This window comes from Mauremys mutica, chromosome 4 (assembly GCF_020497125.1).
Source record: "Mauremys mutica isolate MM-2020 ecotype Southern chromosome 4, ASM2049712v1, whole genome shotgun sequence".
NCBI lineage: Eukaryota > Metazoa > Chordata > Testudines > Geoemydidae > Mauremys > Mauremys mutica.
The window spans coordinates 160577865-160649953 of NC_059075.1; the positions used below are offsets into that span (position 1 = coordinate 160577865).

At 43.6% G+C, this 72089-nt stretch overlaps 5 protein-coding genes across 6 annotated transcripts in view; 1 reads left to right on the forward strand and 4 right to left on the reverse strand.

Annotated features, from left to right (window-relative positions):
• Positions 1–9426: 9426 nt before the first annotated feature.
• LOC123369560 (olfactory receptor 1044-like) lies at positions 9427–10365 on the forward strand. The gene has a single exon (XM_045015277.1). The coding sequence runs from the start codon at positions 9427–9429 to the stop codon at positions 10363–10365; it is 939 nt and encodes a 312-aa protein (XP_044871212.1).
• An 11868-nt stretch (positions 10366–22233) lies between these two features.
• Positions 22234–36939, reverse strand: LOC123369559 (olfactory receptor 1019-like). Of its 2 annotated transcripts, none has more exons than XM_045015275.1 (2): positions 36349–36939; positions 22234–23172 (listed from the first exon to the last, which is right to left on the reverse strand). In XM_045015275.1, the coding sequence occupies exons 1-2, from the start codon at positions 36937–36939 to the stop codon at positions 22234–22236; spliced, it is 1530 nt and encodes a 509-aa protein (XP_044871210.1). The 2 variants fall into 2 exon arrangements, with proteins under 2 accessions (XP_044871210.1, XP_044871211.1); XM_045015276.1 differs by lacking the exon at positions 22234–23172 and adding an exon at positions 35196–35224 and having other exon boundaries at positions 36024–36939.
• Positions 36940–49832: 12893 nt separating this feature from the next.
• Positions 49833–50783, reverse strand: LOC123369564 (olfactory receptor-like protein OLF1). Its single transcript, XM_045015284.1, has one exon. It carries the CDS (start codon positions 50778–50780, stop codon positions 49833–49835), a length of 948 nt encoding a protein of 315 aa, XP_044871219.1. The 5' UTR covers positions 50781–50783.
• Positions 50784–56496: 5713 nt separating this feature from the next.
• Positions 56497–57435, reverse strand: LOC123369536 (olfactory receptor 8U9-like). Its single transcript, XM_045015226.1, has one exon. It carries the CDS (start codon positions 57433–57435, stop codon positions 56497–56499), a length of 939 nt encoding a protein of 312 aa, XP_044871161.1.
• A 7366-nt stretch (positions 57436–64801) lies between these two features.
• The window catches only part of LOC123369513 (olfactory receptor 1044-like), a 13172-nt gene continuing 5884 nt past the window's right edge, over positions 64802–72089 (reverse strand). Inside the window, exon 2 of the mRNA XM_045015177.1 lies at positions 64802–65740. Coding sequence (XP_044871112.1) covers positions 64802–65740 — 939 coding nt within the window. The remainder of the gene's footprint in view (positions 65741–72089) is intronic.

Consider the following 72089-nt stretch of genomic DNA (forward strand, 5'->3'; position numbering starts at 1 on the left):
GTCAAACTTTCTACCCTCTTTGGGCAAAGGGAGCTCTGTGACTTGGCAGGTCGGGTTGGGGTAAAGTTGCTTACTGTGCTAATTAAGCTTTTGGGCCTTTACTTTAGCCTGTATGAAAACCCAGAGACATAGTGGAAAGCACTGGCTTCAGTGACTATGTAATTGCCTATATTTTCCAAGCAAGGAGGTTGCTCCTTTAGCTGAAGGGATAGGAGTTGGGGCTGAGGCTTTTAGTGCTGGAGGTCTTCAATTCAATACCTGCTGATCCCCATGGTGTCCACGTGTGTGTGTGACTGTAATTCAGGACAATCACACGTACCTGCTGAGAAGAGAGAGACAGATGTGTTGGTGTTTCCTCATCGATAGAAACTGCCAGTTTGGTGCATTCAGGAAGTTTTATACTAAGATGTGTGATCTGTGGGACATGAGTCTGGAAGCAACTGGGAATACCTGAGCTCAGAGAGCCATGAGACCTAATTAATGCATTCAGTGAACCAAAGCCACGCTCGGTGTAATTGGTGCCCTGGGGATTAATTAGTCCCACTCTTTCCTACTGTGTTATTAAATGATGCAATTTTTACCCTAGTCACAGCAATGGTTGGCAGGTTTGTAGAAATTTTGGTGGTGCCCAGAACCCGCCCCCCCAACTCCGCCCACCCCAAAGTCCACCCCCCACCTGCCTAAGGCTCTGGGAGGGGGGGTTGGGTAAGGGGAGGAGGTCTGGGGTGCAGGTTCTGGGCTCGGGATTAGAGTGGAGGAAGGGTGCATGGTGCAGGCTCTGGGATTTAGTTTGGGTGCTGGGTGCAGGCTCCGGGCTGGGGCAGGGGGTAGGTGTGCAGGAGGGGGTGAGGGGTGCAGGCTCTGGGATGGAGTTTAAGGGTGGGAGGTGGTGCAAAGGGAGAGAGTGCAGGCTTTGGGAGGGAGTTTGATGGCAGGAGGGGGGGTGTGGGAAGGGGGAGGGGTGCACAGTCTGGGAGGGAGTTTGGGGATAGGAGAGGGTGCAGGGGTGAGGGCTGTGGGGCTGAGGATGAGGGTTCATGATACAGGAGGGGGCTCAGGGCCAGGGCAGTGTATTAGGGTGCAGGGGGATGAGGGCTCTGGCTGGGGCTGAGGATTAGGGTGTGGGGGGATGAGGGCTCTGGCTGGGGATGAGGGGTTTGGGGCATTGAAGAGGCTCAGGGCTAGGGCTGAAGGGAAGGGTAAGGGCAGTCTGCCTTGCCAATACTGGTAGGGGGTCACTAGGACCCTGGGGCACCACAAAAGAATATAACCTGCCCCCTATGGTTACAGAGTATGAGGTTAGGAGTATATTTCATCCTGCTGTTTTAAATGCAACCCGTGTACTGTGTAGAGCTGATCCACAAAGGGGGGTTGTTTTTGGAGACCGAAAACTTTTTGCTAAAAACATAATATTTCAGTTCGGAAATACCACTGGGTTGCATCAGATATCATACACCACCAATCTCTTCCATAGGCCAGGCTCCCAGGCTGGACTACATCCCCCATGATGCATGATGGTCTCTCCTCTTGCTGAACTGCCCTGGAACATCACCAGAGTCCCAAAGCCATGGTTTAGGGAGGAGGGGAGTTTGGTATATTGATGGAAATCTTATAATTTCCAGGGAAACGATAATTTTAGTGAAAAAAATAGTTGAATTGAAAATCCAATTTCCCATCAAAAACACTTCTCAAGAAAAAATTTCAACCAGTCTTAACAACAACTCTGGAATCAAAGGAACAGAAAGTTAGATACAGGTGAAATGTACTAATTGTTTCAGAATCACCTCATTGTCCCAACCCCAATAGGTGAAACGTAAAACCTGTAAGACATGTAAGAGTACTTCAGATTATCTATCTATCTATCTATCTATCTATCTATCTATCTATCTATCTATTCATAGGATGCCAATCACCATGGTATTCTATGTCCTTCCTTTGCTAAGTTACTTTTCAAAGTTACTCCCATCAGTGTGCAGATTGAATGTTGTTATGTGCAGCACCGATATTGAGGTCATTTATTGTGCATACTAAACCTAGATATAATATATATCTTTAAAAGTTCATGGGTATGGAGGAAGAAGAAGAAAGAATATTAAAACAAGGGATAATTCACAAGCTTACAATGCTTATTTAATATGAAAACAAATAAAAAGAAAATTAACACTGCCCTTGGAGTACATGTATTTTAGCATCCTTTCTAACAACTCAAGCTAGTAAACACAACAAAATGTGCTGTACTGAAAACAGCTATATAAATAAATCAAAGTCATTATGTTCATTAAGTAAAACACCTAGCACCCCCACTAAACCTATGAGTCAATGGGAGTACTCTGAAAAGCCAAAACTATACCTGAGAATAAAGATCTGGCCTTAATGGTTTCCAATACCTCTCTCCAAACAAATACTAAAAATTAATAGAAATCACTTCTCAGGCTGAGGCTGGGAAGGAGGGACATCTGTCAGTGGCAGTCGCAGCCCTGGAGCTGGAATCATAGAATCATAGAATCTCAGGGTTGGAAGGGACCTCAGGAGATTATCTAGTCCAACCCCCTGCTCAAAGCAAGACCAACCCCAACTAAATCATCCCAGCCAGGGCTTTGTCAAGCCTGACCTTAAAGACATCTAAGGAAGGAGATTCCGCCACCTACCTAGGTAACCCATTCCAGTTCCTCACCACCCTATTAGTGAAAAAGTTTTTCCTAATGTCCAACCTAAACCTCCCCCTCTGCAACTTGAGACCATTACTCCTTGTTCTGTCATCTTCTACCACTGAGAACAGTCTAGATCCATCCTCCTTGGAACCCCCTTTCAGGTAGTTGAAAGCAGCTATCAAATCCCCCCTCACGTCTCTTTCCAGCCGGCACAGCCCTGCGTGTCCCAATTTCCCCTCACTCCATATCTTACCCCATCGCTCTCCCACCTACTCCTTATTCCTCTCAAGGCCACCACTTCAACTGACGCATGCATTCTCTCCACGGTCCAGGTGCATGGCGCTTTTCTCCCTCGTGCACGGCCATCCATATACTCCTTAGGGGGAACTATGGAAATTACCCTTCTGAATGGAATCAGTATTATAAAAATGGCATATTGGATGGTGGTAGTGCAGGTTTTGACAGATAAGATGAAGATGAAGATCTTGATTTTTATGGTTTCACACCCAAAGAGTAGACTTCACCTTTCTATGCAAATACCTTTTATTTCATGAGAAAAGAGCCATTCGAGAATGAAAAATAGTAAATTCCCCGTGAAAGAGGGGACAATTTATTTTTGGTGCCCTTCCCTGCTGGGATCTCTTCAGTGCATGGCCAGGGATTTCATCTTGTGAAATGACCCAGTTGGGACACTAACAGCTCCTGTGCATTGCAAATATCCATTCTCTTCCTACAGGTCTCAGGACTTGGTTGCTTTTGAAATACAGATGAGCCCTTCCTGCACAATCTCTTTCAATGAGATGTACCTAGTGGCAGCCTCTTGTCCTTTCCCAGCAACCTGGTGAAGCTAGGGAAGAGAGAATGTGCATACTCCCCTGCCTTCTAGTGACATCACACAGGTGGACGGGGCATCATTAGACCTACATTCCTCAACTTGTGCCCACTAAGGATTTTCAGGGCTTCTCTGCACTATGCCTAGTTCTGGTGGATATTGCTAGACTTGCCTAAAGAGGTAACCTTAACATGGACAATACCCATTAGACCACACCCCCTGCTGGTGTAAATGGATGCCTCTCCCTGGGAGTCATTGGGCCAGATTCACAGATGGTATAAAACGACTAGCTCCATTGAAGCCAAAGGGCCAGATCTTCAACTCATGTGAATCTGAGCACGTTTTGAAACATGAATGGGACCACGTACCAAAACACAATCACGTGACATCTTTAAATCAAAACTAGATCATTCTCTAAGAGAGATGTTCTAATTTTAATTTGTGGCCGAAGTTCTATGTCCTGTGTTAGCCAACAGTCAGACTAGAAATCATGAATCTATGGAAAATCTGTGTCACTTCAATGAAGTCAATGAGCCAATCCCCAGGTGGTGTAAATTGACAAAGCTTCATAGAAGTCAATGGCCCAGATCACTCATTGGTGTGAATCACTGTAGCTCCATTGAACTCCCGGCTGGCTAAAGCAAACTGCAGCACCATGGACAGCTCAGAACTGGCAAGGACTGCGGGAGTGAGACGGGGCTCCTGGCTGGCTGATAGGCCTGAACATACATTTGCCCTGAGGTAAAAGTGAAGCATGAGTCAGAGCTGGGGCTATATGGCAGTAGCCAAGGGAGCTGAAAGCAGTTTAGTTAAGGGGACACAGTGATGTGTGGCTGCTGTTTTTAGGGTCCCTGGGCTGGGACCTGGAGTAGTGGTTAGGCCACGAAGGAAGTGGCTTCAATTGGAAAACAGTAAAAGGGATCAAACAACTTAATGGCCCATCTGGAGTGCTAGGCCCAGAAGGACCCAGAAAAGATAAAACCGTTGCCTCCAGGGAGGAAACCCTGAGGGTATGGTCAAATACCAAGTCTGGGATTGTTTATACACTATGGACACATGCAACCAGAAGGGGTGCTTGTGAGAGGTGGGTGCCACACTGTTACAGACCCCTAAAGTCATCAAAGGGGTCCCTTAGAGATTGTCCTAACAGCAACCCCTTGTCCATACCCAGAAACCCAGTCAAGCTAGGGCAGAGAGAATGTGCATTATCCCCCTGCCCTCTAGTGATGTCAAACAGGAGGGTGGGGCTTCAATCAAACCTGCTTCATTCCTGAACAGAATGGGGAATTTTTCACTTCTTTAAACATCTCCCCAAAATGTAGGGCTGTGTTCATCCCTTAATGAATGAGAGCAGAGGGATTTATGTCAAATCTCGCAGGCGTTATTGATGGAGCAGCACTGGGTCTACTGAATTTGGCCCCTTTTCTAGGTCCCTTTGGAAGACCTTTTTCATGAACTGTCTGGGATGTGGAGGTAGATCCAGACTTCACAGAGATCAGACCAGAAGTTAACAAGATTCCAATCAATGTTAACCCTCCACAGCTGGGTCCCCAGGTTATGTACCAATTGGGAACAGGTTAAACACGCTATGAGCCATTGCTTATGTAACACCTGTATTGATGAAATGGAAAGTATTGTTAAAGGGTATTTTACCATCCTCTTTGCAACAAATAAAGAAAAGAGATATAGTAGGCAAGGTGCTTGGAGGAGTAGGAGCCGGATTTGGATTGATTAACACTATTGATCAGAACCTCCACGCTAAAAGAATAGGGGACCTAGGCTACGATGCATCAACATTATCGGAACCATTGTCATCAACATTGATGAGGTTCGGAACCACCAAATTTGATATTGTGGACATCCTTTCTTATTGGCTAAACATCCAAGAACAAGACGACCTACAAGTACTGGGGGGACTCGGCATTTTACAATCGAATCTGTCTGAGGCACTTACCTGCATAGAGGCTCAACAATGGTTATTGAATGTGGCAAAATCCATTATAAGAGAGAGTTTAAAAGGAAATATGCCCCTGGAATTAAACAGAATAATTTAAAGTAACTCTAATGATTTTGAGAAAAGTCATTCTGAATAGTGGAAACTTGTTAATTGTACCTACTGTTCCCATAATAAAACCATTACAGCCCTTGTGCTTACCTTAAAGTCCACTGTAGAGGAAAACATTAATCCTCTAATTCCTCAGGGAATTTTCGCCAATCGATTTGATACCCATGGAGGAAACTAAATGGGTGCACCTTAAGGACAAAAAGTATAAACCTATTCATCTACAAGCATGCATGGAACAAAAAGGATTGGTATATACTTGTACCCCGGGTATATGGGAGGAGGCTCATCTATGTTTAAATTCTTTATCGGGGACATGCAATTATAAATTACACAACCATTCACTGGACAACAAGTCGGCCATAGTACAGGTGGACAAACATTGTATTTGTATAAGAAGTTTATGTCCAATGTTTGTTGTAAACAAGTTTTATAATATAACCAATAATTTCATGGCAAATATGTGTTTATGTAAAGTATTCAGTTTAACAGGATGTGATATGAACCTACTACATTAGCAACCTGAGAACAGAAGGCTTAACAACTTTGTCTACAGTTCGTCATTCTGTAAATAAAATTAAAAGGATCCTTAAGAAGGTGAAAGATGAATCTACTCAGTTACATTTATGGGTAGGTATCTTCACCACTAATGCAGGTGAAGCTCATGCAGCCTGGATTACTATGTTTCATCCAATTATGGTACTCTTGATTACTCAGTTTCTTTCAATTATATATGTCGTTATATTAAATGACTTCTTATGTAAGCTCAGAAAAGTTAAAAGGAGATCTAGCCAGATTCCCTTTGACATCTCTGTTTTAAATACCCTGTAGATGCTTGCCTATTATGTTGCTTGTGAGTCTTACACATATATATGCATTGTTCTGTTGATACTTATTGTTATTATCATTCTACATTATATCAAGGTTGTTTGGAACCTTTTATCCTTGGTTAAGTAAAAAGGCCCCAAGAAGGGGATATGTTGGGTGTGTTTTGTTTTAGTGTTATAGTCTGTTAAAATATGTATATATTAAATCCAATATGTAGTTTGTAAATATATAGAAGCAATCCAAGATGGAGTTTGAACTGGTTTTTCCCGCCACTGGCAACTCCAAGGGCAATTTTACCTCAGACCGTTTCCCGCCTTTTCTGGGACTGTACCATATTTTCCCGCCACTAAAGGCATAAAGGGACTGAACTCGCCGACAAGTGGCGCAGTCCATCCCAGTGACTGCATGCGCGGTTCAGGCCTTCACAGCACCAGTACATCATTGAAGGGCACCACCGTTCCTGAGGCGAAGAGAAAGGGAAGACGACCTTCCATCGTACCTGCTCCTGTCCCTGGGTACAATATCACCAGGGGGTTTCGGTCGCTTCTTCCACCCTGAGACATCCATCGAGGGACTCTCCAGTGCTCCTCCTCTGTGGGTTCTAGTTACCCAATGAGTGAAGGTCCTGGACTTTGCCGTAGCCACAGACATGCTGACAACATAGGATGATAAATAGGGTTTTCTCAGTTGTGGGTTTATATGTGCTATCGCCAGGGTGATTTGTATTTTGGGCCTGAGCTTCATGCTCCTGTTTTAAAGCTGAGGTTTCACTAGGGGTTTTTCATATTGTTTATCTAGTTGCTGTTTATTCACAATTATCCCTTCCCTGATTTGTAAATTTATCCCCCAATACACTTATTTATTTGTTGTTTTTACCTTTACTTATTGTCAGTTTTTATTATTTGCACTTCACATAAGGAAGAGAGAGGGAGATCTGTGCACCAATCCAGAGGTGACAGACACGGCAGAGGGCGGGTCTGCTCTTCTGAGTAAAAGGGGATTGTTTTTTACATCTCGATATCTACACCACTATAGATCTAGAGTTACCTTGGCTCCCCTTTGAGGCAGCACAAGGATATCATGGTCATCACCTATCCCCAAGGAGATCCATGGTAGGCCTAGTGATGACTCTTGCCTTCTTTACTCTGGTAGCAGAAATTATCCCCCACGGGTGTGCAGGCTTGGCTGGTATTATCAGTGCTCCAGGGCATGTCGGTGCCCCCTTCTCCTAAGTGGTGCCAACCTGTGAGGTATTTCAGGGTTGATTGTATTAGGAGGAAAACACTGTGCCCCTACTTCCTCTAGGAATCATGCTCATAACAGTTCCTCCTGATTTCTATGCCTCCTGTGACCAGGAGGTTCCTGGGGCAGTCCTCACTGAAACCACCAAGGTTAGTGCAGGCTGCAAAAAGGAGGATATTCCCCAAACTGGTGCTTAATAGTGAAATTCTGCAGCATCTCTGTAAATGCTGAACAAAAAATCTCTGAGCATGCCAGCTCCTTCCCGATTATCCTTTTGTAAATGTTATTTATTTCCAATAACTTATAGACCATGGAATATGTTTTATGTTAGATATGCCATGTAACATATCTCTGCAAAGATCTACTAGATCTATTCATCCTATTTGCATGTATGTATCATTCTGTATTTGAAGTTATGACTATTGGCTATGTACTTGTTTGACTTTAAGTAGCCTCAATGAAGTAGTTGGTCAGCTTCTTGAGAAAAGACTATTCTCAGTAAGTGCCCAGTGAAGCAATATTTAAGCTAACAATGAAGTCTGAAAAACGCAGGTCCACATCTGAGCTTTCCTGGGAATGTGGCATCAGCTTGTAAAGAGCTGAGTCATGAATGGACATGTGACTTGCCCATGTGACTCCAAAACTCCATCTTGGAGCTGGATTCTGCAGAGGAGAGGGGAAGCAGTTTCACCCACAGGAGAGAGACTATACAAGCCCCTAGGGGAAGCCCTCCATTTTGCCTTCAACTGGCACAAAAGATAGCCTCTTCTAGATTTTGGGGTGGGCGGAGTTGGGGGGGGGTTCTGGGCACCCCCAAAATTTCTACAAACCTGCCACCCATTTCTGTGACTAGGGTAAAAATTGCATCATTTAATAACACAGTAGGAAAGAGTGGGACTAATTAATCCCCAGGGCACCAATTACACTGAGGGTGGCTTTGGTTAACGGAATGCATTAATTAGGTCTCATGGCTCTCTGAGCTCAGATATTCCCAGTTGCTTTGAGACTCATGTCCCACAGATCACACATCTCAGTATAAAACTTCCTGAATGCACCAAACTGGCAGTTTCTATTGATGGGGAAACACCAACACATCTGTCTCTCTCTTCTCAGCAGGTACGTGTGATTGTCCTGAATTACCGTCACACACACACATGAACACCATGGGGATCAGCGGGTATTGAATTGAAGACCTCCAGCACTAAAAGTCTCAGCCCCAACTCCTATCCCTTCAGCTAAAGGAGCAACCTCCTTGCTTAGAAAATATAGGCAATTACATAGTCACTGAAACCAGTGCTTTCCACTATGTCTCTGGGTTTTCATACAGGCTAAAGTAAAGCCCCAAAAGCTTAATTAGCAAAGTAAGCAACTTTACCCCAACCTGACCTGCCAAGTCACAGAGCTCCCTTTGCCCAAAGAGGTTAGAAAGATTGACACTCCTCTACTCTCACCCCTTTTTGAGTTAACAAATAATCTCTTCAGACTGAGACAATTTTCACCCTGATTCTCTTACAGCGGAGTCACAACTCACTGTTTGCTGCTCAGATTAGTGCATAGGAGTGTTTGTGTGGGGGACATGATTAACCTGTATGTCATTGGATTTACGCAGTGTGTATTTTATTGAACAACTGGAATGACCAGCTGTGAACATCTGGCTCTGTGGACTAAGCCCTTCTCTGATCAGATACTGATGTCCATTTAGAAACTGATCTCCATTTATCTTCACTAACTTCATTACAGAGAAGGGACAAGTTTTCCACACCATCCATCTGCCCAGATCTCTGTAGCTGCCTGATCTCTGTTCAGGAGAGATGGAAATGGGAAATCACTCAGAGGTGACTGAGTTCATTCTCTCAGGACTGACAGATCGTCCGGAGCTGCAGGTTCCCCTCTTTGGGGTGTTCCTAGTGATTTATGGAGTCACCCTGGTGGGGAATGGGGGGATGATCTTGTTAATCATGATTGATCCCCGACTGCACACCCCCATGTATTTTTTCCTCAGTAATTTGTCTTTCTGTGACCTCTGCTATTCCTCTATAATTTCTCCTAAGATGCTGCAAAATTTCTTAGCTGAGAGGAAAAGCATTTCTTACACTGCCTGTGCTGTGCAACTGTATCTCTCTATTGCTTTTGGAGATGTTGAGTGCCTCTTGCTGGCCCTGATGGCGTATGACCGTTATGTGGCCATCTGTAACCCACTGCTCTATACGGTCACCATGTCCAGGCAGCTTTGTAAACAGCTGGTGGTCGGGGTGTACGCTGTGGGGTTTGTGGATTCAATGATATACACGTGTTTTACATTTCGGCTGTCATTCTGCAGCTCCAACATCATCAATCATTTCTTCTGTGACATCCCCCCACTGCTGGCGCTCTCCTGTTCTGACACCCACATCAATGAGATTGTGATGTTTGTTTTTACGAGCTGCATTACAGTGAGCAGCCTTGTAACTGTCCTCCTCTCCTATCTCTATATCATCTCCACCATCCTGCAGATCCGCTCTGCCGAGGGCCGGCGCAAAACCTTCTCCACCTGCTCTTTCCACTTGACCGCTGTGGTTCTACTTTTTGGCGCCCTCCTCTTTATGTATTTACGTCCCAGCTCCAGCTATTCCATGGACACAGACAAAGTAGCCTCAGTGTTTTACATGCTGATGATCCCCATGATGAACCCTCTCATCTACAGCCTGAGGAACACGGAAGTGAAGGACGCCCTGAGGAGAGCAATGAATAAACTCCTAACCAATTCCTGAATCTGTTTAACTCTGTACTGGTTTAGTGATGTGGAGTGGGAAACTGGTGAATTCAATTCCCAGCCCATTGCAATGTAATTCTGCAGAGCTCGTGGGAGTGTTGTTCATGATTGTATTGTTCTTATTTTTAATTTGTTTGCATTCCAACAAGGTCTGCAGGCCCCAACTGAGATCAGTGGACATAATATGGGAAGAATCACAGGTCCAGAAAGAGAGATTGATTCTATAAACTGGTGGCTAGGGACACCCACCTAAAGGGTGAGATGCTGAACTTCACCGTTCTGTTCCAAGGGTTAATTAATTGGTTATCCACAGTAGAACAACTTTGAAAGGAGAGATTGAGAGTAACCCAGACTGGAATAGCACATCCCTCAGGGGTGAGATGCTTTCTGGGAATGTAGGAAACCCAAGTGCATCGTGTTATGGGTTGGGTCATAGAGACCCTCATCGGGACTATCATCTGACGAGCTGAAATTACCTGTGAGCCCATTTTCCCTGCCAGCCTGGGCCTCCAGAACCCTGTCTTGCTGAGGCAGACACGCTAGCCTGCTGCAACACAGACCCATGGTCTGGCTCACGCCCCCAAAACTGCAGATCTAGACTGAAACCAGCTCACCAGGATACCTGTCTCCAGGACGCAGGCAGACAGCTCCCAATGGGATCTAAACCCCAAATAAATCCATTTTACTCTGTATGACTCTTATACAGGCTAAATTGATAAATGTTCACCCTCTATATCACTGCAAGGGAGATATGCACCGCTCTTTGCCCCCCAAGTAACAATTACTCACACTGAGTTATTAATTAAACTAACGTGATTTTATTAAGTATAAAAAGAAGCATTTAAGTGGTTTTAAGTAGTAACAGATAGAACAAAGTATATCACAAAGTAAAATAAAGCAAAACACGCAAGTCTAAGCTTAATACACTCAGAAATCAGTTACAGATGTTAACTGCTCAGCCCAGTTGTTACTTCATGTAAAATCCTTCTCAGGTCAGATAGAAAAGGCTGGACCCTGGTCAGAAAATGTCCCCCACCCCTGTGGTTAGAGTGTTTGTTTCCAGGTGCTTGCAGGTATCAATGCAGAGTGGGGAGGTCGTCTCAGCTGAAGACACTCATTGTTTGCTTCTCACATTTTATATAGTACTTTATATAGAACTTCTCCCTCTTTATACAGAAAACCATTCTTTGGTATTCCAACCCCCTCTGGAAAAGTACCAGCTTCAAGATGGATTCCAGTATCTGGTGACATGGTCACATGTCACTGTAAGACTCCGGTCTCCATTCTTCCTAAATTGGCCCACACAGACTTGCAGGTAAACAGAACCATTCACAGTTCATTGACTCTGAAGCACCTTTAATGGCCTCCACTTAATATGTCTACATCAATAATACAAGTTTATATCTTATTTTCCTAACTTCAGACATAGAAATAATCCATGTAAACAAATAAGATGAACACATTTAGTAGATTACAACCTTTCTAATGATATGTTACATGGGGCAGTTAGCATAAAGCATATTCCAGTTATGTCATATTCAGAAGCATATTTTCATAAAGCATATGGAGTGCAATGTACACATAGCTTTGCCCAGTACTAGACAGAAGGGGGTAGTGAACCTGGATCTCCCACCTCATAGGTGAACACCCCAGTTACTGGGCTAAAAATTACAAAGGGAAAGACCACCACTGCCTCCTAGAGTGGCTGTGTTGTGACCGGCATCTAAATCCTTCCTCCCCCCCCCCGCCCCCGCACACACACACATTGTTTTGGGAGAAAGCTATTAGGAGTATTTGTATCATATTTGTGAATAGTTACAGGTCAATCCAAACGGTATTGGTTTTGACATTAATTATTTGTCCAGAAGAAATTCACCTTTGTGTTCCAATGCAGGGAATTTACTTAAAGAGACATTTGAAGATGTGACCACCAAATAAAGTTGAATACAGTCACCTGAATTTTGTATCATATTAAAAAGACCTCACTGGAGAGCCAGAGATCCAGACCAGCTGATGCTCTGGCCCTCTGTGTTCCATTTCCCCAAAGAAAGTCATGGCAACAACATTAATTGCATGTGCTCTATACACCTGTTATCCCAGGAGCAAAGATGCTCCAGGGAGCAAATCTCAAAGTCATCAAAGCCAAATTTAACCTCTGCTGCCCAAGGAAACGGCTACAGAAATATTAAGGGTAACATTGGTGTGATTAGCAAACGGGGAAGACTCATCTCCATGTCTGATTTTAGGGTTCTGAGCTGGTACCTCTTCCGTCCTCAACTCATTGTAAGTGAAGGGAGGAAAAACAAAGAGGTACAGCCAAGTCATTGGCAAATAAATCAATTTCGAAGCATTTCACCTTTAATTGAAATGACAGTAAGCCATTCATGGGAGGGGAAAGAAGGAATTACTCTGAGAGGAGAAATCTTAACAATTCTGAACATATTTATCTATCAAAAGAAGGAAAGAGCTTTATCATGGGAGGGAGAAGAGTGACTGGAAAAGGAGAGCAAAAAGCTTTAATACGAAGGAGGAAAACTCCCCCACTGATTCAGGGAATGTCTATACTAAAGCCATTACATTGACCCAGCTATGGTGTGCAGCAGCCCCATAGTGTAGATGCTTTCCACATTGATGAACGGGTTTTTCCTTCAATGTAGTTAATCCACGTCTCCGATAGGCAGTAGCTAGGTCAATGGAAAAATTGCACCGAAGGTCAGTACAAGCTTACTGCCTTGCACATGGTGTGAAAAGTTTCCCTGCCCTGTGTGACAGAGCTCTGTTGATCTAATTTTTAAGCATAAACCAGGCATCCAAGAAGCTGCCGATGGAAAACCCCAGTTGGGAAATCTAGTCCTATCTCCCTGCCACGATATCAGAATCCCCTTTGGTTTTTTTTTGTTCAGGCTAATTGGAAATATTCCAGCTGTCCCAGCTTCCCAGTAGAGATTATTCTGTATTCTGATTTTGCTCAGTGTCAGGCTCTGTGTGTGTAGTGGGCACACTACGTGTGTGTGTGTACTTGGTGCATAGTGGGCACTATATGTGTGTATGTGGTGCAGGGTACAGTGGAGCTGAATGTCAAGTGTAGGCAGGTGCATGTCCCTCGCCCTACCCACTGCTCAGGCTGGCATCCCCACTCCTCCCAGTGCAAGGCTCCTTGTGAGATCATAGAATCATAGGACTGGAAGGGACCTTGAGAGGTCGTCTAGTCCAGTCCCCTAAAGTCATCAAAGGGGTCCCTTAGAGATTGTTCTAACAGCAATGCCTTGTCCATACCCAGAAACCTGGTCAAGCTAGGGAAGAGAGAATGTGCATTATCCCCCTGCCCTCTAGTGATGTCACACAGGAGGGTGGGGCTTCAATGAAACCTGCTTCATTCCTGAACAGAATGGGGAATTTTTCACTTCTTTAAACATCTCCCCAAAATGTAGGGCTGTGTTCATCCCTTAATGAATGAGAGCAGAGGGATGTATGTCAAATCTAGCAGGTGTCATTGATGGAGCAGCACTGGGTCTACTGAATTTGGCCCCTGTTCCAGGTCCCTTTGGAAGACCTTTTTCATGAACTGTCTGGGATGTGGAGGTAGATCCAGACTTCACAGAGATCAGACCAGAAGTTAACAAGATTCCAATCCATGTTAACCCTCCACAGGTGAGTCCCCAGGTTATGTACCAATTGGGAACAGGTTAAACACGCTATGAGCCATTGCTGTATGTAACATCTGTATTGATGAAATGAAAAGTATTGTTAAAGGGTATTTTACCATCCTCTTTGCAACAAATAAAGAAAAGAGATATAGTAGGCAGGGTGCTTGGAGGAGTAGGAGCCGGACTTGAATTGATTAATACTATTGATCAGTACCTCCTCGCTAAAAGAATAGGGGACCTAGGTTACGATGCATCAACATTATCGGAACCATTGTCATCAACATTGATGAGGTTCAGAACTACCGAATTTGATATTGTGGATATCCTTGCTTATTGGCTAAACATCCAAGAACAAGACCACCTACGAGTACTGGGGGGACTCGGCATTTTACAATCGAATCTGTCTGAGGCACTTACCTGCATAGATGCTCAACAATGGTTATTGAATGTGGCAAAATCCATCATAAGAGAGAGTTTAAAAGGAAATATGCCCCTGGAATTAAACAGAATAATTTAAAGTAACTCTAATGATTTTGAGAAAAGTCATTCTGAATGGTGGAAACTTGTTAATTGTACCTACTATTCCCATAATAAAACCATTACAGCCCTTGTGCTTACCTTAAAGTCCACTGTAGAGGAAAACATTAATCCTCTAATTCCTCAGGGAATTTTCGCCAATCGATCTGATACCCATGGAGGAAACTAAATGGGTGCACCTTAAGGACAAAAAGTATAAACCTATTCATCTACAAGCATGCATGGAACAAAAAGGATTGGTATATACTTGTACCCCGGGTATATGGGAGGAGGCTCATGTATGTTTAAATTCTTTATCGGGGACATGCAATAATGAATTACACAACCATTCACTGGACAACAAGTCGGCCATAGTACAGGTGGACAAACATTGTATTTGTATAAGTAGTTTATGTCCAATGTTTGTTGTAAACAAGTTTTATAATATAACCAATAATTTCATGGCAAATATGTGTTTATGTAAAGTATTCAGTTTAACAGGATGTGATATGAACCTAACATTGCATGACATAGAATCAGAAGTTATCCAATCAGAATACCGATTAGAGTAGAATATAGAGCCCATATATATTGGAGCCAATTTGGAAGCTATTAAAAAGTTTTTGCATCACAAACAGCTCACCTACTACATTAACAACCTGAGAACAGAAGGCTTAACAACTTTGCTTACAGTCCGTCATTCTGTAAATAAAATTAAAAGGATCCTTAAGAAGGTGAAAGATGAATCTACTCAGTTACATTGGTGGGTAGGTATCTTCACCACTAATGCAAGTGAAGCTCATGCAGCCTGGATTATTATGCTTCATCGAATCACGGTACTCTTGATTACTCTGTTTCTTTTAATTATATAAGTGGTTAAATTAAATTTCTTATTATGTAAGCTCAGAAAAGTTAAAAAGAGATCTTTGAAATCTCTGTTTTAAATACCCTGTAGATGCTTGCCTTTTATGTTGCTTGACAGTCTTGTACATCTATATACATCGTTCTGTTTATACTTATTGTTATTATCATTCTACATTATATCAAAGTTGTTTGGGACCTTTTATCCTTGGTTAGGTAAAAAGGCCCCAAGGAGGGGATATGTTGGGTGTGTTTTGTTTTAGTGCTATAGTCTGTTATGTATATATTAAATCCAATATGTAGTTTGTAAATATATAGAAGCAATCCAAGATGGAGTTTGAACTGCCATCTTGTGACCGCCATCTTGTTGTTTACTGTTATCATGATCCAGTCATAACGAGCTCCAACTGGTTTTTCCCGCCACTGGCAACTCCAAGGGCAATTTTACCTCAGACCGTTTCCTGTCTTTTCTGGGACTTTACCATATTTTCCTGCCACTAAAGGCATAAAGGGACTGAACTCACCGACAAGTGGCGCAGTCCATCCCAGTGACTGCATGCGCGGTTCAGGCCTTCACAGCACCAGTACATCATTGAAGGGCACCACCGTTCCAGAGGCGAAGAGAAAGGGAAGACGACGTTCCATCGTACCTGCTCCTGTCCCTGGGTACAACATCACCAGAGGGTTTCTGTCGCTTCTTCCACCCTGAGACATCCATCGAGGGACTCTCCAGTGCTCCTCCTCTGTGGGTTCTAGTTACCCAATGAGTGAAGGTCCTGGACTTAGCCGTAGCCACAGACGTGCTGATAACATAGGAAGATATATAGGGTTTTCTCAGTTGTGGGTTTATATGTGCTATTGCCAGGGTGATTTGTATTTTGGGCCTGAGCTTCATGCTCCTGTTTTAAAGCTGAGGTTTCACTGGGGGGTTTTCATATTGTTTATCTAGTTACTGTTTATTCACAATTATCCTTTCCCTGATTTGTAAATTTATCCCCCAATACACTTACTTATTTGTTGTTTTTACCTTTACTTAGTGTCAGTTTTTATTATTTGCACTTCACATAAGGAAGAGAGAGGGAGATCTGTGCACCAATCCAGCTGTGAGAGACACGGCAGAGGGTGGGTCTGCTCTTCTGAGTAAAAGGGGATTGTTTTTTACATCTCGATATCTACACCACTATACATCTAGAGTTACCTTGGCTCCCCTTTGAGGCAGCACAAGGATATCGTGGTCATCACCTATCCCCAAGGAGATCCATGGCAGGCCCAGTGATGACTCTTGCCTTCTTTACTATGGTAGCAGAAATTATCCCCCACGGGTGTGCAGGCTTGGCTGGTATTATCAGTGCTCCAGGGCATGTTGGTGCCCCCTTCTCCTAAGTGGTGCCAACCTGTGAGGTATTTCAGGGTTGATTGTATTAGGAGGAAAACACTGTGCCCCTACTTCCTCTAGGAATCATGCTCATAACAGTTCCTCCTAATTTATATGCCTCCTGTGACCAGGAGGTGCCTGAGGCAGTCCTCACTGAAGCCACCAAGGTTAGGGCAGGCTGCAAAAAGGAGGATATTCCCCAAACTGGTGCTTAATAGTGAAATTCTGCTGCAGCATCTCTGTAAATGCTGAACAAAAAATCTCTGAGCATGCCAGCTCCTTCCCGATTATCCTTTTGTAAATGTTATTTATTTCCTATAACTTATAGACTATGGAATATGTTTTATGTTAGATATGCCATGTAACATATCTCTGCAAAGGTTATGATCTACTAGATCTATTTATCCTATTTCCATGTATGTATCATTCTGTATTTGAAGTTATGACTATTGGCTATGTACTTGTTTGACTATAAGTAGCCTCAGTGAAGCAGTTGGTCAGCTTCTTGAGAAAAGACTATTCTCAGTAAGTGCCCAGTCAAGCAATATTTAAGCTAACAATGAAGTTTGAAAAACACCAGTAACGCAGGTCCACATCTGAGCTTTCCTGAGAATGTGGCATCAGCCTGTAAGGAACTGAGTCATGAATGGACATGTGACTTGCCCATGTGACTCCAAAACTCCATCTTGGAGCTGGATTCTGCAGAGGAGAGGGGAAGGGGTTTCCACCCGCAACAGAAAGACTATACAAGCCTGTGGGGAAACGCCTCCATTTAGTCTTCAGCTGGCACAAAAGATAGCCTCTCCACCCCAAGGAGATGCCTGAAAGAAACTGGAACAAAGGACAGTAGCTACAGGTGTATGAGTGATTGATGGATCCAGATTAGGAGAAAATCGAGTCTGTGAAAGAGGCTTTTTGGAACATCTCTGACGGCGAGATTTACCTGCATTTAGTTTTTACTGTATTAGGCTTAGACTTGCGTGTTTTATTTTATTTTGTTTGGTAATTTACTTTGTTCTGTCTGTTATTACTTGGAACCACTTAAATCCTACTTTTGTATTTAATAAAATCACTTTTTGCTTATTTATTAACCCAGAGTATGTTTTATTACCTGGGGGAGCAAACAGCTGTGCATCTCTCTCTATCAGTGTTATAGAGGGCGAACAATATATGAGTTTACCTCGTATAAGCTTTATACACAGTAAGACAGATTTATTTGGGGTTTGGACCCCATTGGGAGCTGGGCATCTGAGTGCTGGTGACAGGAGCACTTCATAAGCTGTTTTCAGTTAAGCCTGCAGCTTGTGGAGGACGTGGTTCAGACTTGGATCTGTGTTTGCAGCAAGCAAGCGTGTCTGGTTCAAACAAGCTGGCAGGGAAAACAGGCTCAGAGGTATTCTAGGCACATCCGGCGGCAGTCCCAAACAGGTTTATCTGACCCAGCCCATGACACAGATTTTAGGAATAAAATTGCAAAACAATATGGGGGGGGAATAGGACAAGAACCGATGGACTTTAGTTTCAGCAAGGGGGGTTTAGGTTGGACATTAGGAAAAACATCCCAACAGTACTTGAATAACTTGCCCAAGAAGATTGAGGAATCTCCATCATTGAAGATTTTTAAGAGCAGGTTAGACAAAGTCCTGTGGGGGATGGTCTAGATAATACTTCGAACTGCCATGAGTGCAGGGGACTGGACTAGACGACCTCTTGAGGTCCCTTCCAGTGCTATGATTCTACGAGCTCACAAGGAGCCCTGGACTGGGAGGAGGGGGGATGCCAGCCTGAGCAGTGGGCAGGGCGAGGGACACACACCTGCCTACACTTGACATTCAGCTCCACTGTACCCCGCACCACATACACACATTTAGTGCCCACTACGCACCAAACACACACACACACACACGGTGCCCACTGCACACACAGAGCCTGACACTGAGCAAAATCAGAATACCAAATAATCTCTACTGGGAAGCTGGGACAGCTGGAATATTTCCAATTAGCCTGAACAAAAAAAACCAAAGGGGATTCTGATACCATGGCAGGGAGATAGGACTAGATTTCCCAACTGGGCTTTTCCATCGGCAGCTTCTCGGATTCCTGGTTTATGCTTAAAAATTAGATCAACAGAGTTCTGTCACACACGGCCGGGAAACTTTTTACACCATGTGCAAGGCAGTAAGCTTGTACTGACCTTCGGTGCAATTTTTCCATTGACCTAGGTACTGCCTATCGGAGACATGGATTAACTAAGTCGAAGGAAAAACCCTTTCATCAATGTGGAAAACATCTACACTATGGGGCTGCTGCACACCATAGCTGAGTCAATGTAATGGCTTTAGTATAGACATTCCCTGAATCAGTGGGGGAATTTTCTCCTTTCCTATTAAAGCTTTTTGCTCTCCTTTTCCAATCATTCTTCTCCCTCCCTTGATAAAGCTCTTTCCTTCTTTTGATAGATAAATATGTTCAGAAGTGTTAAGATTTCTCCTCTCAGAATAATTCCTTCGTTCACCTCCAATGAATGGCTCACTGTCATTTCAATTAAAGGTAAAATGCTTCGAAATTGATTTATTTGCCAATGACTTGGTGGTACCTCTTTCTTTTTCCACCCTTCAATTACAATGAGTTGAGGACGGAAACAATACCAGCTCAGAACCCTAAAATCAGACTTGGAGATGAGTCTTCCCCTGTTTGCTAACCACACCAATGTTACCCTTAATATTTCTGTAGCCATTTCCTTGGGCAGCAGAGGTTAAATTTGGCTTTGATGACTTTGAGATTTGCTCCCTGGAGCATCTTTGCTCTTGGGATAACAGGTGTACAGAGCACATGCAATTAATGTTGTTGCCATGACTTTCCTTAGGGAAATAGAACACAGAGGGCCAGAGCATCAGCTGGTCTGGATCTCTGGCTCTCCATTGAGGTCTTTTTAATATGATACAAAAGTCAGGTGACTGTATTCAATTTTATTTGGTGGTCACGTCTTCAAATGTCTCTTTAAGTGAATTCCCAGCATTGGAACACAAAGGTACCTAGAAATGGGTGAATTTCTTCTGGACTAATAATTAATGTCAAAATCAATACCGTTTGGATTGACCTGAAACTATTCACAAATATGATACAAATACTCTTAATAGCTTTGTCCCAAAACAATGTGTGTGTGTGTGTGGGGGGGAGGATTTAGATGCCGGTCACAACACAGCCACTCTAGGAGGTAGTGGTGGACTTTCCCTTTGTAATTTTTAGCCCAGTAATTGGGGTGTTCACCTATGAGGTGGGAGATGCAGGTTCACTTCCCCCTTCTGTCCAGCACTGGGCAAAGCTATGTGTACATTGCACTCCATATGCTTTATGAAAATATGCTTCTGAATATGACATAACTGGAATATGCTTTATGCTAAGTGCCCCATGTAACATATCATTAGAAAGTTTGTAATCTACTAAATGTGTTCATCTTATTTGTTTACATGGATTATTTCTATGTCTGAAGTTAGGAGAATAAGATATAAACGTGTATTATTGATGTAGACATATTAAGTGGAGGCCATTAAAGGTGCTTCAGAATCAATGAACTGTGAATGGTTCTGTTTACCTGCAAGTCTGTGTTGGCCAATTTAGGAAAAATGGAGACCGAAGGCTTACAGTGACATGTGACCATGTCACCAGATACTGAAATCCATCTTGAAGCTGGAATAAAGGATTTTCTGTATAAAGAGGGAGAAGTTCTATATAAAATTCTATATAAAATGTGAGAAGCAAACAATGAGTGTCTTCACCTGAGACGGCCTCCCCACTCTGCATTGATACCTGCAAGCACCTGGAAACAAAGACTCTAACCACAGGGGTGGGGGACATTTTCTGACCTGGGTCCAGCCTTTTCTATCTGACTTGAGAAGGATTTTACCTGAAGTAACAACTGGGGTGAGAAGTTAAAATCTGTAACTGATTTCTGAGTGTATTAAGCTTAGACTTGCGTGTTTTGCTTTATTTTACATTGTGATTTACTTTGTTCTATCTGTTACTACTTAAAACCACTTAAATGCTTCTTTTTATACTTAATAAAATCACATTAGATTAATTATAAACTCAGTGTAAGTAATTGTTACCCGGGGGGCAAACCACTGTGCATAGCTCCCTTGCAGTGATATAGAGGATGAACATTTATCAATTTAGCATGTATAAGAGTCATACAGAGTAAAATGGATTTATTTGGAATTTAGATCCCATTGGGAGTTGTCTGTCCTGGAGATAGGTATCCTGGTGAGCTGGTTTTAGTCTAGATCTGTAGTTTTGGGGGCGTGAGCCAGGCCATGGGTCTGTGTTGCAGCAGGCTAGTGTGTCTGGCTCAGCAAGTCAGGGTTCTGGAGGCCCAGGCTGGCAGGGAAAATGGGCTCACAGGTAATTTCAGCACGTCAGCTGACAGTCCCAATGAGGGTCTCTGTGACCCAACCCATCACACTATGCACTTGAGTTTCCTGCATTCCCAGAAAGTATCCCAGCCCCTGAGTGATGTGCTCTTCCAGTCTGGGTGGCTCCTGATAGGGAAAATATCCCCCCCACCCCGCTTATAGGCCCAGAATTTTAAGCGTACCTTAACCCCCCGTTGCTGCTTGGCGTAATTTGTAGGCCTTAACCCCTTGCCCTACTAGCATATATAAGCAATGAGTTTAATACTTCTGCAAAATGTGTTTGTCTGTATAAAGGGCACCAGGAAGTAGAGCAAAAAGAGGAACCAAGCGGCCCTAAGGTGCCCAGCTGTAATACGCAGAGTCTAGCAAGAGCTTTTGCAGAAGTAACTGCAAGCAGGGGTCTTACAGGCAGACAGACTACCAACGAAAACTGTCAAAGAACAATAACAGGAAAAACCAAATATGGGGGAGTACTGAACTAGCTTGCTTAATTTGCCACTGTTAATCCCAAATAAGGAAATCTAAGTAAGTGTTAATTTGCGGTTTTAGCCTTTATAAGCTTGGTGAAAATCTGTTAAAGACAAGGCAGCAACCCCCCCTTCTTTGCGTGGGGCCATGCTAGCCTTTCCTGTATGCATACCTGAATTTCAATAAAGGTGCCTCAGTGTGTGTGACACAAAATCAACGGTGTGGTCAATTTTTCCACAACAATCCCAATCTCTCCTTTCAAACTTGTTCTAACGGGGATAACTAATTAAATAACCATTGGAACAGAGAGATGAAGTTGAGCATCTCACCCTCTGGGTGGGTGCCCCTAGCCACCAGCTTATAGAATCAATCTCTCTTTCTAGACCTGTGATTCTTCCCCTATTTTGTCCACTGATCTCATTTGGGCCCTGCAGAACTTGTTGAAATACAAACAAATTAAAAATAATAACAATACAATAATGAACAACACTCCCACGAGCTCTGCAAAATTACATAGCAATGGGCTGGGAATTGAATTCACATGTTTCCCACTCCCTATCACTAAATCAGTACAGAGTTAAACAGATTCAGGAATTGGTTTGGAGTTTATTCATTGCTCTCCTCACGGCGTCCTTCACCTCCGTGTTCCTCATGCTGTAGATGAGGGGGTTCAACATGGGGATCACCACCATGTAAAACACTGAGGCTACTTTGTCTGTGTCCATGGAATAGCTGGAGGTGGGACGTAAATACATGAAGAGCAAGGTGCCAAAATATAGGGCCACAGCAGTCAAGTGGAAAGAGCAGGTGGAGAAGGCTTTGCGCCGGCCCTCGGTAGAGTGGATCTGCAGTATGGTGAAGGTGATATAGACATAGGAGAGAAGGACAGTTACAAGGCTGCTCACTATAATGAAGCTCATAAAAACAAACATCACAATCTCATTGATGCGGGTGTCAGAACAGGAGAGCGCCAGTAGCGGGGGGATGTCACAGAAGAAATGATTGATGATATTGGAGCTGCAGAATGACAGCCGAAATGTAAAACATGTGTATATCATTGAATCTACAAACCCCACAGCGTACGCCCCAGCCACCAGCTGTTTACAAAGCTGCCTGGACATGGTGACCGTATAGAGCAGCGGGTTACAGATGGCCACATAACGGTCATACGCCATCACGGCCAGCAAGAGGCACTCAACATCTCCAAAAGCAATAGAGAGATACAGTTGCACAGCACAGGCAGTGTAAGAAATGTTTTTCCTCTCGGCTAAGAAATTTTGCAGCATCTTAGGAGAAATGATCGAGGAATAGCAGAGGTCACAGAAAGACAAATTACTGAGGAAAAAGTACATGGGGGTGTGCAGTCGGGGGTCAGTTGTGATTAACAAGATCATCCCCCCATTCCCCACCAGCGTGACTCCATAAATCATTAGGAACACCCCAAAGAGGGGGACCTGCAGCTCTGGACGATCTGTCAGTCCTGAGAGAATGAACTCAGTCGCCTCAGAGTGATTTCCCATTTCCATCTCCTCTGAACAGAGATCAGGCAGCTACAGAGATCTGGGCAGATGGATGGTGTGGAGAACTTGTCCCTTCGCTGTAATGAAGTAAGTGAAGATAAATGGAGATCAGTCTGTAAACGGACATCAGTATCTGCTCCGAGAAGGGCTTAGTCCACAGAGCCAGATGTTCACAGCTGGTCATTCCAGTTGTTCAATAAAATACACACTGCGTAAATCCAATGACATACAGGTTAATCATGCCCCACACACAAACACTCCTATGCGCTAATATGAGCAGCAAACAGTGAGTTGTGACTCCGCTGTAAGAGAATCAGGGTGAAAATTGTCTCAGTCTGAAGAGATTATTTGTTAACTCAAAAAGGGGTGAGAGTAGAGGAGTGTCAATCTTTCTACCCTCTTTGGGCAAGGGGAGCTCTGTGGCTTGGCAGGTCGGGTTGGGGTAAAGTTGCTCACTGGGCTAATTAAGCTTTTGGGCCTTTACTTTAGCCTGTATGAAAACCCAGAGACATAGTGGAAAGCACTGGCTTCAGTGACGATGTAATTGCCTATATTTTCCAAGCAAGGAGGTTGCTCCTTTAGCTGAAGGGATAGGAGTTGGGGCTGAGGCTTTTAGTGCTGGAGGTCTTCAATTCAATACCCGCTGATCGCCATGGTTTCCATGTGTGTGTGTGACTGTAATTCAGGACAATCACACGTACCTGCTGAGAAGAGAGAGACAGATGTGTTGGTGTTTCCCCATCAATAGAAACTGCCAGTTTGGTGCATTCAGGAAGTTTTATACTAAGATGTGTGATCTGTGGGACATGAGTCTGGAAGCAACTGGGAATACCTGAGCTCAGAGAGCCATGAGACCTAATTAATGCATTCAGTGAACCAAAGCCACGCTCGGTGTAATTGGTGCCCTGGGGATTAATTAGTCCCACTCTTTCCTACTGTGTTATTAAATGATGCAATTTTTACCCTAGTCACAGAAATGGGTGGCAGGTATGTAGAAATTTTGGTGGTGCCCAGAACCCACCCTCCCAACTCCGCCCACCCCAAAATCCACCCCCACCTGCCTAAGACTCTGGGAGGGGGGTTGGGTAAGGGGAGGAGGTCTGGGGTGCAGGTTCTGGGCTCGGGATTAGAGTGCAGGAAGGGTGCATGGTGCAGGGTCTGAGATTTAGTTTGGGTGCTGGGTGCAGGCTCTGGGCTGGGGCAGGGGGTAGGTGTGCAGGAGGGGGTGAGGGGTGCAGGCTCTGGGATGGAGTTTAAGGGTGGGAGGTGGTGCAAAGGGAGAGAGTGCAGGCTTTGGGAGGGAGTTTGATGGCAGGAGGGGGTGTGTGGTAAGGGGGAGGGGTGCACACTCTGGGAGGGAGTTTGGGGATAGGAGAGGGTGCAGGGGTGAGGGCTGTGGGGCTGAGGATGAGGGATCATGATGCAGAAGGGTGCTCAGGGCCGAGGCAGAGTATTAGGGTGCAGGGGGATGAGGGCTCTGGCTGGGGATGAGGGGTTTGGGGCATTGAAGAGGCTCAGGGCTAGGGCGGAAGGGAAGGGTAAGGGCAGTCTGCCTTGCCAATATTGGATGGGGGTCACTAGGACCCTGGGGCACCACAAAAGAATATAACCTGCCGCCTATGGTTACAGAGTATGAGGTTAGGCGTATATTTCATCCTGCTGTTTTCAATGCAACCCGTGTACTATGTAGAGCTGATCCACAAAGGGGGTTGTTTTTGGAGACTGAAAGCTTTTTTCTAAAAACATAATATTTCAGTTCGGAAATACCACTGTGTTGCATCAGATATCACACACCACCAATCTCTTCCATAGGCCAGGCTCCCAGGCTGGACTACATCCCTCATGATGCATGATGGTCTCTCCTCTTGCTGAAATGCCCTGGAACATCACCAGAGTCCCAAAGCCATGGTTTAGGGAGGAGGGGAGTTTGGTACATTGATGGAAACCTTATAATTTCCAGGGAAACGATAATTTTAGTGAAAAAAATAGTTGAATTGAAAATCCAATTTCCCATCAAAAAAACTTCTCAAGAAAAAATTTCAACCAGTCTTAGCAACAAGTCTGGAATCAAAGGAACAGAAAGTTAGATACAGGTGAAATGTACTAATTGTTTCAGAATCACCTCATTGTCCCAACCCCAATAGGTGAAACGTAAAACCTGTAAGACATGTAAGAGTACTTCAGATTATCTATCTATCTATCTATCTATCTATCTATCTATCTATCTATTCATAGGATGCCAATCACCATGGTATTCTATGTCCTTCCTTTGCTAGGTTACTTTTCAAAGTTACTCCCATCATTGTGCAGATTGAATGTTGTTATGTGCAGCACCGATATTGAGGTCATTTATTGTGCATACTAATATATATAGATATAATATATATCTTTAAAACGTCATGGGTATGGAGGAAGAAGAAGAAAGAATATTAAAACAAGGGATAATTCACAAGCTTACAATGCTTATTTAATATGAAAACAAATAAAAAGAAAATTAACACTGCCCTTGGAGTACATGTATTTTATCATCCTTTCTAACAACTCAAGCTAGTAAACACAGCAAAATGTGCTGTACTGAAAACAGCTATATAAATAAATCAAATCATTATGTTCATTAAGTAAAACACCTAGCATCCCCACTAAACCTATGAGTCAATGGGAGTACTCTGAAAAGCCAAAACTATACCAGAGAGTAAAGATCTGGCCTTAATGGTTTCCAATACCTCTCTCCAAACAAATATTAAAAATTAATAGAAATCACTTCTCAGGCTGAGGCTGGGAAGGAGGGACATCTGTCAGTGGCAGTCGCAGCCCTGGAGCTGGAGAGAGTCACGTCTCTTTCCAGCCGGCACAGACCTGCATGTCCCAATTTCCCCTCACTCCATATTTCACCCCACCGCTCTGCCACCTACTCCTTATTCCTCTCAAGGCCACCACTTCATCTGATGCATGCATTCTCTCCACGGTCCAGGTGCATGGCGCTTTTCTCCCTCCTGCACGGTCATCCATATACTCCTTAGGGGGAACTATGGAAATTACCCTTCTGAATGGAATCAGTATTATAAAAATGGCATATTGGATGGTGGTAGTGCAGGTTTTGAAAGATGAGATGAATATGAAGATCTTGATTTTTATGGTTTCACACCCAAAGAGTAGACTTCACCTTTCTATGCAAATACCTTTTATTTCATGGGAAAAGAGCCATTCGAGAATGAAAAATAGTAAATTCCCCATGAAAGAGGGGACAATTTAATTTTTGTGCCCTTCCCTGCTGGGATCTCTTCAATGCATGGCCAGGGATTTCATCTTGTGAAATGACCCAGTTGGGACACTAACAGCTCCTGTGCATTGCAAATAACCATTCTCTTCCTACAGGTCTCAGGACTTGGTTGCTTTTGAAATACAGATGAGCCCTTCCTGCACAATCTCTTTCAATGAGATGTACCTAGTGGCAGCCTCTTGTCCCTTCCCAGCAACCTGGTGAAGCTAGGGAAGAGGGAATGTGCATACTCCCCTGCCTTCTAGTGACATCACACAGGTGGACGGGGCATCATTAGACCTACATTCCTCAACTTGTGCCCACTAAGGATGTTCAGGGCTTCTCTGCACTATGCCTAGGTCTGGTGGATATTGCTAGACTTGCCTAAAGAGGTAACCATAGCATGGACACTACCCATTAGACCACACCCCCTGCTGGTGTAAATGGATGCCTCTCCCTGGGAGTCATTGGGCCAGATTCACAGATGGTATAAACCGACTAGCTCCATTGAAGCCAAAGGGCCAGATCTTCAACTCATGTGAATCTGAGCACGTTTTGAATCATGAATGGGACCACGTACCAAAACACAATCACTTGACATCTTTAAATCAAGACTGGATCATTCTCTAAGAGAGATGATCTAGTTTTAATTTGTGGCTGAAGTTCTATGTCCTGTGTTAGCCAATGGTCAGACTAGAAATCATGAATCTATGGAAAATCTGTGTCACTTCAATGAAGTTAATGAGCCAATCCCCAGGTGGTGTAAATTGACAAAGCTTCATAGAAGTCAATGGCCCAGATCCCTCATTGGTGTCAATCACTGTAGCTCCATTGAACTCCTGGCTGGCTAAAGCAAACTGCAGCACCATGGACAGCTCAGAACTGGCAAGGACTGCGGGAGTGAGACATGGCTCCTGGCTGGCTGATCGGCCTGAATGTACATTTGCCCTGAGGTAAAAGTGAAGCATGAGTCAGGGCTGGGGTTATATGGCAGTAGCCCAAGGGAGCTGCAAGCAGTTTAGTTAATGGGACACAGTGATGTGTGGCTGCTGTTTTTAGGGTCCCTGGGCTGGGACCTGGAGTAGTGGTTAGGCCACGAAGGAAGTGGCTTCAATTGGAAAACAGTAAAAGGGATCAAACTACTTAATGGCCCATCTGGAGTGCTAGGCCCAGAAGGACCCAGAAAAGACAAAACCCTTGCCTCCAGGGAGGAAACCCTGAGGGTATGGTCAAATACCAGGTCTGGGATTGTTTATACACTATGGACACATGCAACCAGAAGGGGTGCTTGTGAGAGGTGGGTGCCACACTGTTACAGACCCCTAAAGTCATAAAAGCGGTCCCTTAGAGATTGTCCTAACAGCAATGCCTTGTCCATACCCAGAAACCTGGTCAAGCTAGGGAAGAGAGAATGTGCATTATCCCCCTGCCCTCTAGTGATGTCACACAGGAGGGTGTTGCTTCAATGAAACCTGCTTCATTCCTTAACAGAATGGGGAATTTTTCACTTCTTTAAACATCTCCCCAAAATGTAGGGCTGTGTTCATCCCTTAATGAATGAGAGCAGAGGGATTTATGTCAAATCTAGCAGGCATCATTGATGGAGCAGCACTGGGTCTACTGAATTTGGCCCCTGTTCTAGGTCCCTTTGGAAGACCTTTTTCATGAACTGTCTGGGATGTGGAGGTAGATCCAGACTTCACAGAGATCAGACCAGAAGTTAACAAGATTCCAATCCATGTTAACCCTCCACAGCTGGGTCCCCAGGTTATGTACCAATTGGGAACAGGTTAAACACGCTATGAGCCATTGCTTATGTAACACCTGTATTGATGAAATGGAAAGTATTGTTAAAGGGTATTTTACCATCCTCTTTGCAACAAATAAAGAAAAGAGATATAGTAGGCAAGGTGCTTGGAGGAGTATGGAGCTGGACTTGGATTGATTAACACTATTGATCAGAACCTCCTCGCTAAAAGAATAGGGGACCTAGGTTACGATGCATCAACATTATTGGAGTCATTGTCATCAACATTGATGAGGTTCAGAACTACCAAATTTGATATTGTGGATATCCTTTCTTATTGGCTAAACATCCAAGAACAAGACCACCTTGGGGGGACTCGGCATTTTACAATCAAATCGGTCTGAGGCACTTACCTGCATAGATGCTCAACAATGGTTATTGAATGTGGCAAAATCCATCATAAGAGAGAGTTTAAAAGGAAATATGCCCCTGGAATTAAACAGAATAATTTAAAGTAACTCTAATGATTTTGAGAAAAGTCATTCTGAATGGTGGAAACTTGTTATTTGTACCTACTATTCCCATAATAAAACCATTACAGCCCTTGTGCTTACCTTAAAGTCCACTATAGAGGAAAACATTAATCCTCTAATTCCTCAGGGAATTTTCGCCAATCGATCTGATACCCATGGAGGAAACTAAATGGGTGCACCTTAAGGACAAAAAGTATAAACCTATTCATCTACAAGCATGCATGGAACAAAAAGGATTGGTATATACTTGTACCCCGGGTATATGGGAGGAGGCTCATGTATGTTTAAATTCTTTATCGGGGACATGCAATTATGAATTAAACAACTATTCACTGGACAACAAGTCGGCCAAAGTACAGGTGGACAAACACTGTATTTGTATAAGAAGTTTATGTCCAATGTTTGTTGTAAACAAGTTTTATAATATAACCAATAATTTCATGGCAAATATGTGTTTATGTAAAGTATTCAGTTTAACAGGATGTGATATGAACCTAACATTGCATGACATAGAATCAGAAGTTATCCAATCAGAATACCGATTATAGTAGCATATAGAGCCCATATATATTGGAGCCAATTTGGAAGCTATTAAAAAGTTTTTGCATCACAAACAGCTCACCTACTACATTAACAACCTGAGAACAGAAGGCTTAACAACTTTGCTTACAGTCCATCATTCTGTAAATAAAATTAAAAGGATCCTTAAGAAGATGAAAGATGAATCTACTCAGTTACATTGGTGGGTAGGTATCTTCACCACTAATGAAGGTGAAGCTCATGAAGCCTGGATTATCATGCTTCATCCAATCATGGTACTCTTGATTACTCTGTTTCTTTTAATTATATATGTGGTTATATTAAATGTCTTCTTATGTAAGCTCAGAAAAGTTAAAAGGAGATCTTTGAAATCTCTGTTTTAAATACCCTGTAGATGCTTGCCTATTATGTTGCTTGACAGTCTTATATATCTATATACATTGTTCTGTTTATACTTATTGTTATTATCATTCTACATTATATCAAAGTTGTTTGGGACCTTTTATCCTTGGTTAACTTAAAAAAGCCCCAAGGAGGGGATTTGTTGGGTGTGTTTTGTTTTAGTGTTATAGTCTGTTATGTATATATTAAATCCAATATGTACTTTCTAAATATAGAGCAGCAATCCAAGATGGAGTTTGAACTGCCATCTTGTGACCGCCATCTTGTTGTTTACTGTTATCATGATCCAGTCATAACTAGCTCCAACTGGTTTTTCCCAGCACTGGCAACTCCAAGGGGAATTTTGCCTCAGACCGTTTCCTGCCTTTATTGGGACTGTACCATATTTTCCCGCCACTAAAGGCATAAAGGGACTGAACTCACCGACAAGTGGCGCAGTCCATCCCAGTGACTGCATGCGTGGTTCAGGCCTTCACAGCACCAGTGCATCATTGAAGGGCACCACCATTCCTGAGGCGGAGAGAAAGGGAAGATGACGTTCCATCATACCTGCTCTTGTCCCTGGGTATAACATCACCACGGGGTTTTGGTCGCTTCTTCCACCCTGAGACAACCATCGAGGGACTCTCCAGTGCTCCTCCTCTGTGGGTTCTAGTTACCCAATGAATGAAGGTCCTGGACTTAGCCGTAGCCACAGACGTGCTGACAACATAGGAAGATAAATAGGGTTTTCTCAGTTGTGGGTTTATATGTGCTATTGCCAGGGTGATTTGTATTTTGGGCCTGAGCTTCATGCTCTTGTTTTACAGCTGAGGTTTCACTGGGGGGGGTTCATATTGTTTATCTAGTTACTGTTTATTCACAATTATCCCTTCCCTGATTTGTAAATTTATCCCCCAATACACTTACTTACTTGTTGTTTTTACCTTTACTTTGTGTCAGTTTTTATTATTTGCACTTCACATAAGGAAGAGAGAGGGAGATCTGTGCACCAGTCCAATGGTGACAGACACGGCAGAGGGCGGGTCTGCTCTTCTGAGTAAAAGGGGATTGTCTTTTACATCTCGATACCTACACCACTATACATCTAGAGTTACCTTGGCGCCCCTTTGAGGCAGCACAAGGATATCGTGGTCATCACCTATCCCCAAGGAGATCCATGGCAGGCCCAGTGATGATTCTTCCCTTCTTCACTATGGTAGCAGAAATTATCACCCATAGGTGTGCAGGCTTTGCTGGTATTATCAGTGCTCCAGGGCATGTTGGTTCCCCCTTCTCCTAAGTGGTGACAACTTGTGAGGTATTTCAGGGTTGATTGTATTAGGAGGAAAACACTGTGCCCCTACTTTCTCTAGGAATCATGCTCATAACAGTTCCTCCTGATTTCTATGCCTCCTGTGACCAGGAGGTGCCTGGGGCAGTCCTCACTGAAACGACCAAGGTTAGGGCAGGCTGCAAAAAGGAGGATATTCCCCAAACTGGTGCTTAATAGTGAAATTCTGCAGCATCTCTGTAAATGCTGAACAAAAAATCTCTGAGCATGCCAGCTCCTTCCCGATTATCCTTTTGTAAATTTTATTTATTTCCTATAACTTATGATAGATTGATGGATCCAGATTAGGAGAAAATCTAGTCTGTGAAAGACGCTTATTGGAATATCTCTGAGGGCGAGATTAACCTGTATTTAGTTTTTACTGTATTAGGCTTAGACTTGCATGTTTTATTTTATTTTGTTTGGTAATTTACTTTGTTCTGTCTGTTATTACTTGGAACCGCTTAAATCCTACTTTTGTATTTAATAAAATCACTTTTTGCTTATTTATTAACCCAGAGTATGTTTTAATACCTGGGGGAGCAAACAGCTGTGCATCTCTCTCTATCAGTGTTATAGAGGGCAAACAATATATGAGTTTACCTTGTATTAGCTTTATACACAGTAAGACAGATTTATTTGGGGTTTGGACCCCATTAGGAGCTGGGCATCTGAGTGCTAGTGACAGGAGCACTTCATAAGCTGTTTTCAGTTAAGCCTGCAGCTTGTGGAGGATGTGGTTCAGACTTGGATCTGTGTTTGCAGCAGGCAAGCGTGTCTGGTTCAAACAAGCTGGCAGGGAAAACAGGCTCAGAGGTAGTATAGGCACATCCGGCGGCAGTCCCAAACAGGTTTATCTGACCCAGCCCATCACACAGAGTTTAGGAATAAAATTGCAAAACCATGTGTGTGGGGGGTGGAATAGGACAAGAACCGATGGACTTTAATTGCCGCAAGGGGGGTTTAGGTTGGACATTAGGAAAAACATCCCAACAGTACTTGAATAACTTGCCCAAGAAGATTGTGGACTCTCCATCGTTGGAGATTTTTAAGAGCAGGTTAGACAAACTCCTGTGGGGAATGGTCTAGATAATACTTCGAACTGCCATGTGTGCAGGGGACTGGAATAGACGACCTCTCGAGGTCCATTCCAGTCCTATGATTCTACGAGCTCACAAGGAGCCCTGGACTGGGAGGAGTGGGAATGCCAGCCTGAGCTGTGGGCAGGGCGAGGGACACACACCTGCCTACACTTGACATTCAGCTCCACTGTACCCCGCACCACATACACACATTTAGTGCCCACTACGCACCAAACACACACACACACACACAGTGCCCACTGCACACACAGAGCCTGACACTGAGCAAAATCAGAATACCAAATAATCTCTACTGGGAAGCTGGGACAGCTGGAGTATTTCCAATTAGCCTGAACAAAAAAAAACCACAGGGGATTCTGATACCATGGCAGGGAGATAGGACTAGATTTCCCAACTGGGCTTTTCCATCGGCAGCTTCTCGGATGCCTGGTTTATGCTTAAAAATTAGATCAACAGAGCTCTGTCACACACGGCCGGGAATCTTTTTACACCATGTGCAAGGTGACTGTATTACACTTTATTTGGTGGTCACTTCTTCAAATGTCTCTTTAAGTGAATTCCCAGCATTGGAACACAAAGGTACCTAGAAATGGGTGAATTTCTTCTGGAATAATAATTAATGTCAAAATCAATACCGTTTGGATTGACCTGAAACTATTCACAAATATGATACAAATACTCTTAATAGCTTTGTCCCAAAACAATATGTGTGTGTGCGGGGGGGAGGATTTAGATGCCCGTCACAACACATCCACTCTAGGAGGCAGTGGTGGACTTTCCCTCTCAAGGTCCCCTCCAGTCCTATGATTCTATGAGCTCACAAGGAGCCCTGCACTGGGAGGAGTGGGGATGCCAGCCTGAGCAGTGGGCAGGGCGAGGGACACGCACCTGCCTACACTTGACATTCAGCTCCACTGTACCCCGCACCACAAAGACACATATAGTGCCCACTATGCACCAAATACACACACACACGCAGTGTGCCCACTACACACACACAGCCTGACATTGAGCAAAATCAGAATACAGAATAATCTCTACTGGGAAGCTGGGAGAGCTGGAATATTTCCAATTAGCCAGAACAAAAAAAACCCAAAGGGGATTCTGATATCGTGGCAGGGAGATAGGACTACATTTCCCAACTGGGTTTTTCCATCGGCAGCTTCTCGGATGCCTGGTTTATGCTTAAAAATTAGATCAACAGAGCTCTGTCACACAGGGTAGGGAAACTTTTCACACCATGTGCAAGGCAGTAAGCTTGTACTGACCTTCGGTGCAATTTTTCCATTGACCTAGCTACTGCCTATTGGAGACATGGATTAACTACATTGAAGGAAAAACCCGTTCATCAATGTGGAAAGCATCTACACTATGGGGCTGCTGCACACCATAGCTGGGTTAATATAATGGCTTTAGTATAGACATTCCCTGAATCAGTGGGGGAGTTTTCCTCCTTCCTATTAAAACTTTTTGCTCTCCTTTTCCAGTCACTCTTCTCCCTCCCTTGATTAAGCTCTTTCCTTCTTTTGATAGATAAATATGTTCAGAAGTGTTAAGATTTCTCCTCTCAGAATAATTCCTTCCTTCCCCTTCCATGAATGGCTCACTGTCATTTCAATTAAAGGTGAAATGCTTCGAAATTGATTTATTTGCCAATGACTTGGTGGTACCTCTTTGTTTTTCCACCCTTCAATTACAATGAGTTGAGGACGGAAGCAGTACCAGCTCAGAACCCTAAAATGAGACTTGGAGATGAGTCTTCCCCATTTGCTAACCACACCAATGTTACCCTTAATATTTCTGTAGCCGTTTCCTTGGGCAGCAAAGGTTAAATTTGGCTTTGATGACTTTGAGATTTGCTCCCTGGAGCATCTTTGCTCCTGGGATAACAGGTGTATAGAGCACATGCAATTAATGTTGTTGCCATGACTTTCTTTAGGGAAATGGAACACAGAGGGCCAGAGCATCAGCTGGTCTGGATCTCTGGCTCTCCAGTGAGGTCTTTTTAATATGATACAAAATTCAGGTGACTGTATTTAACTTTATTTGGTGGTCACTTCTTCAAATGTCTCTTTAAGTAAATTTCCAGCATTGGAACACAAAGGTGAATTTCTTCTGGACTAATAATTAATGTCAAAACCAATACCGTTTGGATTGACCTGAAACTATTCACAAATATGATACAAATACTTGTCCCAAAACAATGTGTGTGTGTGCGGGGGGGAGGGGAAGGATTTAGATACCGGTCACAACACAGCCACTCTAGGAGGCAGTGGTGGTCTCTCCCTTTGTAATTTTTAGCCCAGTAATTGGGGTGTTCACCTATGAGGTGGGAGATGCAGGTTCACTTCCCCCTTCTGTCCAGCACTGGGCAAAGCTATGTGTACATTGCACTCCATATGCTTTATGAAAATATGCTTCTGAATATGACATAACTGGAATATGCTTTATGCTAAGTGCCCCATGTAACATATCATTAGAAAGGTTGTAATCTATTAAATGTGTTCATCTTATTTGTTTACATGGATTATTTCTATGTCTGAAGTTAGGAGAATAAGATATAAACGTGTATTATTGATGTAGACATATTACGTGGAGGCCATTAAAGGTGCTTCAGAATCAATGAACTGTGAATGGTTCTGTGTACTTGCAAGTCTGTGTGGGCCAATTTAGGAAGAATGGAGACCGGAGTCTTACAGTGACATGTGACCATGTCACCAGATACTGAAATCCATCTTGAAGCTGGAATAAAGGATTTTCTGTATAAAGAGGGAGAAGTTCTATATAAAATTCTATATAAAATGTGAGAAGCAAACAATGAGTGTCTTCAGCTGAGACGGCCTCCCCACTCTGCATTGATACCTGCAAGCACCTGGAAACAAAGACTCTAACCACAGGGGTGGGGGACATTTTCTGACCTGGGTCCAGCCTTTTCTATCTGACTTGAGAAGGATTTTACCTGAAGTAACAACTGGGGTGAGAAGTTAACATCTGTAACTGATTTCTGAGTGTATTAAGCTTAGACTTGCGTGTTTTCCTTTATTTTACTTTGTGATTTACTTTGTTCTATCTGTTACTACTTAAAACCACTTAAATGCTTCTTTTTATACTTAATAAAATCACATTAGATTAATTATAAACTCAGTGTAAAGTAATTTTTACCCGGGGGGCAAACCACTGTGCATAGCTCCCTTGCAGTGATATAGAGGGTGAACATTTATCAATTTAGCCTGTATAAGAGTCATACAGAGTAAAATGGATTTATTTGGAATTTAGTTCCCATTGGGAGTTGTCTGTCTGCGTCCTGGAGACAGGTATCCTGGTGAGCTGGTTTTAGTCTAGATCTGCAGTTTTGGGGGCGTGAGCCAGACCATGGGTCTGTGTTGCAGCAGGCTAGCGTGTCTGCCTCAGCAAGGCAGGATTCTGGAGGCCCAGGCTGGCAGGGAAAATGTTCTCACAGGTAATTTCAGCACGTCAGATGACAGTGCCAATGAGGGTCTCTGTGACCCAACCCATAACACTATGCACTTGAGTTTCCTGCATTTCCAGAAAACATCCCAGCCCCTGAGTGATGTGCTCTTCCAGTCTGGGTTGCTCCCAATCACTTCTTTCAAACTTGTTCTACTGTGGATAAATAATTCAATAACCATTTGAACAGAGAGGTGAAGTTGAGCATCTCACCCTCTGGGTGGGTGCCCCTAGCCACCAGTTTATAGAATCAATCTCTCTTTCTGGACCTGTGATTCTTCCTGTATTATGTCCACTGATCTCCGTTGGGCCCTGCAGACCTTGTTGGAATGCAAACAAATTAAAAATAATAACAATACAATAATGAACAACACTCCCATGGGCTCTGCAGAATTACATTGCAGTGGGCTGGGAATTGAATTCACCTGTTTCCCACTCCACATCACTAAATCAGTAGAGAGTTAAACAGATTCAGGAATTGTTAGGAATTTATTCATTGCTCTCCTGAGGGCGTCCTTCACCTCCGTGTTCCTCAGGCTGTAGATGAGGGGGTTCAACATGGGGATCACCAGTGTGTAAAACACTGAGGCTACTTTGTCTGTGTCCATGGAATAGCTGGAGGGGGGACGTAAATACATGAAGAGGAGGGTGCCAAAAAGTAGGACCACAGTGGTCAAGTGGAAAGAGCAGGTGGAGAAGGCTTTGCGCCGGCCCTCGGCAGAACGGATCCGCAGGACGGTGATGATGATATAGGCATAGGAGAGGAGAAAAGTCACAAAGATGCTCACTGTCATGCAGCATGTGAAAGCAAACAACACAATCTCATTGATGCGGGTGTCAGAACAGGAGAGCGCCAACAGTGGGGGGATATCACAGTAGAAATCATTGATGATGTTGGAGCTACAGAATGAGAGCCTAAATGTAAGCCACGTGTGTATCACTGAATCCACCACCCCCACAGCGTACACCCCAACCACCAGCTGGTTGCAAAGCTGCCTGGACATGGTGACCGTATAAAGCAGCGGGTTACAGATGGCCACATAACGGTCATATGCCATCACAGCCAGCAAGAGGCTCTCAGCATCTCCAAAAGCAATAGTGAGAGACACTTGCACAGCGCAGGCAGTGTAAGAAATGCTTTTCCTCTCGGCTAAGAAATTCAGCAGCAACTTAGGGGAAATTGTCGAGGAATAGCAGAGGTCACAGAAAGACAAATTTCTGAGGAAAAAGTACATGGGGGTGTGGAGTCGGGGGTCAGTTGTGATTAACAAGATCATCCCCCCATTCCCCACCAGGGTGATACCATAAATCAGTAGGAACACCACAAATAGGGGGATCTGCAGCTCCGGACGATCTGTCAGTCCTGAGAGAATGAACTCAGTCACCTCCGAGTGATTTCCCATTTCCATCTCCTCTGAACAGAGATCAGTCAGCTACAGAGATCTGGGCAGATGGATTGTGTGGAAAACTTGTCCCTTCTCTGTAATGAAGTAAGTGAAGATAAATGGAGATCAGTCTCTAAATGGACATCAGTATCTGATCAGAGAAGGGCTTAGTCCACAGAGCCAGATGTTCACAGCTAGTCATTCCAGTTGTTCAATAAAATACACACTGCGTAAATCCAATGACATACAGGTTAATCATGCCCCACACACAAACACTCCTATGCGCTAATCTGAGCAGCAAACAGTGAGTTGTGACTCCACTGTAAGAGAATCAGGGTGAAAATTGTCTTAGTCTGAAGAGATTATTTGTTAACACAAAAAGGGGTGAGAGTAGAGGAGTGTCAAACTTTCTACCCTCTTTGGGCAAAGGGAGCTCTGTGACTTGGCAGGTCGGGTTGGGGTAAAGTTGCTTACTGTGCTAATTAAGCTTTTGGGCCTTTACTTTAGCCTGTATGAAAACCCAGAGACATAGTGGAAAGCACTGGCTTCAGTGACTATGGTAATTGCCTATATTTTCCAAGCAAGGAGGTTGCTCCTTTAGCTGAAGGGATAGGAGTTGGGGCTGAGGCTTTTAGTGCTGGAGGTCTTCAATTCAATACCCGCTGATCCCCATGGTGTCCATATGTGTGTGTGACTGTAATTCAGGACAATCACACGTACCTGCTGAGAAGAGAGAGACAGATGTGTTGGTGTTTCCTCATCGATAGAAACTGCCAGTTTGGTGCATTCAGGAAGTTTTATACTAAGATGTGTGATCTGTGGGACATGAGTCTGGAAGCAACTGGGAATACCTGAGCTCAGAGAGCCATGAGACCTAATTAATGCATTCAGTGAACCAAAGCCACGCTCGGTGTAATTGGTGCCCTGGGGATTAATTAGTCCCACTCTTTCCTACTGTGTTATTAAATGATGCAATTTTTACCCTAGTCACAGAAATGGTTGGCAGGTTTGTAGAAATTTTGGTGGTGCCCAGAACCCGCCCCCACAACTCCGCCTACCCCAAAATCCACCCCCCACCTGCCTGAGGCTCTGGGAGGGGTGGTTGGGTAAGGGGAGGAGGTCTGGGGTGCAGGTTCTGGGCTCGGGATTAGAGTGGAGGAAGGGTGCATGGTGCAGGCTCTGGGATTTAGTTTGGGTGCTGGGTGCAGGCTCCGGGCTGGGGCAGGGGGTAGTTGTGCAGGAGGGGGTGAGGGGTGCAGGCTCTGGGATGGAGTTTAAGGGTGGGAGGTGGTGCAAAGGGAGAGAGTGCAGGCTTTGGGAGGGAGTTTGATGGCAGGAGGGGGGGTGTGGGAAGGGGGAGGGGTGCACACTCTGGGAGGGAGTTTGGGGATAGGAGAGGGTGCAGGGGTGAGGTATGTGGGGCTGAGGATGAGGGTTCATGATGAAGGAGGGGGCTCAGGGCAGGGGCAGAGTATTAGGGTGCAGGGGGATGAGGGCTCTGGCTGGGGATGAGGGGTTTGGGGCATTGAAGAGGCTCAGGGCTAGGGCGGAAGGGAAGGGTAAGGGCACTCTGCCTTGCCAATATTGGAGGGGGTCACTAGGACCCTGGGGCACCACAAAAGAATATAACCTGCCACCTATGGTTACAGAGTATGAGGTTAGGAGTATATTTCATCCTGCTGTTTTCAATGCAACCCGTGTACTATGTAGAGCTGATCAACAAAGGGGAATTGTTTTTGGAGACTGAAAGCTTTTTGGTAAAAACATAATATTTCAGTTCGGAAATACCACTGGGTTGCATCAGTTATAACACACCACCAATCTCTTCCATAGGCCAGGCTCCCAGGCTGGACTACATCTCCCATGATGCATGATGGTCTCTCCTCTTGCTGAACTGCCCTGGAACGTCACCAGAGTCCCAAAGCCATTGTTTAGGGAGGATGGGAGTTTGGTATATTGATGGAAATCTTGTAATTTCCAGGGAAACGATAATTTTATTGAAAAAAATAGTTGAGTTGAAAATCCAATTTCCCATCAAAAAAATTCTCAAGAAAAAATTTCAACCAGTCTTAGCAACAAGTCTGGAATCAAAGGAACAGAAAGTTAGATACAGGTGAAATGTACTAATTGTTTCAGAATCACCTCATTGTCCCAACCCCAATAGGTGAAACGTAAAACCTGTAAGACATGTAAGAGTACTTCAGATTATCTATCTATCTATCTATCTATCTATCTATCTATCTATCTATCTATCTATCTATCTATTCATAGGATGCCAATCACCATGGTATTCTATGTCCTTCCTTTGCTAGGTTACTTTCCAAAGTTACTCCCATCATTGTGCAGATTGAATGTTATGTGCAGCACTGATATTGAGGTCATTTATTGTGCATACTAAACCTATATATAAATCTTTAAAAGTTCATGGGTATGAAGGAAGAAGAAGAAAGAATATTAAAACAAGGGATAATTAACAAGATTACGATGCTTATTTAATATGAAAACAAATAAAAAGAAAACTAACACTGCCCTTGGAGTACATGTATTTTATCATCCTTTCTAACAACTCAAGCTAGTAAACACAGCAAAATGTGCTGTACTGAAAACAGCTATATAAATAAATCAAAGTCATTATGTTCATTAAGTAAAGCACCTAGCACCCTCACTTAACCTATGAGTCAATGGGAGTACTCTGAAAAGCCAAAACTATACCTGAGAGTAAATATCTGGCCTTAATGGTTTCCAATACCTCTCTCTAAACAAATACTACAAATTAATAGAAATCACTTCTCAGGCTGAGGCTGGGAAGGAGGGACATCTGTCAGTGGCAGTCTCAGCCCTGGAGCTGGAATCATAGAATCTCAGGGTTGGAAGGGACCTCAGGAGGTTATCTAGTCCAACCCCCTGTTCAAAGCAGGGCCAACCCCAACTAAATCATCCCATCCAGGGCTTTGTCAAGCCTGACCTTAAAGACCTCTAAGGAAGGAGATTCCGCCACCTCCCTAGGTAACGCATTCCAGTTCCTCACCACCCTACTAGTGAAAAAGTTTTTCCTAATGTCCAACCTAAACCTCCCCCTCTGCAACTTGAGACCATTACTCCTTGTTCTGTCATCTTCTACCACTGAGAACAGTCTAGATCCATCCTCCTTGGAACCTCCTTTCAGGTAGTTGAAAGCAGCTATCAAATCCCCCCTCACGTCTCTTTCCAGCCGGCACAGCCCTGCGTGTCCCAATTTCCCCTCACTCCATATCTCACCCCACCGCTCTCCCACCTACTCCTTATTCCTCTCAAGGCCACCACTTCATCTGACGCATGCATTCTCTCCACGGTCCAGGTGCATGGCACTTTTCTCCCTCGTGCACGGCCATCCATATACTCCTTAGGGGGAACTATGGAAATTACCCTTCTGAATGGAATCAGTACTATAAAAATGGCATATTGGATGGTGGTAGTGCAGGTTTTGACAGATGAGATGAAGATGAAGATCTTGATTTTTATGGTTTCACACCCAAAGAGTAGACTTCACCTTTCTATGCAAATACCTTTTATTTCATGGGAAAAGAGCCATTCGAGAATGAAAAATAGTAAATTCCCCATGAAAGAGGGGACAATTTAATTTTTGTGCCCTTCCCTGCTGGGATCTCTTCAATGCATGGCCAGGGATTTCATCTTGTGAAATGACCCAGTTGGGACACTAACAGCTCCTGTGCATTGCAAATATCCATTCTCTTCCTACAGGTCTCAGGACTTGGTTGCTTTTGAAATACAGATGAGCCCTTCCAGGCACAATCTCTTTCAATGAGATGTACCTAGTGACATCCTCTTGTCCCTTCCCAGCAACCTGGTGAAGCTAGGGAAGAGGGAATGTGCATACTCCCCTGCCTTCTAGTGACATCACACAGGTGGACGGGGCATCATTAGACCTACATTCCTCAACTTGTGCCCACTAAGGATGTTCAGGGCTTCTCTGCACTATGCCTAGGTCTGGTGGATATTGCTAGACTTGCCTAAAGAGGTAACCATAGCATGGACACTACCCATTAGACCATACCCCCTGCTGGTGTAAATGGATGCCTCTCCCTGGGAGTCATTGGGCCAGATTCACAGATGGTATAAACCGACTAGCTCCATTGAAGCCAAAGGGCCAGATCTTCAACTCATGTGAATCTGAGCACGTTTTGAAACATGAATGGGACCACGTACCAAAACACAATCACTTGACATCTTTAAATCAAAACTGGATCACTCTCTAAGAGAGATGTTCTAGTTTTAATTTGTGGCTGAAGTTCTATGTCCTGTGTTAGCCAACGGTCAGACTAGAAATCATGAATCTATGGAAAATCTGTGTCACTTCAATGAAGTTAATGAGCCAATCCCCAGGTGGTGTATATTGACAATGCTTCATAGAAGTCAATGGCCCAGATCCCTCATTGGTGTCAATAACTGTAGCTCCATTGAACTCCTGGCTGGCTAAAGCAAACTGCAGCACCATGGACAGCTCAGAACTGGCAAGGACTGCAGGAGTGAGACGGGGCTCCTGGCTGGCTGATAGGCCTGAATGTACATTTGCCCTGAGGTAAAAGTGAAGCATGAGTCAGGGCTGGGGCTATATGGTAGTAGCCCAAGGGAGCTGAAAGCAGTTTAGTTAATGGGACACAGTGATGTGTGGCTGCTGTTTTTAGGGTCCCTGGGCTGGGACCCTGAGTAGTGGTTAGGCCACTAAGGAAGTGGCTTCAATTGGAAAACAGTAAAAAGGATCAAACTACTTAATGGCCCATCTGGAGTGCTAGGCCCAGTAGGACGCAGAAAAGACAAAACCCTTGCCTCCAGGGAGGAAGCCCTGAGGGTATGGTCAAATACCAGGTCTGGGATTGTTTATACACTATGGACACATGCAACCAGAAGGGGTGCTTGTGAGAGGTGGGTGCCACACTGTTACAGACCCCTAAAGTCATAAAAGCAGTCCCTTAGAGATTGTCCTAACAGCAATGCCTTGTCCATACCCAGAAACCTGGTCAAGCTAGGGAAGAGAGAATGTGCATTATCCCCCTGCCCTCTAGTGATGTCACACAGGAGGGTGTTGCTTCAATGAAACCTGTTTCATTCCTTAACAGAATGGGGAATTTTTCACTTCTTTAAAAATCTTCCCAAAATGTTATGTCAAATCTAGCAGGCATCATTGATGGAGCAGCACTGGGTCTACTGAATTTGGCCCCTGTTCTAGGTCCCTTTGGAAGACCTTTTTCATGAGCTGTCTGGGATGTGGAGGTAGATCCAGACTTCACAGAGATCAGACCAGAAGTTAACAAGATTCCAATCCATGTTAACCCTCCACAGGTGGGTCCCCAGGTTATGTACCAATTGGGAACAGGTTAAACACGCTGTGAGCCATTGCTGTATGTAACACCTGTATTGATGAAATGAAAAGTATTGTTAAAGGGTATTTTACCATCCTCTTTGCAACAAATAAAGAAAAGAGATATAGTAGGCAAGGTGCTTGGAGGAGTAGGAGCCGGACTTGGATTGATTAACACTATTGATCAGAACCTCCTCGCTAAAAGAATAGGGGACCTAGGTTACGATGCATCAACATTATTGGAGTCATTGTCATCAACATTGATGAGGTTCAGAACTACCAAATTTGATATTGTGGATATCCTTTCTTATTGGCTAAACATCCAAGAACAAGACCACCTACAAGTCCTGGGGGGACTCGGCATTTTACAATCGAATCTGTCTGAGGCACTTACCTGTATAGAGGCTCAACAATGGTTATTGAATGTGGCAAAATCCATCATAAGAGAGAGTTTAAAAGGAAATATGCCCCTGGAATTAAACAGAATAATTTAAAGTAACTCTAATGATTTTGAGAAAAGTAATTCTGAATGGTGGAAACTTGTTAATTGTACCTACTATTCCCATAATAAAACCATTACAGCCCTTGTGCTTACCTTAAAGTCCACTGTAGAGGAAAACATTAATCCTCTAATTCCTCAGGGAATTTTCGCCAATCGATTTGATACCCATGGAGGAAACTAAATGGGTGCACCTTAAGGACAAAAAGTATAAACCTATTCATCTACAAGCATGCATGGAACAAAAAGGATTGGAATATACTTGTACCCCGGATATATGGAAGGAGGCTCATGTATGTTTAAATTCTTTATCGGGGACATGCAATTATGAATTACACAACCATTCACTGGACAACAAGTCGGCCATAGTACAGGTGGACAAACATTGTATTTGTATAAGAAGTTTATGTCCAACGTTTGTTGTAAACAAGTTTTATAATATAACCAATAGTTTCATGGCAAATATGTTTATGTAAAGTATTCAGTTTAACAGGATGTGATATGAACCTAACATTGCATGACATAGAATCAGAAGTTATCCAATCAGAATACTGATTATAGTAGCATATAGAGCCCATATATATTCGAGCCAGTTTGAAAGCTATTAAAAAGTTTTTGCATCACAAACAGCTCACCTACTACATTAACAACCTAAGAACAGAAGGCTTAACAACTTTGTCTACAGTCCATCATTCTGTAAATAAAATTAAAAGGATCCTTAAGAAGATGAAAGATGAATCTACTCAGTTACATTGGTGGGTAGTTATCTTCACCACTAATGCAGGTGAAGCTCATGCAGCCTGGATTATTATGCTTCATCCAATCATGGTACTCTTGATTACTCAATTTCTTTTAATTATATATGTGGTTATATTAAATGTCTTCTTATGTAAGCTCAGAAAAGTTAAAAGGAGATCTTTGAAATCTCTGTTTTAAATACCCTGTAGATGCTTGCCTATTATGTTGCTTGACAGTCTTGTACATCTATATACATTGTTCTGTTTATACTTATTGTTATTATCATTATATCAAAGTTGTTTGGGACCTTTTATCCTTGGTTAGGTAAAAAGGCCCCAAGGAGGGGATATGTTGGGTGTGTTTTGTTTTAGTGTTATAGTCTGTTATGTATATATTAAATCCAATATGTAGTTTGTAAATATATAGCAGCAATCCATGATGGAGTTTGAACTGCCATCTTGTGACCGCCATCTTGTTGTTTACTGTTATCATGATCCAGTCATAACTAGCTCCAACTGGTTTTTCCCGCCACTGGCAACTCCAAGGGCAATTTTACCTCAGACCGTTTCCTGCCTTTTCTGGGACTGTACCATATTTTCCCGCCACTAAAGGCATAAAGCGACTGAACTCACCGACAAGTGGCGCAGTCCATCCCAGTGACTGCATGCACGGTTCAGGCCTTCACAGCACCAGTACATCATTGAAGGGCACCACCATTCCTGAGGCGGAGAGAAAGGGAAGATGACGTTCCATCGTACCTGCTCTTGTCCCTGGGTATAACATCACCACGGGATTTTGGTCGCTTCTTCCACCCTGAGACATCCATCGAGGGACTCTCCAGTGCTCCTCCTCTGTGGGTTCTAGTTACCCAATGAGTGAAGGTCCTGGACTTAGCCGTAGCCACAGACCTGCTGACAACATAGGAAGATAAATAGGGTTTTCTCAGTTGTGGGTTTATATGTGCTATCGCCAGGGTGATTTGTATTTTGGGCCTGAGCTTCATGCTCCTGTTTTAAAGCTGAGGTTTCACTGGGGGTTTTTCATATTGTTTATCTAGTTACTGTTTATTCACAATTATCCCTTCCCTTATTTGTAAATTTATTCCCTATACACTTACTTATTTGTTGTTTTTACCTTTACTTATTGTCAGTTTTTATTATTTGCACTTCACATAAGGAAGAGAGAGGGAGATCTGTGCACCAATCCAGAGGTGACAGACATGGCAGAGGGCGGGTCTGCTCTTCTGAGTAAAAGGGGATTGTTTTTTACATCTCGATATCTACGCCACTGTACATCTAGAGTTGCCTTGGCTCCCCTTTGAGGCAGCACAAGGATATCGTGGTCATCACCTATCCCCAAGGAGATCCATGGCAGGCCCAGTGATGACTCTTGCCTTCTTTACTATGGTAGCAGAAATTATCCCCCACGGGTGTGCAGGCTTGGCTGGTATTATCAGTGCTCCAGGGCATGTCGGTGCCCCCTTCTCCTAAGTGGTGCCAACCTGTGAGGTATTTCAGGGTTGATTGTATTACTAGGAAAACACTGTACCCCTACTTCCTCTAGGAATCATGCTCATAACAGTTCCTCCTGATTTCTATGCCTCCTGTGACCAGGAGGTTCCTGGGGCAGTCCTCACTGAAATCACCAAGGTTAGGGCAGGCTGCAAAAAGGAGGATATTCCCCAAACTGGTGCTTAATAGTGAAGATCTCTGCAGCATCTCTGTAAATGCTGAACAAAAAATCTCTGGGCATGCCAGCTCCTTCCCGATTATCCTTTTGTAAATTTTATTTATTTCCTATAACTTATAGACCATGGAATATGTTTTATGTTAGTTATGCCATGTAACATCTACTTGATCTATTCATCCTATTTGCATGTATGTATCATTCTGTATTTGAAGTTATGACTATTGGCTATGTACTTGTTTGATTTTAAGTAGCCTCAGTGAAGCAGTTGGTCAGCTTCTTGAGAAAAGACTATTCTCAGTAAGTGCCCAGTCAAGCAATATTTAAGCTAACAATGAAGTTTGAAAAACACCAGTCCACATCTGAGCTTTCCAGAGAATGTGGCATCAGCCTGTAAGGAACTGAGTCATGAATGGACATGTGACTTGCCCATGGGACTCCAAAACTCCATCTTGGAGCTGGATTCTGCAGAGGAGAGGGGAAGCGGTTTCCACCCGCAACAGAAAGATTATACAAGCCTGTGGGGAAACTCCTCCATTTAGTATTCAGCTGGCACAAAAGATAGCCTCTCCACCCCAAGGAGATGCCTGAAAGAAACTGGAACAAAGGACAGTAGCTACAGGTGTATGAGTGATTGATGGATCCAGATTAGGAGAAAATCTAGTCTGTGAAAGAGGCTTATTGGAACATCTCTGAGGGCGAGATTTACCTGCATTTAGTTTTTACTGTATTAGGCTTAGACTTGCATGTTTTATTTTATTTTGTTTGGTAATTTACTTTGTTCTGTCTGTTATTACTTGGAACCGCTTAAATCCTACTTTTGTATTTAATAAAATCACTTTTTGCTTATTTATTAACCCAGAGTATGTTTTAATACCTGAGGGAGCAAACATCTGTGCATCTCTCTCTATTAGTGTTATAGAGGGCGAACAATATATGAGTTTACCTCGTATAAGCTTTATACACAGTAAGACAGGTTTATTTGGGGTTTGGACCCCATTGGGAGCTGGGCATCTGAGTGCTGGTGACAGGAGCACTTCATAAGCTGTTTTCAGTTAAGCCTGCAGCTTGTGGAGGACGTGGTTCAGACTTGGATCTGTGTTTGCAGCAGGCTAGCGTTTCTGGTTCAAACAAGCTGGCAGGGAAAACAGGCTCAGAGGTAGTCTAGGCACATCCGGTGGCAGTCCCAAACAGGTTTCTCTGACCCAGCCCATCACACAGAGTTTAGGAATAAAATTGCAAAACAATGTGTGTGGGGGGGGGAAATAGGACATGAACCGATGGACTTTAATTGCAGCAAGGGGGGTTTAGGTTTGACATTAGGAAAAACATCCCAACAGTACTTGAATAACTTGCCCAAGAAGATTGTGGAATCTCCATCGTTGGAGATTTTTAAGAGCAGGTTAGACAAACTCCTGTGGTGGATGGTCTAGATAATACTTCTAACTGCCATGAGTGCAGGGGACTGGACTAGATGACCGCTCAAGGTCCCTTCCAGTCCTATGATTCTACGAGCTCACAAGGAGCCCTGGACTGGGAGAAGGGGGATGCCAGCCTGAGCAGTGGGCAGGGCGAGGGACACACACCTGCCTACACTTGACATTCAGCTCCACTGTACCCCGCACCACATACACACATTTAGTGCTCACTACGCACCAAACACACACACACACAGTGCCCACTGCACACACAGAGCCTGACACTGAGCAAAATCAGAATACAGAATAATCTCTACTGGTAAACTGGGACAGCTGGAATATTTCCAATTAGCCTGAACAAAAAAAAACCAAAGGGGATTCTGATACCATGGTAGGGAGATAGGACTAGATTTCCCAACTGGGCTTTTCCATCGGCAGCTTCTCAGATGCCTGGTTTATGCTTAAAAATTAGATCAACAGAGCTCTGTCACACACGGCTGGGAAACTTTTCACACCATGTGCAAAGCAGTTAGCTTGTACTGACCTTCGGTGCAATTTTTCCATTGACCTAGCTACTGCCTATCGCAGACGTGGATTAACTACGTCGAAGGAAAAACCCTTTCATCAATGTGGAAAACATCTACACTATGGGGCTGCTGCACACCATAGCTGAGTCTATGTAATGGCTTTAGTATAGACATTCCCTGAATCAGTGGGGGAGTTTTCCTCCTTCCTATTAAAGCTTTTTGCTCTCCTTTTCCCTCCCTTGATAAAGCTCTTTCCTTCTTTTGATAGATAAATATGTTCAGAAGTGTTAAGATTTCTCCTCTCAGAATAATTCCTTCCTTCCCCTCCCATGAATAGCTCACTGTCATTTCAATTAAAGGTGAAATGCTTTGAAATGGATTTATTTGCCAATGACTTGGTGGTACCTCTTTGTTTTTCCTCCCTTCACTTACAGTGAGTTGAGGACGGAAACAATACCAGCTCAGAACCCTAAATTCAGACTTGGAGATGAGTCTTCCCCTGTTTGCTAACCACACCAATGTTACCCTTAATATTTCTGTAGCCATTTCCTTGGGCAGCAGAGGTTAAATTTGGCTTTGATGACTTTGAGATTTGCTCCCTGGAGCATCTTTGCTCCTGGGATAACAGGTGTACAGAGCACATGCAATTAATGTTGTTGCCATGACTTTCCTTAGGGAAATGGAACACAGAGGGCCAGAGCATCAGCTGGTCTGGATCTCTGGCTCTCCAGTGAGGTCTTTTTAATATGATACAAAATTCAGGTGACTGTATTCCACTTTATTTGGTGGTCACTTCTTCAAATGTCTCTTTAAGTAAATTCCCAGCATTGGAATGCAAAGGTGCCTAGAAATGGGTGAATTTCTTCTGGACTAATAATTTATTGTCAAAAACAATACCGTTTGGATTGACCTGAAACTATTCACAAATATGATACAAATACTCCTAATAGCTTTTCCCAAAACAATGTGTGTGTGTGCCGGGGGTGAGGATTTAGATGCCAGTCACAACACGGCCACTCTAGGAGACAGTGGTGGTCTTTCCCATTGTAATTTTTAGCCCAGTAATTGGGTTGTTCACCTATGAGGTGGGAGATCCAGGTTCACTTCCCCCTTCTGTCTAGTACTGGGCAAAGCTATGTGTACATTGCACTCCAAATGCTTTATGAAAATATGCTTCTGAATATGACATAACTGGAATATGCTTTATGCTAAGTGCCCCATGTAACATATCATTAGAAAGGTTGTAATCTACTAAATGTGTTCAGCTTATTTGTTTACATGGTTATTTCTATGTCTGAAGTTAGGAGAATAAGATATAAACATGTATTATTGATGTAGACATATTAAGTGGAGGCCATTAAATGTGCTTCAGAATCAATGAACTGTGAATGGCTCTGTTTACCTGCAAGTCTGTGTGGGCCAATTTAGGAAGAATGGAGCTGGAGTCTTACAGTGGCATGTGACCATGTCACCAGATACTGAAATCCATCTTGAAGCTGGAATACCAAAGAAGGGTTTTCTATATAAAGAGGGAGAAGTTCTATATAAAGTTCTATATAAAATGTGAGAAGCAAACAATGAGTGTCTTCAGCTGAGATGGCCTCTCCACTGTGCATTGATACCCGCAAGCACCTGGAAAAAAAAGGACTGTAACCACAGGGGTGGGGGACATTTTCTGACCAGGGTCCAGCCTTTTCTATCTGACCTGAGAAGGATTTTACATGAAGTAACAACTGGGCTGAGCAGTTAACATCTGTAACTGATTTCTGAGTTTATTAAGCTTAACCTTGCGTGTTTTGCTTAATTTTACTTTGTGATTTACTTTGTTGTATCTGTTACTACTTAAAACCACTTAAATGCTTCTTTTTATACTTAATAAAATCACGTTAGTTTAATTATAAACTCAGTGTAAGTAATTGTTACTTGGGGGGCAAACAGCGGTGCATATCTCCCTTGCAGTGATATGGAGGGTGAACATTTATCAATTTAGCCTGTATAAGAGTCATACAGAGTAAAATGGATTTATTTGGGGTTTAGATCCCATTGGGAGCTGTCTGTCTGCGTCCTGGAGACAGGTATCCCGGTGAGCTGGTTTCAGTCTAGATCTGCACTTATGGGGGCGTGCCCCAGACCATGGGTCTGTGTTGCAGCAGGCTAGCGTGTCTGCCTCAGCAAGGCAGGATTCTGGGGGCCCAGGCTGGCAGGGAAAACGGGTTCACAGGTAATTTCAGCTCGTCAGATGACAGTCCCAATGGGGGTCTCTGTGACCCAACCCATAACACTATGCACTGGGGTTTCCTGCGTTTCCAGAAAACATGCCAGCCCCTGAGTGATGTGCTCTTCCAGTCTGGGTTGTTCTCAGTCTCTCCTTTCAAAGTTGTTCTACTGTGGATAACCCATTAAATAACCCTTGGAAGAGAGATGTGAAGTTGAGCATCTCACCCTCTAGGTGAGTGCCCCTAGCTACCAGTTTACAGAATCAATCTCTCTTTCTGGACCTGTGATTCTTCCCGTATTATGTCCACTGATCTCAGTTGGGCCCTGCAGACCTTGTTGGAATGCAAACAAATTAAAAATAAGAACAATACAATCATGAACAACACTCCCACAGGCTCTGCAGAATTACATTGCAATGGGCTGGGAATTGAATTCACCTGTTTCCCACTCCATATCACTAAATCAGTACAGAGTTAAACAGATTCAGGAATTGTTAGGAGTTTATTCATTGCTCTCCTCACGGCGTCCTTCACCTCTGTGTTTCTCAGGCTGTAGATGAGAGGGTTCAACATGGGGATCACCACCATGTAAAACACTGAGGCTACTTTGTCTGTGTCCATAGAATAGCTGGAGGTGGGACGTAAATACATGAAGAGGAGGGTGCCAAAAAGTAAGACCACAGAGGTCAAATGGAAAGAGCAGGTGGAGAAGGTTTTGCGCCGGCCCTCAGCAGAGCGGATCCGCAGGACGGTGATGATGATATAGGCGTAGGAGAGGAGAAAAGTCACAAAGATGCTCACTGTCATGCAGCTCATAAAAACAAATATCACAATCTCATTGATGCGGGTGTCAGAACAGGAGAGCGCCAACAGTGGGGGGATGTCACAGAAGAAATGATTGATGATGTTGGAGCTGCAGAATGACAGCCGAAATATAAAACACGTGTGTATCATTGAATCCACAAACCCCACAGCGTACACAGCAGCCACCAGCTGTTTACAAAGCTGCCTGGACATGGTGACCGTGTAGTGCAGCGGGTTACAGATGGCCACATAACGGTCATACGCCATCACAGCCAGTAAAAGGCACTCAACATCTCCAAAAGCAATAGAGAGATACAGTTGCACAGCGCAGGCAGAGTAAGAAATGCTTTTCCTCTCGGCTAAGAAATTCAGCAGCAACTTAGGGGAAATTATCGAGGAAAAGCAGAGGTCACAGAAAGACAAATTACTGAGGAAAAAGTACATGGGGGTGTGGAGTCGGGGATCAATCCTGATTAACAGGATCATCCCCCCATTCCCTACAAGGGTGACACCATAAATCACTAGGAACACCCCAAAGAGGGGGACCTGCAGCTCCGGACGATCTGTCAGTCCTGAGAGAATGAACTCAGTCACCTCTGAGTGATTTCCCATTTCCATCTCTCCTGAACAGAGATCAGGCAGCTACAGAGCTGTGGGCAGGTGGACAGTCCAGAAAACCTGTCCCTTCTCTGTAATGAAGTAAGTGAATATAAATGGAGATCCGTTTCTAAATGGGAAGGGCTTAATTGACAGAGCTAGATGTTCAGAGCTGGTCATTCCAGTTGTTTGATAAAATACACACTGCATAAATACAATGACATACAGGTTAATTATGCCCCACAGACAAACACTCCCATTCACTAATCCGAGCAGCAAGTAGTGACTTGTTACTCTGCTGTAAGAGAATCAGGGTGAAAATTGTCTCAGTCTGAAGAGATTGTTTGTTAGCTAAAGAAGGGGTGAGAGTAGAGGAGTGTCAATCTTTCTACCCTCTTTGAGCAAAGGGAGCTCTGTGACTTCGCATGTTGGGTTGGCATAAAGTTGCTTACTGTGCTAATTAAGCTTTTTGGCATTTAATTTAGCCTGTATGAAAACCCAGAGATGCAATGGAAAGCACTGGCTTCAGTGACTATGTAATTGCCTACTTTTTCCAACCAAGAAGGTCGCTCCTTTAGCTGAAGGGGTTGGAGTTGGGGCTGAGGCTTTCAGTGCTGGAGGTCTTGAATTCAATAACTGCTGATCACTATGGTGTCCGTGCGTGTGTGTGACTGTAATTCAGGACAATCGCACGTACCTGCTGAGAAGAGAGAGAGATGTGTTGGTGTTTCCCCATTGATATAAACGGCCAGTTTGGAGTATTTGGGAAGTTTTTTATACTGAGATGTGTGATCTATGGGACATGATCCTGAAGCAACTGGGAATACCTGAGCTCAGAGAGCCATAACACCTAATTAATGCATTCAGTGAACCAAAGCCACCTCGGTGTAATTGGTGCCCTGGGGATTAATTCGGCCCACTCTTTTCTACTGTGTTATTAAATGATGCAATTTCTACCAAAGTTACAGAGTATGAGGTAGATGCAATTTCTACCAAAGTTACAGAGTATGAGGTTAGGGGTAGATTTCATCTTGCTGTTTTCAGTGCAAGCTAGGTACTGCATAGAGATGATCCACAAAGGGGATTTGTTTGTGGAGACTGAAAGCTTTTTGATGAAAACATAACATTTCAGATTGGAAATACCATGGGGTTGCATCAGATACCACACACCTGGGCCAGGCTCGCAGGCTGGACTACATCCCCCATGATACATGAGGTCTCGCCTCTTGCTGAACTGCCCTGGAACATCACCATAGTCCCACAGCCACAGTTTAGGAAGTAGGGGAGTTTGGTATTTTAATTGAAAACTTATAATTTCCAGGGAAAAGATAATTTAATGGAAAAAGTAGTTGAATGGAACGTCCAATTTCCCAACAAAAAAACTTCTCAAGAAAAAATTTTCAACCAGCCTTAGCAATAAATTTGGAATCAAAGGAACAGAAAGTTAGATACAGGTGAAATGTACTAATTGTTTGCAGCTGTAGCTGATACCTTCTCAGTCTTTCCTGGTTTCAGAATCACCTTATTGTCCTGGCCCAAATACGTGGAATGTAAAACCCATGAGACATGTAAGAGTACTGCAGATTATCTTGCTATTTATAGCATACCAATCACTATGATATCCTATGTCCTTCCCTTGCTAGGCTACTCTCCAAAGTGGGAAAGAGAGATTCATTCATTTTGCTTGATGGCGACCACATCATGACCAGAGGAGCTCAGGAGCAGACTACAGCATGCTACAAACTTCTGCAGTTCACAAAACTATCCCTTTTGCATGCATTTTATCTGCACACAAAGCTAAGCTTTAAGATGCTAAATAAATCTAAGTGTCAATTAGAAATAGTCATGCTCTCATCGCAAATATTAATACAATATTTTTGGTAATGTATGTGAAGTTATAGGATTGTACTCTATCATGATATACTCTATCATGTTATATTAATACATGTTCCAAACTGAGGCTGGCAAACTAGTCTGTCTCAAACAAAGAAATACGTGCTCTGCTTAATTTTGTATCTAAAGAGTAACCAGAGTCATCAAGCAGAAAGGGAAACAAAGGAAGCCCAAAAAGGTCAGGAAAAAACAGCAGGGAACATCCTTCTACATAGACATTTTGTCTTCTGGTAACCAGGTGGAAATGGTTCTTCAATGGGGGGATAGGGCTATAAAAAGAAGAGGCTGACATCCCAAGGTATCCCCCCCCCACCTGCCCATTGATTCACTGCATCTGAAGGGAAAAGGAAGCCGCCATTGGACTGGGAAATGGGTTATGACCTAAGAAGTTTGTTCAATAAGACTGCTGAAAGCATGTGGTGAGGAAACTTTTGCTTTGAATTTCACATCATTTGCTAACTTACGCACAAGTTGAATTCTTGCTTTATTTTTCTTGTAACTATGTCTGACTTCTATGCCTCCTTCTTTGTACTCACTTAAAATCTATCTTTGTAATCAATAAACTTTGTTTTATTGTTGTATCTAATCCAGTGTGTTTAAATAGAAATGCTATGAAAGAAATAATGGACAATGTAACTTGTATGGTCCAGGATAGGACTGTGCTGCATAGAATGTACATTCTGGATGGAAACCAAAGACTGGGGAGTGTGTTGGAGTCACCATGCAGTATAACCAAGGGTGGTGAGAGCCTGAGTGTAACCCAACTATTCCTGGCCAGGCTGCATTTACACACACATGCTCAGGATGTGATTTGTTTGTGACTGGCCCATTTGGAAGCCACTTCAGCAAGGCATTGCAAGGTTGCAGGTGACACAACTGTAGCTTAGTCTGGGTTGGACCCTGGTATGTTACAGCTCCCTCCTGATTCTTTTGTTAATTTTATTTATTTCCTATAATTTATAGTCTTCAAAACACAGTTTAGGAGTAAAACTGAAAAACAATGGGGAGGCAGGGGAAGGATAGGAAAAGAACCGATGGACTTCAATTGCAACAAGGGCAGTTTAGTTTGGACATTAGGAAAAACATCCCAAGAGTGAAGGAGGTTAAGCACTGGAATAACTTGCCCAAGAAGGTTGTGGAATCTCCACTGTTGGAGATTTTTAAGAGTAGGTTAGACAAACACCTGTCAGGGATCATCTAGATAATACTTAGTCCTGCCATGAGTGCAGGGGACTTGAATAGATGACTTCTCAAGGTCCCCTCCAGTCCTGTCATTCTATGTTCTCAGAAGGATCCCTGCATTGGGAGGAGGCGGGATGCTTTTCTGAAAACTGGAACACAAACCTGCCAACACATGACATTCAACTCCACTGTACCCCCCACCACATGCCCACACATGGCTTGGTGGTACCTCCTTGTTTTTCCTCCCTTCACTTACATTGAGTTGCGGACGGAAGCAGTTCCAGCTCAGAACCCTAAAATCAGACTAAGAGTTGAATCTTTCCCTGTTTGCTAACCACATCCACATTACCCTCTGGAGCTGCTTCCTGGGATGACTGAGATCCCAGGATAAGAGGTCTGCACAGCACATGCAATTAATGTTGTTGCCTTGTCTTTCCTCGTGGAAATGGAACACAGATGGCCAGAGCACCAACTGCTCTGGATCACTGTCTCGCCCTTGAGGTCTTTTGAATATGATACAAAACTGAGGTGAATGTATTCCACTTCACGTGTTGGTCACCTCTCCAAATGTCTCTTTAAGAAATTTCCCAGCACTGGGACACGAAAGTGTCTAGAAATGAGTGACTTTCTTCTGGACGAATAATTTATTGTGAAAAACAATGCAGTTAGGGTTGATTTGAAACTATTCACAGATGTGTTACAAAGTCTTATAATAGCCTTTTCCCAAAACAAATATGTGGGTGGGAGGAGGATTTAGGTTTGGGTCACAAAGCAGCCACTGGCAGGAAGTGGTGATGCTCCCTCTCCAGTGCTGGGCAAAGATGTGCACTTGGGTTTCCTGTATTTACAGAAAGCATCCCAGCCACTGAGCGATGTTCTTTTCCAATCTGGGTTGCTCTTGATCTCTCCTTTCAAAGTTTTTCTACGGTGGATAATAAATTAAATAACCATTGGAACAGAGACATGAAGTTGAGCATCTCAGTGCCCCGAACTACCAGTCTATAGAGTCATTCTCTCTTTCTGGCCCTGTGATTCTTCCTGTGTTTTATCCACAATGCAACAGCTTCAATGGGAGAGAATGAGGCCATATCTACACTACTGGCTAAATCGGGACAACTGCGATAGATGAAATGGTGTTGATTGAGCAGGTCTGGGGAAGACATGCTAAATCAATGGACGAGTTCTCACCTGTTGAAGTCTGTACTCCAGCTCCCTCAGAGACTATGTTCCATCATGGATCTTTCTCAGGGCTGGGCTACACTAACGCCGTAGGATGATCTATGCTATGCTACTTCCGTTATGTAACTCTCCCAGTGACATAGCACAGTGTGGCACCGCTGTAAGTCAGACTAACTTAGTCAACTTGAAGTAGCGTAACAGATCAATTTACAGCTGTAGAGTAGACCAGTCCTGAGAATGATGCAGGAGAGAACAGAGCCAAGTTGCCATGGCACTGACCAGCAATGTGGAAGACCCACTTTGAAATGGCTTCTCCCCATCAGACAGAGGGAGGGTTGACCTGGATCTCCCACATCCCACGGGAGTGATCTAATCACTGGGATAAAGTCTACAAGGGAAGCAGAGCCATTACCACTTCTTCCATCCATTTTGTCAGTCTGGCCCTACATTATCTTTGTTTTTACATTGAAAAGTATCCAGGGAGGAAAGGAAATGTTCCATTTCTGGTCATGCTGAATATTTCCTTTGATCCCAAAGGAAATTTTTGTCAGTGTTTTATATTTGCCAAACATATAGGGAATTCTCAGATTTGGTTCAGCTTGAACTGAATTTGTTTTTCAATTTTTTGTAACCACCCATGAACTGAAAAATCAGCTATTGGCCCAGCTCTATCCATTTCTCATTCACAGTAACCAGAGCTGTACAATTCCCAGAATCCCTGTTCTTCAGAGTCCATAATACTTTCCAGCAGAACTAAGAGTAAGAACTCACAGCTAACCTGCTGATCAGGTATATACATCTAGTATCTGATATGACATTTTCTTTCTGGTTCATTTATATAGTAGAGAAAACTCACTTTTTCCATATTATTTTGTTTTCAGTTCAGTGCAGATTCTCACAGAGGATGCACACACACCATGCTCTCTTTTGGAAATGTTACCCTTGTTCTTATTTGATTTGTTGGTCCCTTAACTTAAAAGAAAGGCCATTGTGATGGAAATCACCTTTCTCCTCCACACGCATGGATACAAAATAGGTGATAATCTCTACAACAACCCCACAGAGGACATGAAGGGCTGTGGAGTATCAGGAGGGTGTGCAAAACCCCCTTTGGTTCAGCCATAGAAATAATACACTTCATACTTGCAACTGCATAACAAAACCAAACTCACTACAAAGCAGAGGGAGATAGATGTGTCGCCCTCCCTCTTCTTTCCCAATACAAATAGCTCTATGCTTTCAAAGCACATCACAGATATTCACACATGTGAAACAGGCATCTCCTGGAATTTTGCTGGGGTAAACACCTAATAAAGCCCCACTTTTAGGTGGGGCCTGCAGGCCTTCTTGGAATACAAACAAATTAATAATATTAACAATACAATAATAAACAAGACTCTGAGAAATTACATTGCAATGGGCTGGTAATTTAATTCACCTGTTTCCACTCCCCATCACTAAATGAGTACTAAGTTAAACAGATTCAGGAATTGGTTAGGAGTTTATTCATTGCTCTCCTCAGGGCGTCCTTCACCTCCGTGTTCCTCAGGCTGTAGATGACGGGGTTCAGCATGGGGATCACCAGCGTGTAAAACACTGAGGCTACTTTGTCTGTGTCCATGGAATAGCTGGAGGTGGGACGTAAATACATGAAGAGTTGGATGCCATAAAACAGGACCACAGCGGTCAAGTGGAAAGAGCAGGTGGAGAAGGTTTTGTGCCGGCCCTCGGCAGAGCGGATCTCCAGGATGGTGGAGGCGATATAGACATAGGAGAGAAGGACTATCACAAGGCTGCTCACTACAATACAGCCAATGAAGGCAAACATCACGATCTCATTGATGCGGGTGTCAGAGCAGGAGAGCACCAGCAATTGGGGGATATCACAAAAGAAATGATTGATGATATTGGAGCTGCAGAATGACAGCTGAAGAGTAAAAAACGTGTGTATCATTGAATCCACCACCCCCACAGCGTACACCCCAGCCACCAGCTGCTTACAAAGCTGCCTGGACATGGTGACCGTATAGAGCAGCGGATTACAGATGGCCACATAACGGTCATACGCCATCACAGCCAGCAAGAGGCACTCAACATCTGCAAAAGAGACAAAGAGATACAATTGCACAGCGCAGGCAGTGTAAGAAATGCTTTTCCTCTCGGCTAAGAAATTCAGCAGCATCTTAGGGGAAATTATCGAGGAAAGGCAGAGGTCACAGAAAGATAAATTACTGAGGAAAAAGTACATGGGGGTGTGAAGTTGGGGGTCTATCATGATTAACAAGATCATCCCCCCATTCCCCACCAGGGTGATACCATAAATCACTAGGAACACCCCAAAGAGGGGGACCTGCAGCTCCTGACGATCTGTCAGTCCTGAGAGAATGAACTCAGTCACCTCCGAGTGATTTCCCTTTTCCATCTCCTCTGAACACAGATCAGGCAGCTGCAGAGATGTGGGCAGGTGGACGGTGCAGAAAACCTGTCCCTTCTCTGTAATGAAGTAAGTTAAGATAAATGGAGATCAGTTTCTTAATAGACATCAGTATCTTCTCAGGGAAGGGCTTAGTCGACAGAGCCAGATGTTCACAGCTGGTCATTCCAGTTGTTCAATAAAATACACACTGCATAAATACAATGACACACGTTAATTATGCCCCACACACGAACATTCCTATTCACTAATCCAAGATGCGACTTCTTTCTCAGTTGTATGAGTATCTGGGTGAAAATCATCTCAGTCTGAAGAGATTGTTTGTTAGCTAAACAAGGGGTGAGAGTAAAGAAATGTCAATCTTTCTACCCACTTTGAGCAAGGTGAGCTCTGTTGCTAGGCATGTCGGGTTGGGGTAAAACTTGCTTACTGTTCTAATTAAGCTTTTTGGCCTTTACTTTAGCCTGTATGAAAACCCAGAGACATAATGGAAAGCTGTGGCTTCAGTGACTATGGAATTGCCTATTTTTTTCAAACCAAGGAGGTCATCCCATTAGCTGAAGGGTAGGAGTTGGGGCTGAGGCTTTTAATGCTGGAGGTCTTGAATTCAATACCTGCTGTTCACCATGGTGTCTGCATTTGTCTGTGACTGTAATTCAGGACAATAGCACGTACCTGCTGAGAAGAGAGAGAGATGTGTTGGTGTTTCCCCATCATCAGAAACTGCCAGTTTGGAGTATTCGGGAAGCTTTAAACTGAGATGTGTGATCTATGGGACATGATCCTTGAAACAATTGGGAATACCTGAGCTCAGAGAGACACAGCACCTAATTAATGTGCTCAGTGAACCAAAGCCACCCTCAGTGTAATTCATGCCCTGGGGATTAATTCGGCCCACTCTTTTCTACCGTGTTATTAAATGATGCAATTTCTACCAGAGTTAGAGAGTATGAGGTTAGGGGTAGATTTCATCCTGCTGTTTTCAGTGCAAGCTGGGTACTGCATAGAGATGATCCACAAAGGGGGTTTGTTTGTGGAGACTGAAAGCTTTTGCATGAAAACTTAACATTTCGGCTTGGAAAAACCATGGGGTTGTATCAGATACCACACACCACCAGTCCCTTCCATGGGCCAGGCTCGCAGGCTGGACTACATCCCCCATGATGCATGATGATCTCTCCTCTTGCTGAACTGCCCTGGAACATCACCAGAGTCCCACAACCATGGTTTGGGGAGGAGGGGAGTTTGGCTTTTTTGATGGAAAGCTGATAATTTCCAGGGAAAAGATAATTTCATGAAAAAAAAAATGTTGAATGGGGAACACAATTTCCCATAAAAAAATCTTCTCTGGAAAAATTTTCAACCAGCCTTAGCAACAAGTTTGGAATCAAACAACAGAATGTTAGATACAGCTGAAATGTATTAATTGTTTCAGAATCACCTCATTGTCCCAACCCCAATAAGTGAAATGTAAAACCTGTAAGACATGTAAGAGTACTTCAGATTATCTATCTATCTATCTATCTATCTATCTATCTATCTATCTATCTATCTATCTATCGTATGCAAATCACCATGGTATTCTATGTCCTTCACTTGCTAGGTTACTCCCAAAGTAGGAAGGATAGGTTCACACATTGTGCTTGATGGAGACCACATTATGACCAGAGGAGCTCAGGAGGAGACCACGGCCATCTGCCCTCCATTGTTAATTTGGTGCTTCTCTGTTAAACTGGAAATGACCAATGTTCCCTCAATTTTTTTCCATCCACGTGCAGATTGAATGTTGTTATGTGCAGCACCAATATTGAGGTAATTTGTGCATACTAAATCTAGATATAATATATATTTTTGAAAGTTCATGGGTATGGAAGAAGAAAGACTATTAAAACAAGGGATAATTAACAAGCTGCACTGCCTAAGATGCTTATTTAATATGAAATCAAATAAAAAGAAAATTAACACTTCCCTTGGAGTACATGTATTTTATCATCCTTTCTAGCAACTCAAGCTAGTAAACACAGCAAAATGTGGTGTATTGACAACAGCTATATAAATAAAACAAAGTCATCATGGTCATTAAGTGAAAACATAAAAAATATTCACCAGAGGCCCAATTAAATTACCTACTCCTACCATAGACCACTAAATCTTCAGGGAAAGCTACTCTCAAAAAATGAAGCATCTGCCAAAATACTAGCATGCTGCGGACTTCTGCAGTTCACAAAACTATCCCGCTTGCATGCATATGATCTGCACACACAGCTCAGCTTTAAGATGCTAAATAAATTCATAAGTCAACTAGAAATTTTCTTACCCCAAATATTAATACAATATTTTCTGATACTGGAAAGAAGAGTAAAAGGCATTCATGTGGGATTATACAATTTCTCTGGAATGCCAACTCTTAATTTGATTAATACTTCACACACAGAGAACAGTAAAAATAAGTAATAAAGCAACACAGACAGCAAAACAAAGCCACACACAAACAAGTGACAACACTGAAAATACGAAGGGAAGTAAAACATCAAGTGGTTGGTGGTGGGTACTTTAAATGAGTGTTTAGGACCCAGGCAGTGCAAGTGCAACAGAGCCCTGAAGAAACAGGAAAAGTTATCCTGGTTTCACATTGTGAAGTAAAAAACTCAGAGTAGACCGATTCATTACGTTTTTACATGCCCTGGAGGACATTAACACATGGCTTTGGAGTTTGCAGAGAGATCCCTACTTCAAAGAGCTTGCAAATAAGGTCTTTATCCTACAGAACACATGGCACCTCCACCAAATCTAGTGCTGCTTGCTACTTATGAGTCAATGGGAGTACTCTGAAAAGCCAAAACTATACTAGAGAGCAAAAATCTGACCTTAATGGTTTCCAATACCTCTCCCCAAACAAATGCTAAAACTTAATGGGAATCACTTGTTAGGTGAAATGATTTCCATTATGTTTTAGTTGGGTTTTTTTTTTTTGGAGAGAGCTGTCTGTCTCCTGCACTGTGACAGCCACCAAGCTGGGGCTGGGAAGGGGTGTGGTGTCTCCTCAGCCACAGTAGCCACTGAACTGAGGCTGGGAAGGAGGGACTTCTGTCCGTGGCAGTCGCAGCCCTGGAGCTGGAGTCAGTCACGTCTCTTTCCAGCCGGCGCAGACCTGCACGTTGTAATTTCCCCTCACTCCCTATCTCACCCCACGGCTCCGCCACCTAATCCCTAATCCTTCCAAGGCCACCACGTCATCTGACACGTGCATTCTCTCCACGGTCCCGGTGCATGGTGCTTTACTCCCTTGTGCACGGCCACCCAGGCACACACCTTAGGGGGAACTATGGAAATTACCCTTCTGAATGGAATCAGTACTATAAAAATGGCATATTGGATGGTGGTAGTGCAGGTTTTGACAGATGAGATGAAGATGAAGATCTTGATTTTTATGGTTTCACACCCAAAGAGTAGACTTCACCTTTCTATGCAAATACCTTTTATTTCATGGGAAAAGAGCCATTTGAGAATGAAAAATAGTAAATTCCCCATGAAAGAGGGGACAATTTAATTTCTGTGCCCTTCCCTGCTGGGATCTCTTCAGTGCATGGCCAGGGATTTCATCTTGCGAAATGTCCCAGTGGGAACACTAACAGCTCCTGTGCATTGCAAATATCCATTCTCTTCCTACAGGTCTCAGGACTTGGTTCTTTCTGAAATACAGATGAGCCCTTCCTGCACAATCTCCTCCATGGAGATGTTTCTAGTGGCATCCTCTTGTCACCTTCCCAGCAACCTGGTGAAGCTAGGGAAGAGAGAATGTGCATACTCCCCTGCCTTCTAGTGTCATCACACAGGTGGACGGGGCATCATTAGATCTACATTCCTCAATTTGTGCCCACTAAGGATGTTCAGGGCTTCTCTGCACTGTGCCTAGGTCTGGTGGATATTGCTAGACTTGCTTAAAGAGGTAACCATAACATGGACGCTACCCATTAGACCACACCCCTTGCTGCTGTAAATGGATGTCTCTCTCTGGGAGTCATTGGGCCAGATTCAAAGATGGTATAAACCAGACTAGACCCATTGAAGCCAAAGGACAGATCTTCAACTCATGTGAATCTGAGCACGTTTTGATTCATGAATGGGACAACGTACCAAAATACAATCACTTGACATCTTTAAATCAAGACTGGATTGCTCTCTAAAAGAGATGTTCTAGCTTTAATTAGTGGACAAGGTTCCATGCCCTGTGTTAGCCAATGGTCAGACTAGAAATCATGAATCTATGGAAAATCTGTGTCACTTCAATGAAGTCAATGAGCCAAACCCCAGGTGGTGTAAATTGACAAAGCTTCATAGACGTCAAAAGCCCAGATCCCTCTCGGGTGTCAATCACTGTAGTGCCATTGAACTCCTGGCTGGCTAAAGGAAACTGCAGCACCATGGACAGCTCAGAACTGGCAGAGACTGGGGGAGTGAGACAGGGCTCCTGGCTGGCTGATAGGCCTGAATGTACATTTGCCCTGAGGTAAAAGTGAAGCATGAGTCAGGGCTGGGGCTATGTGGCAGTAGCCCAAGGGAGCTGAAAGCAGTTTAGTTAAGGGGACACAGTGATGTGTGGCTGCTGTTCTTAGGGTCCCTGGGCTGGGACCTGGAGTAGTGGCTGGACCACTGAGGAAGTGGCTTCAATTGGACCACAGTAAAAGGGATCAAACTACTGAGTTGCCCATCTGGAGAGCTAGGCCCAAAAGGACCCAGAAAAAGCAAAACTGTTGTCTCCAGGGAGGAAGCTCTGTGTCCAGATACCAGGACTGGGACTGTTTAAAGACTGTGGACACACCCAACCAGAAGGGGTGCTTGTGAGAGGTGGGTGCCACACTGTTACAGACCCCTAAAGTCATTAAAGGGGTCCCTTAGAGATTCTCCTAACAGCAACCCCTTGTCCATACCCAGAAACCTGGTCAAGCTAGGGAAGAGAGAATGTGCATTATCCCCCTGCCCTCTAGTGATGTCACACAGGAGGGTGGGGCTTCAATCAAACCTGCTTCATTCTTTAACAGATCCACTGAGGGGAATTTTTCACTTGTTTAAACATCTCCTCAAAATGTAGGGCTGTATTCATCCCTTAATGAATGAGAGCAGAGGGATGTCAAATCTAGCTGGAGTCATTGATGGAGAAGCACTGGGTCTACTGAATTTGGCCCCTGTCCTAGGTCACTTTGCAAAGCCTTTTTCATGAACGGTCTGGGATGTAGAGGTAGAGCCAGACTTCACAGGGACCAGACCCGAAGTTAACAAGATTCCAATCCATGTTAACTCCTGTGCTGGGTTCACGCCACAGCTGGGTCCTCAGGATATGTACCAATTGGCAGCAGGTTAAACACACTATGAGCCATTGCTTTGTGTTTCTTTGGAGGTGGGAGTGAAGAGTTTCATGGCAACAGAATACTTTCACACTCCCACCAGATACTGAAATCCATCTTGAAGCTGCTACTTTTCCAGAGGGAGGTGGAATTCCAAACAAAGGTTTCCCACCTGAAGGATGTTCTATATAAAATGGGGAAGGCAAATGATGAGTTGTCTTCAGCTGGCTTAAGAGACGACATCCGCACCCCACAGAGATACCTGCAAGCACCTGGAAACAAAAGGACTGTAACCGCAGGGGTGGGGGAGAACAGGATGGACCCAGGTCAGAAAAAGGATCTGACCTGAGAAGGATTTTACCTGAAATAACAACTGGAGTGAGAAGTTAACATTTGTAAATGATTTCTGAATTTATTAAACTTAGTGTTACGAGTGGTGGGTTGTTTTTTTTTGGTTGGGTTTGGTTTTTTTTCCCTTTGTGACTTACTTTGTGTCTGTTACTACCTAAAACCACTTAAATCCTACTTTTTATACTTAATAAAATAACTTTTATTTATTTATAAACTCAGTGTAAGTAATTGTTACCTTGGGGGGCAAACAGCTGTGCATAGCTCTCTTGCAGTGATATAGAGCATGAACATTTATCATTTTACCCTGTATAAGCTTTATAGAGAGTAAAATGGATTTATTTGGGTTTTAGATCCCATTGGGAGGTGGGTGTCTGAGTGCTGGAGACAGGTTTCCTGCAGAGCTTATTTCAGTCTAGATCTGCAGTTTTCAGGCTGGGGCCCAGACCCTGCGTCTGTGTTGCAGCAGGCTAGCGCGTCTGGCTCAGCAAGGCAGGGTTCTGGAGGCCCAGGCTGGCAGGGAAAATGGGCTCAGAGGTAATTTCTGCACATCGGGTGACAGTCCCAATGAGGGTCTCTGTGACCCAACTCATAACACTATGCACTTACATTTCCTGCATTTGCAGAAAGCATCCCAGCCACTGAGTGATGTGCTCTTGGAATCTGAGTTGCTTTCAATCTCTCCTTTCCAAGTTGTTCTGTGGTGGATAGCTAATTAAATAACAATTGGAACAGACATGTGAAGTTGAATATGTGGGTACCCCGAATTACCAGTCTATACAGTCATTCTCGCTTTCTGGACCCATGATTCTTCCTGTCTTTTATCCACAGTGCAACAGCTTCAACAGAAGAGACTGAGGCCATATCTACACTATTGGGTAAATCAGGGCTACTGGGATAGATGAAATGGTGTTGAATGAGCAGGTCTGGGGAAGACATGCTAAGTCAATGGGAGAGTTCTCACCTGTTGAAGTCTGTACTCCACCTCCCTCAGACACTATATTCCATCATGGATCTTTCTCAGGGCTGGGCTACACTAACGCTGTCAGATGATGTATGTTACACTACTTCCATTACGTAACTCTTCCAGTGACATAGCACAGTGTGGACACCGCTGTATGTCAGACTAACTTAGTCAACTTGAAGTAGCGTAACTGAGATCAATTTACAGTAGAAATGTAGACTAGTCCTGAGAACGATGCAGGACACAACATAGCCCAATTACCAGGGCACTGTCTGGCAATGTGGGAGACCCACTTTCAAATTGCTTCCTCCATTTCCAGAAAGCATCCCAGCCCTTGAGCGATGTGCTATTCCATTCTGGGTTCCTCTCAATTTCTCCTTTCAAACTTGTTCTACTGTGGATAAATAATTCAATAACCATTGGAACAGAGACGTGAAATTGAGCATCTCACACTCTAGGTGGGTGCCCTTAGCCCCCAGCCTATAGAATCATTCTCTCTTTCTGCACCTCTGATGCTTCCCACTGATCTCATTTGGTGTCTGCAGACCTTGTTGGAATACAAACAAATTAATAAAAATAACAATACAATGATGAACAATACGACCACGGGCTGTGTGAAATTATATTGCAAAGGGCTGGGAATTGAATTCACCTGTTTCCACACCCCATCACTAAACCAGTAAAGAGTTAAACAGATTCAAGAATTGGTTAGGAGTTTATTCATTGCTCTCCTCAGGGCGTCCTTCACCTCTGTGTTCCTCAGGCTGTAGATGAGGGGGTTCAACATGGGGATCACCACCGTGTAAAACACTGTGGCCACTTTGCCTGTGTCCATTGAATAGGTAGAGGTGGGATGTAAATACATGAAGAGGAGGGTGCCAAAATACAGGGCCACAGCAGTCAAGTGGAAAGAGCAGGTGGAGAAGGCTTTGCGCCGGCCCTCGGCAGAGCGGATCTGCAGGATGGTGGAGATGATATAGACATAGGAGAGGAGGACAGTTACAAGGCTGCTCACTATAATGCAGCATGAGAAAACAAACATCACAATCTCTTTGATGCGGGTTTCAGAACAGGAGAGCGCCAGCAGCGGGGGGATGTCACAGAAGAAATGATTGATGATGTTGGAGCTGCAGAATGACAGCCGAAATATAAAAAAAGTGTTTATCATTGAATCCACCAACCCCACAGCATACAACAAAGCCACCAGCTGTTTACAAAGCTGCCTGGACATGGTGACCGTATAGAGCAGCGGGTTACAGATGGCCACATAACGGTCATACGCCATCACAGCTAGCAAGAGGCACTCAACATCTCCAAAAACAATTGAGAGAGACAGTTGCACAGTGCACTCAGTGTAAGAAATGCTTTTCCTCTCGGCTAAGAAATTAAGCAGCATCTTAGGGGAAATTATCAAGGAAAAGCAGAGGTCACAGAAAGACAAATTACTGAGGAAAAAGTACATGGGGGTGTGGAGTCGGTGGTCAATTGTGATTAACAAGATCATCCCGCCATTCCCCAGCAGCGTGACTCCATAAATCAGTAGGAACACCCCAAAGAGGGGGACCTGCAGCTCCGGACGATCTGTCAGTCCTGAGAGAATAAACTCAGTCACCTCCGAATGATTTCCCTTTTCCATCTCCTCTGAACACAGATCAGGCAGCTGCAGAGTTGTGGGCAGGTGGATGGTGCGGAAAAAATGCCCCTTCTCTGTAATGAAGTAAGTGAACATAAATGCAGATCAGTATCCGCTCAGGACACTTGGTCATTCCAGGTGTTCGATAAAATGCACAAACTGTGCAAATAAAATGACATGCAGGTTAATTATGCCCCACACACAAACACTCCTGTTCACTAATTCAAACAGAAAACAGTGACTTGTGATGGTGCTCTGAGAGAATCAATCTGAAGTGATTATTACTTAGCTAAAGAAGGGGTGAGAGTAAAGAAATGTCAATCTTTCTACCCTCTTTGGGCAAAGGGAGCTCTGTGGCTTGGCATGTGGGTTTGGGGTAAATCTTTCTTACTGTGCTAATTAAGCTTTTGGGCCTTTACTTTAGCCTGTATGAAAGCACTGGCTTCAGTGACTATGTAATTGCCTATTTTTTTCCACCCAAGGAGGTCGCTCCTTTAGCTGAGGGGATAGGATTTGGGGCTGAGGCTTTTAGTGCTGGAGGTCTTAAATTCAATACCTACTGATCCCCATGATGTCTATATGTGTGTGTGTGACTGTAATTCAGGACAATAGGACATACCTGCTGAGAAGAGAGAGAGAGATGTGTTGGCATTTCCCCATCATCAGAAACTGCCAATTTGGAGCATTCAGGAAGTTTTATAGTAAGATTTGTGATCTGTGGAACATGATTGTTGAAGCAACTGGGAATACCTGAGCTCAGAGAGACACAACACCTAATTAATGTGCTCAATGAACCAAAGCCACCCTCAGTGTAACTTATGCCCTGGGGATTAATTTGGCCCACTCTTTCCTAATGTGTTAATGAATGATGCAATTTCTACCAGAGTTACAGAGTATGAGGTTAGGGGTAGATTTCATCCTGCTCTTTTCAGTGCAATATGGGTACTGAATAGAGATAATCCACAAAGGGGGTTTGTTTGTGGAGACTGAAAGCTTTTGGCTGAAAACTTAACATTTTGGCTTGGAAATACTGCAGTGTTCCATCAGATACCACACACCGCCAGTCGCTTCATGGGCCAGGCTCCCAGGCTGGATTACATCCCCCATGATGCACGATGGTCTCTCCTCTTGCTGAACTACCCTGGAATATCACACAATTGTCCCACAGCCATTGTTTGGGGAGGAGGGGAGTTTGGCCTTTTTGATGGAAATTTTCAACAAACCATAGCATCAAGTTTGGAATGAAAGGAACAGAAAGTTAGATGCAGCTGAAATGGACTAATTGTTTCAGAATCACCTCATTGTGCTGATCCAATAGGTGAAATGTAAAACCTGTAAGACATGTAAGAGTACTTTAGATTATCTATCTATCTATCTATCTATCTATCTATCTATCTATAGCAGGCGAATCACCCTGGTATTCTATGTCCTTCCCTTGCTAGGTTATACCCCAAATTAGGAAGGATAGGTTCATGGATTGTGCTTGATGGAGACCACATAATGATCAGAGGAGCTCAGGAGGAAACGCAGTCATCTGCCCTCCATTGTTAATTTGGTGCTTCTCTGTACAACTGGAAATGACCAATGTTCCCTCTATTTTTTTCCATCCATGTGCATATTGAATGTGCAGCACCAATATTAAGGTCATTTGTGCATACTAAATCTAGATATAATATATATTTTTAAAAGTTCATAGGTATGGCGGAAGAAGAAGAAAGGATATTAAAACAAGGGATAATTAACAAGGTGCACTGCTTAAGATGCTTAGTTAATATGAAATCAAATAAAAAGAAAATTAACACTTCCCTTGGAATACGTGTGTTTTATCATCCTTTCTAACAACTCAAGCTATTAAACACAACAAAATGTGGCGTACTGAAAACAGCTATATAAATAAAACAAAGTCATCATGGTCATTAAGGGGAAGCATAAAAAATATACACCAGAGGCCTAATTAAATAACCTACTCCTACTACAGACCACTAAATCTTCAGGGAAAGCTGAAAAATGAAGCATCTGCCAAAACACTAGCATGCTACGGACTTCACAGAACTATCCCCCGTGCATGCACATTATCTGCACACACCGCTCAGCTTTAAGATGCTAAATAAATTTATGAGTCAAATAGAAATGCTCACACCCCAAGTATCAATACAATATTTTCTGATACTGGAAAGGAGAGCAAAAGGCACTCCCATGGGATTATACAATTTCTCTGGAATGTCAACTCTTAATTTGATTAATACTTCACACACACAGAACAGTAAAAATAAGTAATAAAGCAACACAGACAGCAAAACAAAGCCACAAACAAACAAATGACAACACTGAAAATACAAAGGGAAGTAAAACATCAAGTGGTTGGTGGTGGGTATTTTATTTAGTGTTTAGGCCCACGCAGTGCAAGCACAACAGAGCCCTGTAGAAACAGGAAAAGTTCTTCTGGTTTCACACTGTGTGTGTCACCAAGTTAAAAACTCTGAGTAGACCAACTCATTACGTTTTTACATAACCTTTAGGACATTAACACATGGCTTTGGAGTTTGCAGAAAGATCCCTACTTCAAAGAGCTTGCAAATAAGGTCTTTATCGTGAAAAAACACTTAGCACCCCCACTAAACCCAGTGCTGCCTGCTACTTATGAGCCAATGGGAGTACTCTTAAAAGCCAAAACTATACTAGAGAGCAAAGATCTGTCCTTAATGGTTTCCAATGCCTCTCTCCAAACAAATGCTAAAACTTAAGGGAAATCACTTGTCAGAAGAATTGATTTCCATTAGGTTTTAGCAGTTGTTTGGAGAGAGCTGTCTCTCTTCAGCACCACGGCAGCCACCGAGCTGGGACTGGGAAGACTGGAGTGTCTCCTCTGCCACAGCAGCCACTGAGCTGAGGCTGGGAAGGAGGGACATCTGTCCTCGGCAGCCATAGCCCTGGAGCTAGAGAGAGTCACGTCTCTTTCCAGCCGGCGCAGCCTTGCACATCTCAATTTCCCCTCGCTCCCAATCTCACCCCATTGCTCCGCCACCTACTCCCTAATCCTCCGAAGGCCACCACCTCATACTACACATGCATTCTCTCCATGGTCTAATTAGGTGCATGACCCTTCACTCCCTCGTGTGCAACCACCCAGGCACACACCTTAGGGGGAACTATGGAAATGACCCTTCTGAATGGAATCACTATTATAAAAATGGTGTGTTGGATAATGGGGACGCAGGTTTGACAGATGAGATGAAGATCTTGATTTTTATGGTTTCACATGCAAAGAGTAGCCTTCAACTTTTTGTGCAAATGCCTTTTATTTCACAGGAAAAGAGACATTCAAGAATGAAAAATAGTAAAGTCCTCATGAAAGAGAGGACAATTTAATTTCTGTGCCCTTCCCTGCTGGGATCTCTTCAGTGCATGGCCAGGGATTTCATCTTGTGAAATGAACCAGTGGGAACACTAACAGCTCCGATGCATTGCAAATATCCTTTCTCTTCCTACAAGTCTCAGGACTCGGTTGTCTCTGAAATACAGATGAGCCCTTTGTGCACAATCTCCTCCATGGAGATGTTCCTAGTGGTAGCCTCTTGTCCATGTCCAGTAACTTGGTGACGCTAGGGAAGAGAGAATGTGCATACTCCCCTGCCTTCTAGTGTCATCACACAGGCGGACGGAGCATCATTAGACCTACATTCCTCAACTTGTACCCACCGAGGATGTACAGGGCTTCTCTGCACTGTGCCTACATCTGGTGGATATTGCTAGACTTGCTTAAAGAGGTAACCATGATATGGACACTACCCATTAGACCACTTCCCCTGCTGTTGTAAATGGATTCCTCTCCCTAGGAGTCATTGGGGCAAATTCATAGATAGTATAAAACAGCCTAGCTCCATTGAAGCCAAAGGGCCAGATCTTCAATTGGTGCAAATCTCAGCACGTTTTTGAATCATGAATGGGACAACGTACCAAAACACAATCACTTGACATCTTTAAATCAAGACTGTATTGCTCTCTAAAAGAGATGTTCTAGTTTTAATTAGTGGAGGAGGTTCCATGCCCTGTTCTAGACTATGGTCAGATTAGAAATCATGAATCTATGGGAAATCTGTTTCACTTCAATGAAGTCAACGCGCCAATCCCCAGGTGGTGTAAATTGACACAGCTTCATAGAAGTCAGTGGCCCAGATCCCTCTCGGGTGTCACTCACTGTAGCTCCATTGAACTCCTGTCTGGCTAAAGGTAACTGCAGCAACATGGACAGCTCAGAACTGGCAGGGACTGGGGACTGGTCTATACTAGGGGGTGGGGTAGATGTAAGATATGCAACTTCAGCTACGCTATTCACGTAACTGAAGTCGAAGTATCTTAGTTTGACTTACCTGGCCATCCTCATGGCGGCAAGTCAACCGCCGTCAATGAACCACTCCTCAGGTGGTGTAAATTGACAAAGCTTCATAGAAGTCAATGGCCCAGATCCCTCGCTGGTGTCAATCACTGAAGCTCCATTGAACTCCATTGAACTCCTGGCTGGCTAAAAGTATCTTAGTTTGACTTACTTGGCCATCCTCATGGTGGCAAGTTGACCGCCGTGGCTCCCCCGTCGACTCCACTTACTCCTCCGGCCAAGGTGGAGTACGGGCATCATTTCAGGGATCAATTTATGGCATCTAGATGAGATGCAATAAATCAATTTCCGATAGATTGATTACTACCCACCAATCCGGCGGGTAGTGTAGACGTGGCCTGGGGGAGTAAAAAAGGGCTCCTGGTTGGCTGATAGGTCTGAACGTACATTTGCCCTGAGGTAAAGGAGAAGCATGAGTCAGGGCTGGGGCTATGTGGCAGTAGCCCAAGGGAGCTGAAAGCAGTTTAGTGAATTGGACACAGTGATGTGTGGCTGCTGTTCTTAGGTTACCTGGGCTGGGTTCTGGAGTAGTGGTTGGGCCACTGAGGAAGTGGCTTCAATTGGACCACAGTAACAGGGATCAAACTACTGAGTTTCCCATCCGGAGATCCAGGCCCAGAAAGACCCAGAAAAAGCAAAACTGTTGTCTCCAGGGAGGAAGCTCTGGGGGTGTGTCCAGATACCAGGGCTGGGACTGTTTAAAGACTGTGGACACACCCAACCAGAAGGCGTGCTTGTGAGAGGTTGGTGACACACTGTTACAGATCCTTAAATTCATTAAAGGGGTCCCTTAAAGATTGTCCTAACAGCAACCCCTTGTCCATACCCAGAACCCCGGTCAAGCTAGGAAAGAGAGAATGTGCATTATCCCCCTGTCCTCCAGTGATTTCACACAGAAGGGTGGGGCTTCAATTAAACCTGCTTCATTCCTTAACAGAATGGGGAATTTTTCACTTCTTTAAACATCACCCCAAAATATAGGGCTGTATTCATCCCTTAATGAATGAGAATAATGAATGTCAAATCTCGCAGGAGTCATTGATGGAGGAGCACTGGGTCTGCTGAATTTGGCCCCTGTCCTAGGTCCCTTTGCAAGGCCTTTTTCATGAATTGTCTGAGATGTGGAGGTAGATCTGGACTTCACAGAGACCAGACCCGAAGTTAACAAGATTTGAATCCATGTTAACTCCTGCTGCGTTCCCTCCACAGCTGGGTCCTCAGGTTATGTACCAATTGGGAGCAGGTTAAACACACTATGAGCCATTGCTGTGTGTTTCTTTGGAGGTGGAAGGATGGGAGTGAAGAGTTTCGTGGGAATAGAATACTTTCACACTCCCACAGACTATAAAGGGTGTTCCTGTGCAATCTAGGGGTTGTTCCCATGGAATTTGTTCTGATCATGCTACTGATTACATAAGGCTATGGGTATGGCTACACCTGTTTGGTCTGCTTCACAGACAGTAGTTCTCTCACATTCTGTGTTTCATATGTTTGAATAGCTGATTTTTTTGTCTAGTATTTCGGAGAGTGTAGCTTGTGGTGGGGTGGAATTGTTTGAGGATCTTTTGTTTAGTTTTTTGTTCTGTTGACTTTTTAAAGTATGCTTTATAATGTATAATTTGAAAACTCATAATCTGCTGATCAGTATTGTCCTGATAAAATATGTGTGGAAGGTGAAATTATAGGATTACATTGTATGTTGTGTTCTGAAAATTTCCACTCAAAGTGCAGGGGCAGTCAAAAAAGTGAACAAAATGTTGGCTATCATTAAGAAAGGGATAGATAATAACATCTTATCTCTATAAATCCATGGTATGCCCACATCTTGATTACTGCAGGCAGATGTGGTGGCCCAATCTCAAAAAAGGATATCTTGGAATTGGAAAAGGTTCAGAAAAGGGCAACAAAAATTATAAAGGCTATGGAACGGCTTCTGTATGAGGAGAGGTTAATAAG

Coding starts and splice junctions, on each gene's coding strand:
- LOC123369559 (XM_045015275.1), bottom strand. CDS start 36,939: ATGGAAATGGGAAATCACTCGGAGGTGACTGAGTTCATTCTCTCAGGA. Junction 23,173..36,348: donor ACACCCGCATCAATGAGATT/GTGTTGTTTGCT, acceptor TGTTCAGAGGAG/ATGGAAATGGGAAATCACTC.
- LOC123369564 (XM_045015284.1), bottom strand. CDS start 50,780: ATGGAAATGGGAAATCACTCAGAGGTGACTGAGTTCATTCTCTCAGGA.
- LOC123369560 (XM_045015277.1), top strand. CDS start 9,427: ATGGAAATGGGAAATCACTCAGAGGTGACTGAGTTCATTCTCTCAGGA.
- LOC123369536 (XM_045015226.1), bottom strand. CDS start 57,435: ATGGAAAAGGGAAATCACTCGGAGGTGACTGAGTTCATTCTCTCAGGA.